This window comes from Misgurnus anguillicaudatus, chromosome 8, assembly GCF_027580225.2.
Source record: "Misgurnus anguillicaudatus chromosome 8, ASM2758022v2, whole genome shotgun sequence".
In the NCBI taxonomy this organism is placed as follows: domain Eukaryota; kingdom Metazoa; phylum Chordata; class Actinopteri; order Cypriniformes; family Cobitidae; genus Misgurnus; species Misgurnus anguillicaudatus.
The window spans coordinates 41,835,238-41,907,326 of NC_073344.2; the positions used below are offsets into that span (position 1 = coordinate 41,835,238).

Sequence of the window (72,089 nt, forward strand, 5' to 3'; positions counted from 1 at the left end):
CTTAACATTGCGCCGAAATTTGAAGGGTCATAGCTCTGCTCGAGGATTTTGCAGATACATGTTGGTTACAAAATTTGAAGAGGGTGTTAGGCTCTTTAAGAACAAACATCACATTGGGGTGTAAGCTGTACCCCTGGGGTGTAAGAGGCACCCAAAATTTCCCATTCAAAGTCAATGGGCGAAAATCCCATAGACTTAACATTGCGAAAAACTTTGATGGGTCATAGGCCTGAGCAAGGATTTCGTAGAAGCATGTGGATCACAACATTTGAAGAGGGTGCTAGACTCTGTCAGGACATACCCCACAATGGGGTGTAAGTTCACCCTAGCAACAATTTTGGGCACCCTAGCAACCTATCCCATAGACTGCCATTATAAAATGTCCAGATGGATATCTTTGCACCACAATGTCATAGAGACATGGGGGTGGGCTCATTTTACTCAGGCATCCAATCAGTCTCTCAGGATCCTTAAAGACTTACTAAGCCACGCCCCTAGCAACCACTTTTGAGCACCCTAGCAACATAAAATTCAAACAGTTATATCTCGGCATCAGAACATCGTAGAGACACAGGGGTTGGACCGTTTTACTTGTGACTAGGCGTGTAACAATTCGGCACATCATTGGCCACTCCCAAGCCACGCCCCTAGCAACCAAATTTGAGCACCCTAGCAACCAAAAAAACAAAGCCTTATATCTCCGCATCAGAACATCGTAGAGACACGGGGGTTGGACCGTTTGACTCGTGACTCGGAGGGTAATCACTAGTGGATGCCGTTTTTTCCCTAGCAACCAAATACAGTACCCTAGCAACAGAGTAAACAAAGCCTTATATCTCCGCATCAGAACATCGTAGAGACATGGGGGTTAGACCGTTTGACTCGTGACTCGGATGGTAATCACTAGTGGATGGCAATTTTTGACCTAGCAACCAAATACAGTACCCTAGCAACAGAGTAAACAAAGCCTTATATCTCCGCATCAGAACATCGTAGAGACACGGGGGTTGGACCATTTTACTCGTGACTCGGCATGTAATCACTAGTTGATGCCAATTTTTTCCCTAGCAACCAAATACAGTACCCTAGCAACAGAGTAAACAAAGCCTTATATCTCTGCATCAGAACATCGTAGAGACAAGGGGGTTGGACCGTTTGACTCGTGACTCGGAGGGTAATCACTAGTGGATGCCATTTTTTTCCCTAGCAACCAAATACAGTACCCTAGCAACAGAGTAAACAAAGCCTTATATCTCCGCATCAGAACATCGTAGAGACACAGGGGTTGGACCGTTTGACTCGTGACTCGGAGAGTAATCACTAGTGGATGCCAATTTTTCCCCTAGCAACCAAATACAGTACCCTAGCAACAGAGTAAACAAAGCCTTATATCTCCGCATCAGAACATTGTACAGACACGGGGGTTGGACCGTTTGACTCGTGACTCGGCGGGTAATCACTAGTTGATGGCAATTTTTTCCCTAGCAACCAAATACAGTACCCTAGCAACCGGATAAACAGCCATATATCTCCGCATCAGAACATCGTAGAGACACGGGAGTTGGAACGTTTCACTTTTGGCTTGGAGTATAATCATATATGGTCCCCAGAATTTTGCCACGGCAAGCACCACTCACATTTTCTTCAGGAAATGTACCTATCTAGTTATTATTAGTGGTGCTTGCATTTATGCAAGGCATCACTATTATTATCTTGCATACTTATTATTATAATTATTATTATATCTTATTCTTATGTCTGCACGTTTTTTCGGCGCGTAACTCGTCCCGCACGGTTTGCCGTAGTCCCATGAAAGCGGGCTCAAATCGACCGGTTTATTGAGGAGAGGTGTGCTATGACTTTTATAAGCGATTGGGTGCAGGATTTCCGAAAGGGGGGCGAAAAACCACCCGAAAAATCCCATTGACTTAACATTGCGCCCAACTTTGACGAGTCATAGCTCCGCTCGAGGATTTTGTAGAAACATGTGGGTTACAACATTTGAAGAGGGTGGTAGGCTCTGTAAGAACATGGATCGCAATGGGGTGTAAGTTGTACCCCTGGGGTGTAAGAGGTGCCCAAAAATGCCCAATGAAAAGTCAATGGGGCAAAATCCCATAGACTTAACATTGCAAAAATTTTGACGGGTCATAGGTCCGAGCGAGGATTTCATAGAAACATCAGGGTTACTAAATTTGAATAGGGTGCTAGACTCTATCTGGACGTCCCCCACAATGGGGTGTAAGGTTACCCTAGCAACAATTTTGGGCACCCTAGCAACCTATACCATAGACTGCCATTAAAAAAATGCTCAGATGGATATCTTTGCACCACAGTGTCATAGAGACATGGGGGTGGGCTCATTTTACTCAGGCATCCAATCAGTATCTTAGGATCCTTAAAGACTTACTAAGCCACGCCCCTAGCAACCACTTTTGAGCACCCTAGCAACATAAAATTCAAACAGTTATATCTCCACATCAGAACATTGTAGAGACACGGGGGTTGGACCGTTTTACTTGTGACTCGGAGTGTAATCACTGCGCACATCAATGGCCACTCCCAAGCCACGCCCCTAGCAACCAAATACAGTACCCTAGCAACAGAGTAAACAAAGCTTTATATCTCCGCATCAGAACATGGTAGATACACAGGGGTTGGACCGTTTGACTCGTGCCTCGGCGGGTAATCACTATGGGATGTCAAATTTTTCCCTAGCAACCAAATACAGTACCCTAGCAACAGAGTAAACAAAGCCTTATATCTCCGCATCAGAACATCGTAGAGACACGGGGGTTGGACTGTTTGACTCTTGACTCTGAGTGTAATCATTATGGGATGCCAATTTTTTCCCTAGCAACCAAATACAGTACCCTAGCAACAGAGTAAACAAAGCCTTATATCTCCGCATCAGAACATCGTAGAGACACGGGGGTTGGACCGTTTGACTCGTGACTCGGAGTGTAATCATTATGGGATGTCAATTTTTTCCCTAGCAACCAAATACAGTACCCTAGCAACAGAGTAAACAAAGCCTTATATCTCCGCATCAGAACATCGTAGAGACACGGGGGTTGGACCGTTTGACTCGTGACTCGGAGTGTAATCATTATGGGATGCCAAATTTTTCCCTAGCAACCAAATACAGTACCCTAGCAACAGAGTAAACAAAGCCTTATATCTCCGCATCAGAACATCGTAGAGACACGGGGGTTGGACCGTTTGACTCGTGACTCTGAGTGTAATCATTATGGGATGCCAATTTTTTCCCTAGCAACCAAATACAGTACCCTAGCAACAGAGTAAACAAAGCCTTATATCTCCGCATCAGAACATCGTAGAGACACGGGGGTTGGACCGTATGACTCGTGACTCAGAGTGTAATCATTATGGGATGCCAAATTTTCCCTAGCAACCAAATACAGTACCCTAGCAACAGAGTAAACAAAGCCTTATATCTCCGCATCAGAACATCGTAGAGACACGGGGGTTGGACCGTATGACTCGTGACTCTGAGTGTAATCATTATGGGATGCCAATTTTTTCCCTAGCAACCAAATACAGTACCCTAGCAACAGAGTAAACAAAGCCTTATATCTGCATCAGAACATCGTAGAGACACGGGGGTTGGACCGTTTGACTCGTGACTCAGAGTGTAATCATTATGGGATGCCACATTTTTCCCTAGCAACCAAATACAGTACCCTAGCAACAGAGTAAACAAAGCCTTATATCTCCACATCAGAACATCGTAGAGACACGGGGGTTGGATCGTTTTACTTTTGGCTTGGAGTATAATCATATATGGTCCCCAGAATTTTGCCACGGCAAGCACCACTCACATTTTCTTCAGGAAATGTACCTATCTAGTTATTATTATTATTCTTATGTCTGCACGTTTTTTCGGCGCGTAACTCGTCCCGCACGGTTTGCCGTAGTCCCATGAAAGAGGGCTCAAATCGACCGGTTTATTGAAGAGATGGTGGCTATGACTTTTATAAGCGGTCGGGTGCAGAATTTCCGAAAGGGGGGCGAAAAACCACCCGAAAAATCCCATTGACTTAACATTGCGCCCAACTTTGACGGGTCATAGCTCCGCTCGAGGATTTTGTAGAAACATGTGGGTTACAACATTTGAAGAGGGTGGTAGGCTCTGTAAGAACATGGATAACAATGGGGTGTAAGTTGTACCCCTGGGGTGTAAGAGGTGCCCAAAAATGCCCAATGAAAAGTCAATGGGGCAAAATCCCATAGACTTACCATTGCAAAAATTTTGACGGGTCATAGGTACGAGTGAGGATTTTGTAGAAACATGTGGGTTACTAAATTTAAAGAGGGTGGTAGGCTATGTAAGAACATACATGACATTGGGGTTTAAGTTGTACCCCTGGGGTGTAAGAGGCACCCGAAAATTCCCATTGAGGAAACATGCCCATATAAGGGAATAAAACAGTTCCAGATGGGATATCTTTGCTTTACAGTGTCGTAGAGATAAGTGGGTGGGCTCATTTCACTCAGGCATCCAATCAGTCTCTCAGGATCCTTACATAGGTATTAAGCCACGCCCCTAGCAACCACTTTTGAGAACCCTAGCAACATAAAATTCAAACAGTTATATCTCGGCATCCGAACATCGTAGAGACACGGGGGTTGGACCATTTGACTCGTGACTTAGAGTGTAATCATTATGGGATGCCAATTTTTTCCCTAGCAACCAAATACAGTACCCTAGCAACAGAGTAAACAAAGCCTTATATCTCCGCATCAGAACATCGTAGAAACACGGGGGTTGGACCGTTTGACTAGTGACTCAGAGTGTAATCATTATGGGATGCCATTTTTTTCCCTAGCAACCAAATACAGTACCCTAGCAACAGAGTAAACAAAGCCTTATATCTCCGCATCAGAACATCGTAGAAACACGGGGGTTGGACCGTTTGACTTGTGACTCGGAGTGTAATCATTATGGGATGCCGATTTTTTCCCTAGCAACCAAATACAGTACCCTAGCAACAGAGTAAACAAAGCCTTATATCTCCGCATCAGAACATCGTAGAGACACGGGGGTTGGACCGTTTGACTCGTGACTCGGAGGTTAATCACTAGTGGATGCCAATTTTTTCCCTAGCAACCAAATACAGTACCCTAGCAACAGAGTAAACAAAGCCTTATATCTCCGCATCAGAACATCGTAGAGACACGGGGGTTGGACCGTTTTACTTGTGATTCGGAGTGTAATCATTATGGGATGCCAATTTTTTCCCTAGCAACCAAATACATTACCCTAGCAACAGAGTAAACAAAGCCTTATATCTCCGCATCAGAACATCGTAGAGACACGGGGGTTGGACCGTTTGACTCGTGACTCGGAGGGTAATCACTAGTGGATGCCAATTTTTTCCCTAGCAACCAAATACAGTACCCTAGCAACAGAGTAAACAAAGCCTTATATCTCCGCATCAGAACATTGTACAGACACGGGGGTTGGACCGTTTGACTCGTGACTCGGAGGGTAATCACTAGTGGATGTCAATTTTTTCCCTAGCAACCAAATACAGTACCCTAGCAACCAGATAAACATAGCCTTATATCTCAGCATCAGAACATCGTAGAGGCACGGGAGTTGGATCGTTTTACTTTTGGCTTGGAGTATAATCATATATGTTACCCAGAAATTTGCCACGGCAAGCACCACTCACATTTTCTTCAGGAAATGTACCTATCTAGTTATTATTATTATTCTTATGTCTGCACGTTTTTTCGGCGCGTAACTCGTCCCGCACGGTTTGCCGTAGTCCCATGAAAGAGGGCTCAAATCGACCGGTTTTTTGAAGAGATGGTGGCTATGACTTTTATAAGCGATCGGGTGCAGGATTTCCGAAAGGGGGGCGAAAAACCACCCGAAAAATCCCATTGACTTAACATTGCGCCCAATTTTGGAGGGTCATAGCTCTGCTCGAGGATTTTGTAGAAACATGTGTGTTACAACATTTGAAGAGTGTGGTAGCCTCTTTAAGAACATACATCACCATGGGGTATACCTTGTACCCCTGGGGTGTAAGAGGCACCCAAAAATGCCCAATGATAAGTCAATGGGCGAAAATCCCATAGACTTAACATTGCGAAAAATTTTGACGGGTCATAGGTCCGAGCAAGGATTTCGTAGAACCATGTGGGTCACAACATTTGAAGAGGGTGCTAGACTCTTTCAGGACGTCCCCCACAATGGGGTGTAAGGTTACCCTAGCAACCATTTTGGGCACCCTAGCAACCTATCCCATAGACTGCCATTATAAAATGCCCAGATGGATATCTTTGCACCACAGTGTCATAGAGACATGGGGGTGGGCTCATTTTACTCAGGCATCCAATCAGTCTCTCAGGATCCTTAAAGACTTACTAAGCCACGCCCCTAGCAACCACTTTTGAGCACCCTAGCAACATAAAATTCAAACAGTTATATCTCGGCATCAGAACATCGTAGAGACACGGGGGTTGGACCGTTTTACTTGTGACTAGGGGTGTAACAATTGGGCACATAATTGGCCACTCCCAAGCCACGCCCCTAGCAACCAAATTTGACCACCCTAGCAACCGAATAAACAAAGCCTTATATCTCCGCATCAGAACATCGTAGAGACACGGGGGTTGGACCGTTTGACTCGTGACTCGGAGGGTAATCAGCAGTGGATGCCAATTTTTTCCCTAGCAACCAAATACAGTACCCTAGCAACAGAGTAAACAAAGCCTTATATCTCCGCATCAGAACATCGTAGAGACATGGGGTTTGGACCGTTTGACTCGTGACTCGGAGGGCAATCACTAGTGGATGCCAATTTTTTCCCTAGCAACCAAATACAGTACCCTAGCAACAGAGTAAACAAAGCCTTATATCTCCGCATCAGAACATCGTAGAGACACGGGGGTTGGACCGTTTGACTCGTGAATCGGAGGGTAATCACTAGTGGATGCCATTTTTCCCCTAGCAACCAAATACAGTACCCTAGCAACAGAGTAAACAAAGCCTTATATCTTTGCATCAGAACATCGTAGAGACACGGGGGTTGGACCGTTTGACTCGTGACTCGGAGGGTAATCACTAGTGGATGCCATTTTTTCCCCTAGCAACCAAATACAGTACCCTAGCAACAGAGTAAACAAAGCCTTATATCTCCGCATCAGAACATCGTAGAGACACGGGGGTTGGACCGTTTGACTTGTGACTTGGAGTGTAATCACCAGTGGATGCCCTTTTTTTCCCCTAGCAACCAAATACAGTACCCTAGCAACAGAGTAAACAAAGCCTTATATCTCCGCATCAGAACATCGTAGAGACACGGGGGTTGGACCGTTTTACTTTTGGCTTGGAGTATAATCATATATGGTCCCCAGAATTTTGCCACGGCAAGCACCACTCACATTTTCTTCAGGAAATGTACCTATCTAGTTATTATTATTTTTCTTCTGAGACTAAATTTCTGCAGCTAACTCGTCCTACAGCTTTCAAGCTACATCCACCAAATTTTCCACAGACATTCTAACTGGTCTGAAGAAGTGTGCTATGACTTTTTGAAGGGATCCGACTTACAGAATTCCTAAAACGGGAAATAAAAATTCCGAAAGTCCCATTGACTTAACATTGGACAAACTTTGACGGGTTCTAGCTGCGAGCGAGAAATTTGTAGAAACTTGTGGGTTACCACATTTGAAGAGGCTGGCAAGCTGTGTAAGAACATACATCACATTGGGGTGTACGTTTCACCCCTGGGGCATAAGAGGCACCCAAAATTCCCCATTGACTTATAACGGGGCAGGAAACATGCCCATATAAGGGAATAAAAACGTTCCAGATGGAATATCTTCGCTTTACAGTGTCATAGAGACTTGGGGGTGGGCTCATTTTACTCGGGCATCCAATCAGTCTCTCAGGATCGTCCCAGAGCTATTAAGCCACGCCCCTAGCAACCATTTTTCGGCACCCTAGCAACATCTCTCATAGACTGCCATTATAAAATGCCCAGATAGATATCTTTGCAGCACAGTGTCACAGAGACATGTGGGTGGGCTCATTTTACTCAGGCATCCAATCAGTCTCTGAGGATTCTTATTGGGGTATTAAGCCACGCCCCTAGCAACCAAACATGAGCACCCTAGCAACATAATAAACAAAGCCTTATATCTCTGGATCTGAACATCATAGAGACTTGGGGCTTGGGTCTTTTGGTCATGTTAGCTTCATGCTAGCCTCATGCTAAGTCATACTAGCTTCATGCTAGTTTCATGCTAGCTTTATGCTAATTTAATAATAAATGCTAACTTCATGCTAATTCATGTTAACATCATGCTAACTTCATGTTAGCGTCATGCTAGCTTCATGCTAATTCGTGTTACCATCATGCTAGCTTCCTGCTAATTCATGTTACCATCATGCTAGCTTCATGCTAATTCGTGTTAACATCACGCTAGCTTCATGCTAATTCGTTTTAGCATCACGCTAGCTTCATGCTAATTCATGTTAGCATCACGCTAGCTTCATGCTACTTCATGTTAGCATCACGCTAGCTTCATGCTAATTCATGTTAGCATCACACTAACTTCATGCTAATTCATGTTAGCATCACGCTAGCTTAATGCTAATTCATGTTAGCATCACGCTTGCTTCATGCTAATTCATGTTAGCATCATGCTAGCTTTATGCTAATTCATGTTAGCATCATGCTAGCTTCATGCTAATTCATGTTAGCATCATGTTAGCTTCATGCTAATTCATGTTAGCTTCATGCTAGTTTCATGTTAGCATCATGCTAGCTTCATGCTAATTCATGTTAGCTTCATGCTAATTCATGTTAGCAACATGTTAGCTTCATGCTAATTCATGTTAGCATCATGCTAGCTTCATGCTAATTCATGTTAGCTTCATGCTAGCTTCAAGCTAATTCATGTTAGCATCATGCTAGCTTCATGCTAATTCATGTTAGCATCATGCTAATTCATGTTAGCATCATGCTAATTCATGTTAACATCATGTTAATTCATGTTAGCATCATGCTAGCTTCATGCTAATTCATGTAAGCTTTATGCTTATTCATGTTAACATCATGCTGGCTTCATGTTAATTCATGTTAACATCATGCTAACTTAGTGCTAAATCATGTTATCATGCTAACTTTTTGTTAAATCATGTTTAAGGAAAGTTAGACTACTAAACTAATTTTGTTTTAAGTTTCTCTTAAACTTTTTTAAACGTTCAGGCCAGGCTTTGTCAAGCCAACATAAAGTTTGTCTTCAAACTTTTCTATCTAGTTATGTTGGCTTGAAAAAGCCAACATACTGTTCTTCATCTTAATCTTATTATGTTGGCTTGACAAAGCCAACATACTGTTCTTCGATCTAAGCTTATTAGTGGTGCTTGCATTTATGCAAGGCATCACTATTACTATTGCTCATACTTATTATTTATTATATCTTTATTTATTATTCTTATATCTGGACACTTTTTCGGCGCGTAACTCGTCCCGCACGGTTTGTCGTAGACCAATGAAACAGGGCTCAGAACGACCGGATTATTGAGGACACGTCTGCTATGACTTTTATAAGCGATCGGGTAAAAGATTTTCGAAAGGGGGGCGAAAAACCACCCGAAAAATCCCATTGACTTAACATTGCGCCCAACTTTGATGGGTCATAGCTCCGCTCAAGGATTTTGTAGAAACGTGTGGGTTACAACATTTGAAGAGGGTGGTAGGCTATGTAAGAACATACATGACATTGGGGTGTAAGCTGTACCCCTGGGGTGTAAGAGGCACCCGAAAATTCCCATTGACTTATAATGGGGCAGGAAACATGCCCATATAAGGGAATAAAACAGTTCCAGATGGGATATCTTTGCTTTACAGTGTCGTAGAGATAAGTGGGTGGGCTCATTTTACTCGGGCATCCAATCAGTCTCTCAGGATCATCCCAGAGCTATTAAGCCACGCCCCTAGCAACCACTTTTGGGCACCCTAGCAACATCTCCCATAGACTGCCATTATAAAATGCCCAGATGGATATCTTTGCGCCACAGTGTCATAGAGCCATGGGGGTGGGCTCATTTTACTCAGGCATCCAATCAGTCTCTCAGGATACTTACATAGGTATTAAGCCACGCCCCTAGCAACCACTTTTGAGCACCCTAGCAACATAAAATTCAAACAGTCATATCTCGGCATCCGAACATCGTAGAGACACGGGGGTTGGACCATTTTACTTGTGACCCGGGGTGTTATCATTATGGGATGCCAATTTTTTCCCTAGCAACCAAATACAGTACCCTAGCAACAGAGTAAACAAAGCCTTATATCTCCGCATCAGAACATCGTAGAGACACAGGGGTTTGACCGTTTGACTCGTGACTCAGAGTGTAATCATTATGGGATGCCAATTTTTTCCCTAGCAACCAAATACAGTACCCTAGCAACAGAGTAAACAAAGCCTTATATCTCCGCATCAGAACATCGTAGCGACACGGGGGTTGGACCGTTTGACTCGTGACTCGGAGGGTAATCACTAGTGGATGCCATTTTTTCCCCTAGCAACCAAATACAGCTCCCTAGCAACAGAGTAAACAAAGCCTTATATCTCCGCATCAGAACATCGTAGAGACACGGGGGTTGGACCGTTTGACTCGTGACTCGGAGTGAAATCATTATGGGATGCCAATTTTTTCCCTAGCAACCAAATACAGTACCCTAGCAACAGAGTAAACAAAGCCTTATATCTCCGCATCAGAACATCGTACAGACACGGGGGTTGGACCGTTTGACTCGTGACTCAGAGTGAAATCATTATGGGATGCCAATTTTTTCCCTAGCAACCAAATACAGTACCCTAGCAACAGAGTAAACAAAGCCTTATATCTCCGCATCAGAACATCGTAGAGACACGGGGGTTGGACCGTTTGACTCGTGACTCAGAATGTAATCACTATGGGATGCCAATTTTTTCCCTAGCAACCAAATACAGTACCCTAGCAACAGAGTACACAAAGCCTTATATCTCAGCATCAGAACATCGTAGAGACACGGGGGTTGGACCGTTTGACTCGTGACTCAGTGTGTAATCACGATGGGATGCCAATTTTTTCCCTAGCAACCAAATACAGTACCCTAGCAACAGAGTAAACAAAGCCTTATATCTCCGCATCAGAACATCGTAGAGACACGGGGGTTGGACCGTTTGACTCGTGACTCGGAGTGAAATCATTATGGGATGCCAATTTTTTCCCTAGCAACCAAATACAGTACCCTAGCAACAGAGTAAACAAAGCCTTATATCTCCGCATCAGAACATCGTACAGACACGGGGGTTGGACCGTTTGACTCGTGACTCGGAGTGAAATCATTATGGGATGCCAATTTTTTCCCTAGCAACCAAATACAGTCCCCTAGCAACAGAGTAAACAACGCCTTATATCTCCGCATCAGAACATCGTAGAGACACGGGGGTTGGACCGTTTGACTCGTGACTCAGAATGTAATCACTATGGGATGCCAATTTTTTCCCTAGCAACCAAATACAGTACCCTAGCAACAGAGTACACAAAGCCTTATATCTCAGCATCAGAACATCGTAGAGACACGGGGGTTGGACCGTTTGACTCGTGACTCAGTGTGTAATCACGATGGGATGCCAATTTTTTCCCTAGCAACCAAATACAGTACCCTAGCAACAGAGTAAACAAAGCCTTATATCTCCGCATCAGAACATCGTAGGCACACAGGGGTTGGACCATTTCACTTGTGACTCTGCATGTAATCATTAGTGGATGGCAATTTTTTCCCTAGCAACCAAATACAGTACCCTAGCAACAGAGTAAACAAAGCCTTATATCTCCGCTTCAGAACATCATAGAGACAAGGGAGTTCGACCGTTTGACTCGTGACTCGGCGGGTAATCACTAGTGGATGCCATTTCCCCCCTAGCAACCAAATAGAGTACCCTAGCAACCGGATAAACAAAGCCTTATATCTCCGCATCAGAACATCGTAGAGACACGGGGGTTGGACCGTTTGACTCGTGACTCGGAGGGTAATCACTAGTGGATGCCAATTTTTTTCCCTAGCAACCAAATACAGTACCCTAGCAACAGAGTAAACAAAGCCTTATATCTCCGCATCAGAACATCGTAGAGACACGGGAGGTGGATCTTTTTACTTTTGGCTTGGAGTATAATCATATATGGTCCCCCGAAATTTGCCACGGCAAGCACCACTTCACATTTTCTTCAGGAAATGTACCTATCTAGTTATTATTATTCTTCTGGTCCACACTTTTTCGAACTGTAACTCCTCCTAGAGCTTTCAAGCTACACCCACAAAACTTTACAAAACTTTTAAGACTGGTACCGTTTTACTTGTGGCTTGAACGTTGATCATTATGGGATGCCAATTTTCTCCCTAGCAACCAAACTTAGTACCCTAGCAACGGAATAAACAAAGCCTTATATCTCTGCTTCAGAACATCATAGAGACACGGGGGTGGGACCGTTTTTCTTGTGGCTTGAAGGGTGATCATTATGGGATACCAATTTTCTCCTTAGCAACCAAACTTAGTACCCTAGCAACGGAATAAACAAAGCCTTATATCTCCGCTTCAGAACATCTTAGAGACACGGGGGTTGGACCGTTTTACTTGTGGCTTGAAGGTTAATCATTATGGGATGCCAATTTTCTCCCTAGCAACCAAACTTAGTACACTAGCAACGGAATAAACAAAGCCTTATATCTCTGCTTCAGAACATCATAGAGACACGAGGGTTGGACCGTTTTACTTGTGGCTTGAAGGGTGATCATTATGGGATGCCAAGTTTTTCCTTAGCAACCAAACTTAGTACCCTAGCAACGGAATAAACAAAGCCTAATATCTCTGCTTTAGAACATCATAGAGACACGGGGTGGGACCGTTTTACTTGTGGCTTGAAGGGTGATCATTATGGGATACCAATTTTCTCCTTAGCAACCAAACTTAGTACCCTAGCAACAGAATAAATGTTAGCTTCATGCTAATCATGTTAGCTTCATGCTAGCTTTGTGCTAATCATGCTAACATCATGCTAATCATGCTAGCATCATGCTAGCTTCATGCTTATCATGCTTACATCATGCTAGCTTCATGCTAATCATGCTAACATCATACTTAAACATACTAACAGCCGGATAGCCTACTAAACTAAACTTCTGTCAAACCGTTTTAAACGTTCCGGCTACACTTTTTCAAGCCAACATAAAGTTTGTCCTCAAACTTTAATATCTAGTTATATTTTATTCTTACATCTGCACGTTTTTTCGGCACCTAACTCGTCCCGCACGGTTTGTCGCAGACCCATGAAAGAGGGCTCAAATCGACCGGCTTATTGAGGAGAGGTGTGCTATGACTTTTATAAGCGATCGGGTGCAGGATTTCCGAAAGGGGGGCGAAAAACCACCCGAAAAATCCCATTGACTTAACATTGCGCCCAACTTTGACGAGTCATAGCTCCGCTCGAGGATTTTGTAGAAACATGTGGGTTACATCATTTGAAGAGGGTGGTAGACTCTGTAAGAACATACATCACATTGGGGTGTAAGTTGTACCCCTGGGGTGTAAGAGGCGCCCAAAAGTGCCCCAATGAAAAGTCAATGGGGGGAAATCCCATAGACTTAACATTGCAAAAACTTTGACGGGTCATAGGTACGAGCGAGGATTTTGTAAAAACATGTGGGTTACATTATTTGAAGAGGGTGGTAGACTCTGTAAGAACATGGATCACAATGGGGTGTAAGTTGAACCCCTGGGGTGTAAGAGGCACCCGAATTTTCCCATTGACTTATAATGGGGCAGGAAACATGCCCATATAAGGGAATAAAAAAGTTCCAGATGGGATATCTTTGCTTTACAATGTCGTAAAGACAAGGGGGTGGGCTCATTTTACTCAGACATCCAATCAGTCTATCAGGATATTCCCAAAGCTTTTAAGCCACGCCCCTAGCAACCACTTTTGAGCACCCTAGCAACATAAAATTCAAACAGTTATATCTCTGCATCAGAACATCATAGAGACACGGGGGTTGGACCGTTTGACTCGTGACTCGGAGTGTAATCATTATGGGATGCCAATTTTTTCCCTAGCAACCAAATACACTACCCTAGCAACAGAGTAAACAAAGCCTTATATCTCCGCACCAGAACATCGTAGAGACATTGGGGTTGGACCGTTTGACTCGTGACTCAGAGTGTTATCATTATGGGATGCCATTTTTTTCCTTAGCAACCAAATACAGTACCCTAGCAACAGAGTAAACAAAGCCTTATATCTCCGCATCAGAACATCGTAGAGACACGGGGGTTGGACCGTTTGACTCGTGACTCGGAGTGTAATCATTATGAGATGCCATTTTTTCCCTAGCAACCAAATACAGTACCCTAGCAACAGAGTAAACAAAGCCTTATATCTCCACATCAGAACATCGTAGAGACACGGGGGTTGGACCGTTTGACTCGTGACTCAGAGTGTAATCATTATGGGATGCCAATTTTTTCCCTAGCAACCAAATACAGTACCCTAGCAACAGAGTAAACAAAGCCTTATATCTCCGCATCAGAACATCGTAGAGACATGGGGGTTGGACCGTTTGACTCGTGACTCGGAGTGTAATCATTATGGAATGCCAATTTTTTCCCTAGCAACCAAATACAGTACCCTAGCAACAGAGTAAACAAAGCCTTATATCTCCGCATCAGAACATCGTAGAGACACGGGGGTTGGACCGTTTGAATCGTGACTCAGAGTGTAATCACTATGGGATGCCAATTTTTTCCCTAGCAACTAAATACAGTACCCTAGCAACAGAGGAAACAAAGCCTTATATCTCCGCATCAGAACATCGTAGAGACACGGGGGTTGGACCGTTTGACTAGTGACTCAGAGTGTAATCATTATGGGATGCCAATTTTTACCCTAGCAACCAAATACAGTACCCTAGCAACAGTGTAAACAAAGCCTTATATCTCCGCATCAGAACATCGTAGAGACACGGGGGTTGGACCGTTTGACTCGTGACTCGGGGTGTAATCATTATGGGATGCCATTTTTTTCCCTAGCAACCAAATACAGTACCCTAGCAACAGAGTAAACAAAGCCTTATATCTCCGCATCAGAACATCGTAGAGACACGGGGGTTGGACCGTTTGACTCGTGACTCGGAGTGTAATCATTATGGGATGCCAATTTTTCCCTAGCAACCAAATACAGTACCCTAGCAACAGTGTAAACAAAGCCTTATATCTCAGCATCAGAACATCGTAGAGACACGGGGGTTGGACCGTTTGACTCGTGACTCAGAGTGTAATCATTATGGGATGCCATTTTTTTTCCCTAGCAACCAAATACAGTACCCTAGCAACAGAGTAAACAAAGCCTTATATCTCCGCATCAGAACATCGTAGAGACATGTGGGTTGGACCGTTTGACTCGTGACTTGGAGTGTAATCATTATGGGATGCCATTTTTTCCCCTAGCAACCAAATACAGTACCCTAGCAACAGAGTAAACAAAGCCTTATATCTCCGCATCAGAACATCGTAGAGACACGGGGGTTGGACTATTTGACTCGTGACTCGGAGTGTAATCATTATGGGATGCCAATTTTTTCCCTAGCAACCAAATACAGTACCCTAGCAACAGAGTAAACAAAGCCTTATATCTCCGCATCAGAACATCGTAGAGACACGGGGGTTGGACCGTTTAACTCCTGACTCGGCATGTAATCACTACTGGATGCCAATTTTTTCCATAGCAACCAACTACAGTACCCTAGCAACAGAGTAAACAAAGCCTTATATCTCCGCATCAGAACATCGTAGAGACACGGGGGTTGGACCATTTTACTTTTGGCTTGGAGTATAATCATATATTGTCCCCAGAATTTTGCCACGGCAAGCACCACTCACATTTTCTTCAGGAAATGTACCTATCTAGTTATTATTATTCTTCTGATCCAAAATTTTCCAATTCTAACTCCTCCTAGAGCTTTAACTCTACATACTCCAAACTCAGGTCAGACCTTCAGTCTGATCTGACTCGAGTTGCTATATCTTTTCTAACTGATGGGACCTTCCGAATTCCTAAACGGGGCACTCAAAGACCCCAAAATTCCCATTGACTTAACATTGAGACAAACTTTGACGGGTCATAGCTGCGAGTGAGAAACTTGTAGAAACTTGTGACTTACCACATCTAAGGAGTCTGACAGGCTGTGTAAGAACATACATCACAATGGGGTGTAAGCTGTACCCCTGGGGTGTAAGGGGCCCCCAAAATCTCCCATTGACTTATAATGGGACAGGAAACATAACCATATAAGGGAATAAAAGCGTCCCAGATGGAATATCTTCACTTTAGAGTGTCGTAGAGACATGGGGGTAGGCTCATTTTACTCAGTCATCCAATCAGTCTCTCAGGGTTGTCCCAGAGCTATTAAGCCACGCCCCTAGCAACAATTTTGGGTACCCTAGCAACATCTCCCATAGACTACCATTATATAAAGCCAAGATGGATATCTTTGCACCAGAGTGTCATAGAGACATGGGAGTGGGCTCATTTTACTCAGGCATCCAATCAGTCTCTTAGGATTCTTATTGAGGTATTAAGCCACACCCCTAGCAACCAAATATGAGCACCCTAGCAACATAATAAACAAAGCCTTATATCTTTGGATCTGAACATCATAGAGACATGGGGGTTGGGTCTTTGGGTCATGTTAGCTTAATGCTAGCTTCATGCTAAGTCATACTTGCTTCATGCTAGTTTCATGCTAGCTTTATGCTAGTTCATGTTAGCAACATGGTAGCTTCATGCTAATTCATGTTAGCTTTATGCTAATTTCATGCTAATTCGTATTAACATCATGCTAGCTTCATGTTAATTCATGTTAGCATCATGCTAGCTTCATGCTAATTCATGTTAGCATCATGCTAGCTTCATGCTAATTCATGTTAACATCATGCTAGCTTCATGCTAATTCATGTTATCATCATGCTAGCTTGATGCTAATTCATGTTAACATCATGCTAGCTTCATGCTAATTCATGTTAGCATCATGCTAGCTTCATGCTAATTCATGTTAACATCATGCTATCTTTATGTTAATTCATGTTAGCATCATGTTAACATCATGCTAGCTTCGTGCTAATTCGTCTTAGCATCATGCTAGCTTCATGCTAATTCGTATTAGCGTTATGCTAGCTTCATGCTAATTCGTATTAGCATCATGGTAGCTTCATGTTAATTCATGTTAGCATCATGCTAGCTTCATGCTAATTCATGTTAGCATCATGTTAACATCATGCTAGCTTCATGCTAATTCATATTAGCACCATGCTAGCTTCATGCTAATTCGTATTAGCGTCATGCTAGCTTCATGCTAATTTGTATTAGCATCATGCTAGCTTCATGCTAATTCATGTTAGCATCATGCTAGCTTCATGCTAATTCATGTAAGCATCATGCTAGCTTCATGCTAATTCATGTTAGCATCATGGTAGCATCATGCTAATTCATGTTAGCCTCATGCTAATTCATGTTAGCATCATGCTAGCTTCATGCTAATTCATGTTAGCATCATGCTAGCTTCATGCTAATTCCTGTTAGCATCATGGGAGCATCATGCTAATTCATGTTAGCCTCATGCTAGTTCTTGTTAGCATCATGCTAGCTTCATGCTAATTCATGTTAGCATCATGTTAACATCATGCTAGCTTCATGCTAATTCGTATTAGCACCATGCTAGCTTCATGTTAATTCGTATTAACATCATGCTAGCTTCATGCTAATTCATGTTAGCATCATGCTAGCTTCATGCTAATTCATGCTAGCTTCATGCTAATTCGTATTAGCGTCATGCTAGCTTCATGCTAATTTGTATTAGCATCATGCTAGCTTCATGCTAATTCATGTTAGCATCATGCTAGCTTCATGCTAATTCATGTTAGCATCATGGTAGCATCATGCTAATTCATGTTAGCATCATGGTAGCATCATGCTAATTCATGTTAGCCTCATGCTAATTCATGTTAGCATCATGTTAGCTTCATGCTAATTCATGTTAGCATCATATTAACATCATGCTAGCTTTATGCTAATTCGTATTAGCACCATGCTAGCTTCATGCTAATTCGTATTAGCGTCATGCTAGCTTCATGCTAATTTGTATTAGCATCATGCTATCTTCATGCTAATTCATGTTAGCATCATGCTAGCTTCATGCTAATTCGTATTAGCACCATGCTAGCTTCATGCTAATTCGTATTAGCGTCATGCTAGCTTCATGCTAATTTGTATTAGCACCATGCTAGCTTCATGCTAATTCGTATTAGCGTCATGCTAGCTTCATACTTATTTGTATTAGCATCATGCTAGCTTCATGCTAATTCGTATTAGCACTATGCTAGCTTCATGCTAATTCGTATTAGCGTCATGCTAGCTTCATGCTAATTTGTATTAGCATCATGCTAGCTTCATGCTAATTCATGTTAGCATCATGCTAGCTTTATGATAATTCATGTTAACATCATGTTAGCTTCATGCTAATTCATGTTAGCTTCATGTTAACATAATGCTAGCTTCATGCTAATCATGTTAGCATCATTCTAACTTCATGTTACATCTTGTTAGCTTCATGTTAAATCATGCTAGCTAAATTGTGCTAGCTTTATGCTAAATCATGCTAGCTTGATGTTAAATTATCATGCTAGCTTCATGCTAACTCATGCTAGCTTATGTTTGCTTCATGCTAAATCATGCTAGCTGTTTTAAACTTTCAGGCCAGGCTTTCTCAAGCCAACTTAAAGTTTGTCTTCAAACTTTTTCTATCTAGTTATTATTATTATTTTTTTCTCCTCTTTCTTTCTACCTCTATTCTAACCATATGAATTTATCTAAATGTATCTATTAATTGGATTACCTACTGTTCAACGTGTATGCATTACTCTAAATATCCCCTCATTCTTTACACACACATATACTTACAACAAATTATGTATGGGCAATGGCTGTATTTATTATTTGTTTGTCTTATTTGTTTTTCTTTTTCCGTTTTGTTCTATTCATTGTTATTTACCACATGTAAATAGAGTCACTTTCTGTGTTTGCACTATATAAATAATAATAAAAAAAAAAAGGAATTCAAGATCTAACCTGAAGTAAGTGTCAGTATTGTCTATTTGAACACTATTAATGTGTTTTTGCCATATGCACTCTTGTGCAAGCGATGACAAAACCTAGTGTAAGTTAAACCATACAAGCACGTTCATCTGCACATTTCCGTATAATTTCCCCACAACTAAACAAACTGAACAGCAAAATGTAAGGACGTCTTGCATTTATACACAAATCCGGACACCTCACCAATGTGTAGAAAATACATTCACATAAAAACGGGATTGTATTTTATTTAAATCCTTTCTATAGAATGAATGAATAAAAATAAAAGAATAAAGTTTGATTTTAAAGAAACATGTATTATATATTATAATAAATGTAGAGTTGATTTGCACAAACAGATCAGTTCCATATGAAATTCTAAAATGATCATTTTTATTAAGCTCCTGTTAATGTTCAGTAATTGCACTTTAATGGCAATGAAAATAACCTATTCATATAAAAACATGATAACAAACAGACACACACGTTCTTTTTTGTTTACTGTTTGCATGTTTAAAGGCAGATGCTGACAAGTTTGTGTTGTGAACATGAAATAAATACAGAGTTAACCGTCAGAAAAACATCTGTGTGTGTGTGTTTGAGATTTTTTCTCAAATGACACGTTATGTGATAATGTACCCATTGCAGGACTGAGATAGGCTGCTTTACTTGTATAAGCAGAACAATGAGACTTTTAAGGAGAGGTTTGTGAAAAACCTCCAAGTAGTCTGAAATTCAGTGCTTTTGCGCTAATTCTCTATCAGATCGGAAGTAACGACTAACTAACTACTTGAGTAGTTTTTTCATCTTATACTTTTTTACTCTTACTCAAGTAAATAATTAGATTGATACTTTTACTTTTACTTGAGTACATTTTTGTATAAGTACTTGTACTTTTACTTGAGTACAGATTTTGGGTACTCTACCCACCTCTGCTGCACTGAATCTTAATCTTTAATTAATCAATATATTTACTACTGATCATGATTACTGGCTTATTTTGATTGATATATTTTCTTTCTGCATTCTTTAGTAATGATAAGTTTTACATATTTTAAAATGACTGAATTTGATTTTACATGTCTTTCTTTTTCTTAATTACAAAAAATGAGATATTAATTGTTTTTGAACATTTTCATTTTTGGGTTCCTTTAGTATGTACAGGGTCCAAGAATCTTTTTTCCTTCTTTTAAGCTAATATACTCACTTAAACAAACAAGAATGGTGCCATTTTGGGAAGGTTTTTGGTTCTTGTTCCCTTAAGGGCGTGAGTGCTGCATCTTAACTGTGTCTGTGTTAGGATCTGCATGGAACTTTTGATCCATGAAAGCTCTTAGCTAGTATAACATCATGTGCGACAATGTTCTGCTGCAGCACTCTCAGTATGTGATGTTTTCTTAAAAGTACCCCCTCATGTTTGATGGACTTGGCAGTCCATGAGGGGGAAATATATAGTAGTTTTTGTTGGGTATATTACTGATCATATGCTGTATTAATATTATATTAGGCCTAAGGCCTGTTGTTTCTACACAAGGCTATAAGACACCCAGTTAAACTTTCGTTTTCTCAGTTAACTTTCGTTTCCTAATTAAAAGAGTCCAGGTGCGATCCTGCGACTATACCCCGATTGTTCTCGCCACGATTATCTTGAGAAGCAAGGTCGACACAACTGATAAACAAGAGTATGTCATTTTAGATTAGAGAATTTGTCCAGCTGTACTTCGCTACATTAACAATAAGGTATCTGTGCAAGCTAGGCCAAGGCCATGAAAACCAATAAGCAGAATATATCATTTTAGATATGAGGCAGGATGCAGCTGCACTTCTGCTGCATCAAACAAATAAAATTAATTGTGGCAGACTGAGACCAATGAGAAGAACATACGTCATCTCAGATAAGAAATGTTTGATCTTACTGTATAAAAATGGAGTCAGATGTTGGGAGGGCAGATGATCTTTGAGCGCCTCTATGAGGGGTATTGATTGTCTCACTTTGTTGGCTCGAGCGAATAAAATAATTCTTGTTTGGCACCTGGAACCTTTGTCTCCTGAGTATTTTTCTTATGAAGATTCAAGCTAAGACTTTTTGCCACAACAGTGTAATGGTGTGACATTTCGTAACTGTCATAGTCCGAAAGAGTTACATCTAAAAGTTAAGTCGAGTCAAATAATTTTAGACCTAAACTTAAACCTTGAAAGTTTTAAAATGCATCCACTAGAATTTATTGCACTTAAATAAATAAATTGACTGACATGCAAGTATGCACTTACATTCAAGTTGAAGGTATTCATATGTATGTCTCTTAAAAATCAAATGGTTTAAGGCAAACCGACTTTGTAAAACATAAAAGATTAAGCGACCATTTCAGTGTATGAATGTTTGATATACAGGGAGTGCAGAATTATTGGGCAGGTTGTATTTTTGTGGATTACTTTTTTTGTTGTACAACTGCAGTGCTCTTGGTCAATTCAAAATGTTAACAAACCCTCAAACCTGAACATTTAAGTAGTAAAAGTAAAATTTTGGCTTTCTTAAGAGAATATTTCTATGTACATCATTATTAGGCAACTATTAGTGTGCAGAATTATTAGGCAACTAAATGAAAAACAAAGATTTTACCATCTCACTTGTTTTTTTTCACCTGTTAAAGTGAGAATAATAAACAAACTCTACATTTACAAAATGTAATAAAAAGATGTATGGGCTCAGTGACCAATGTAGCCGCCCTTCTTTTCGATGACAGTCACGGGCCTTCCATTCACGGATTCGGTCAGTTTCTTGATCTGGTCTGGGCCAACGTTTTGTGCAGACGCAACCACAGCCTCCCAGACACTGTTCAGAGAGGTGTACTGTTTACCTTCACTGTAAATGTCCTGCTTAAGAAGGGATCAAAAGGTCTCAATAGGGTTTAAGTCAGGTGAAGAAGGGGCCATGTCATTAGTTTTTCACCTTTAAGGCCTTTACTGGCCAGCCACTCAGTTGAGTACTTTGATGCATGTGCTGAAGCGTTGTCTTGCATAAAAAAGTATTATTGAAAGATGCAGATTTTTTCCTGTACCACTGCTTAAAGAGCACGCTCCAGAGGGCTGTGTTAAATAGATCGTCCCCTTTACATTATTAAACCCTTTACGATATTTTATTATTTTCAAATGTATGTTCTGTCATAGCAGCGAAAATAATAATTAATATATATATAATAAAAATTAATAATTATTCTTAAGAATCAGAAAACTTTCAGTGGTGAAGAAGTTTATTTTAATCCCAATCTACATGGATATGAATTTACCATTATAATCCAACTATGCAGTATTTGTGTCATGTGTTATGCTGTGTGTGTGTCAGGAGTTTGCCATGGGACTGCTATTGCAACCCAGCTGTGTGTATTCATGTTTCATGTCAAAGGGCACAAAGGGTTTGAGTAAGTAGCCTAGGGTCAAATAGGTCATGGGAAGGAGACACTGGTCTGAGGAATGTCATGTGGTTCTTCATATTACAAATCCTATATTGTTTTAAGCATGGAGGGGGAACCTATATATTTACCAAGCCACGGCTCAGAGAGTCAGACTGGTTTTGGAGGATCCTCCCAGGACTTCACTCTGGTTCTGGGGGGATTCACCAGGGCAGGCTCGGCTTTTTATTTGACCGGAAAATAAAAGTCTATCTCTTGAAATCAAAACCTAAGACTGAAGATTGTTTCATTTGAGGAAAAGGAAAACCACAACAGTGGTTACCACAGCAACGATACGATACGCCACGCGCCAAAACGCACGCTTCTTACCCATAATCACTTTTACCACTCGATCATTCATTTCACCCGCCAACTGACTACAGTAAGTATCTCAAGCCAATTGGTGTTATTTCTTTAGTCGTAACATTATACCGATCTGTAGCGTTCATCCCTGGAGATTAGGTTGAATTTGTTAGTAACGTTATTGCATTATCATTCATTTACACAGCTCAGTTACAGCTGTCCACGGCACAGTCTGATTGTGGCACTGCTAACCACAGCTACCAAAATCAGTTTAAACTCATGTATTTGTCCATGTGTTGTGAAGACAACAATTAACAACGTGCTGTTGCAGTGGTTAAAGTTTTATTCAAAGTGCAAAGTAAATGTACGGGAATAACCGGAATCAGGGATGGACCATAATAAAAAAGTGGACCTGGAGTCTTTCCAGAGGAACAGTGCGACCGTTCATACCTGATATAATCAATGCACAATTAAATAGAGATATACAGTAAATAGAATGTCCTGTAACACTATGGTGCCATACCTTTGTAAGCCTTTTACAAAAAGAATGCCATTTTAGAAGACACTAAAATCATCATGAGATAATTGAGGGTAATTGTTACTTTAGTTATGTGTGACATTGAGAAGAGAGAACAGTGGATATTATGAGAAGCATTTTACGCAACAGGACAGAAGAAGATCCCTGTTTCCATTATTTGTAGGCCTAAATAAAAATAGATTTTTGTATGTACTTGTGTCAATTGAATGTGGTACAAATCTGACATTTGTACAGTAAGGATCGATTTGTATTGTACGTAGTGGTCGCGATTGATTCATATTTAATTAATAATTACAATTACTCTGTCTTAACAATTAAGAAATGCTCATTCACCTCACCACAAAGGCAATTCTAATAATCTTTTGCTTTTTTTCTGTTTTACAGCTTTATTGCAACACTTTGACTTCACCAACACACACACATACACATACACACACACACACATACTGGTTTTTGTTGATTAGGAGGACAATTTTTTCAAACCAGTTTTTTGCAACACTAAACAGTCACCCCTTTCCTCTTGTGCTAGAAAGATGTAATAAATCTCAAAAAATCCTATTTGAGCTATACAACACAAATCTCACTTCAAAATTTGAATAAACCCATCATAACTCAAAATACAAGAACCTGACACCATGCTGTATTAAGAGAACAAACCAAAATACGGTACACAGCTCCGCCCATGACACAAATAGTAATTACCAGGACCAACTTTAATTGTCAGGACCATGACCATACACATACACAAACATGTAAAAGCTGTGTATTAAAGGGTCAAATATGGATAAATGGAACCTTAAACAGACAAACGTGGACTGTGTGATTCAATGCCTTCTCTATTTATTAGAGCAACAGAAATCATACTATGAGTACAATCAGGAGAGAGGAGGTAAACTGGAGTAACAAAACAATAGCGGACAGAGAATGAGTACTAAAGAGGAGCTTAAAGTGATACTCCATCGTCTTGTCATATTACACTGTTATTACCCTAACTAAGAAGAGTTGATACATACCTCTATCATCTTAGTGCATGCACTTAAGCACTGTGGTGCGTGACAACACTTTGGTAGCACTTAGATAGCCCAGTTCATTCAATGGTATCATTCAATGGTATCAAACAGAGATGAAGTTAGAAATGATCAAACATATCAACGTTTTCCCTATTTAAAACAAGTCGTTATACGATCAAGTATGGTGGCACAAAATAAAATGTGGCGCTTTTAAAAGCGGGTTAAAAAGGGTAACTACTGTATAAAGTATGGCGGTTGGCAGACAATTCATCAGATTTTCATATTTTATCCAGGATTCTTCTTTCTTTTCAAAGTCACGCCATGATTTCTTACAAAGTCTCTTATGTTTAGAATAGAGCGACCAGTCAGAGCAGGATAGCACTTGTGGGAGTAGTTCGTCTCTCCTAAAAAATCTGCTCCCCTTCTCCCTCTCATAAAGACATAATAGTTACCCTTTTTAACCCGTTTTTAAATGCGCCAGGGCATACTTGGTTGTATAACTACTCGTTTTAAATAGGGAAAACGTTGATGTGTTTGGTCATTTCTAACTTCATCTCTATTCGATACCATTGAATGAACTGGTAGCACTTAGCTAAGCTCAAAGTGTCGCAGCGCGCCACAGCGCCTAAGTGCACGCACTAAGATGATAGAGGTAAGTATCAACTAACAAAGTTTAATACGACAAAACAATGGAGTATCCCTTTAAACACAGTTATGATGAATATCATGACTCATTTACTGAAAAAGCAGTTGTTGAAAAGAACAACAAAGGAACACAAGAAACATATCTAAACAGGCAGAGTGAAAACTAAACCAAATTAGAACTAAATGGAATGTAGAAACTGGTAGACAATATCAGATTTTCATATTTTAGCCAGGAGTCTTCTTTCTTTTCAAAGTCACGCCACGATTTCTTACAAAGTCTCTTATGTTTAGAATAGAGCGACCAGCCAGAGCAGGATCTTCTGCTTCCTTGCATTGCTGGCATTCAATCATAGTGGCCAGTTTGCCTTTTTTGATGTGTTCACCAAAATGTCTCATGACCGCGGCAACTTCCATGGGAGACCATTGGCGCTTTTTTGCACTTCGAGCACTTTCCAGAGGAACTAGAAAAAAAGACAAAGAAATGAATGAAAACAAACTCTACTTTTAAACTAGATGTTAAAGTTTAAAGACAAACTTGGTTAACTCGAACGTGAATGTTTAAAACTGTTTGACAGAAGTTTGAAAAAAGTTTAGTTAAGTAGTCTACCTGCCTGTTAACGCTTTAGTCTGAAGCTAGCATGATTTAGCATGATGTTAGCATAATGCTTACATGAAGCTGACATGATGTAAAGACCCAACCCCTGTGTCTCTACAATGTTCTGATGCACAGATATAAGGCTTTGTTTATTCCGTTGCTAGGGTACTGTATTTTGTTAGAAGGGAGTACATTTGCATCCACTAGTTATTTTACTCCAAGCAACAAGTAAAACGGTCCAACCACTGTGTCTCTACGCTGCCCCACATTTGGCGCTTGGCGGGTGTTAATTTAGGACCCTGTATGTAATTTTACGTGTATGTAAGAGCAACCGCACAAGCACAAGAGAAATATACAAAGTTATTAATAAGGATTTATCAGCCGCAGTTTAGATTCTGATGTGCGCTTACTGTGTTGTATACGGTAATTTAGTCACGTTGAGTTTAAAGTTTTGTTTCTACTTACTATACGTATTGTCATTTATGTGCATCATCTTTAGCACCCAGAATCTTTTGTGGGTCAAACATATATGTGTTTGGCTGCTATTTTTACACATTAATGTTTTTAAAACATTTCCCCACATGTAATGACGAGGAATGAAGCTGTTCAATCATAGCAGTGGGCGTTTACGTCCAGGTTTTCAGTGCGGCCCGCCCCTTCAAACGAAGCTTTTCTCCAGAGAGCCACTAATCCATGTTACAAAATAGCCTATTACTTATTGCTTTTGATGTTTATGAATGTAAAAACCACGCGAACATCAGTAGACATCAGACAACAGTATAAAACAATAAAATCGACAAATTAACCGCCCCTTTAATCTACTTTCTCTATGCCTATTTTAAACATTCGTCCTATCACTGATAACTAAATGAGACCCATTTTCTAGAATTTTAACATCGATAGTTTCAAAAAATTTTATCTAATTAACTCATTTTATATAATTGGCTAACCGAGTTGTAGGATAACAGTGTCCAGCAGAAAGATGAGAATTGTCACCATATTGCCTTTGGGTGGTGTAAATACTTTCTTTCGAGCATGCTTCAGTTATGCTTTCATGCTTAAAGGGACACTTCATTTGCATTAAGCTTTGTATCATTAGATACCCAGTCATGTTTTTAAATGGTCGTGCATCATTCCCTCAGTTTCCACTGAGACGGGTGAAATACAGATTTCAGTGTTGCACTTCCCTCTTTCAATGATGTAAAAATCATCATTTTGCGTCATTGAAAGAAGCAACTGCTGTATCTTTGTTGAGGGTGAAAGACTACAGACACTCATTCCTCATCATTTCAAGGTCGGGGCTATGAGTGGGACCCACTCACGCTAAAGACCTATGACCTATTACAGATCAGTGGGTGGGACTTACAAAAATATACAAATACAGACGAAAAACGATCAGCCGCCATCTTAATTCTAAGCTAAGCTAAACAGACATTGTGAAGCGAGCCAGACTTCATGTTACAATAATAGCGTAAGGTAATTGATATGATATGGAAGAGGGTCATTTCGCAAACGTGATGCTCTAATCCCCTGTTCATTGCACCTTTATGAGCGACAATACAGCAAAGAGCTCAGGCAGATGGAGGAACGGAAGCCCGAGGAGTAGGCCGGAGCCGTCGGCTGCGTAGAGGAGCCCGGGGAAGACGCGCAAACCCTCGGCCTCTGCTGCGTAGAGAAGCCCGGACTGACTAGAGCTTAAATGGACTAGTAGTGCCTGTTTGGGCGTGTTTATTTCACAGACGTGTTTCGGCTTACGAGTATGTGGAGTATGAGCTTGGACAGACTAGTAGTGCCTGTACTCTCGCTGTGTGCTTTCTGTACAACATTTCTGCATCAGATCAGGATACGGATGTTTATTTGGTGAATGTTTCCGGGCAAGAGAGCTACTTTGCGCATGTTTGCACGTGTTTATTTTAAAGACGTGTTTGGGCTTACGAGCACAAGCTCCAAGAGCTGAGGCAGCGCTTCTGTGGAGATATTGTGCGGTGGACGCGTTTGTGTGGAGGATGCAGGGATAAACGGACGTCTGACTTAAGTGAGTGTTTCCATTTTCTTTGTTATCCTAACATGGCATTTATGTACACAATAGCATATCTGAGCGGTGTTTTATATGTCTATATTGTGAAAGCAATGTTAACACAGATTAAAAACTAAAGTAAACAAGAGACAAAAAAAAATTGTAAAACTAAATAAAAAGGGTATGCATTTTAAATGTTTAAGTACTTGAAAAGACATTTGTACTGCGGATCTGAAACCGCACGTTACTGTTTGAATAAGACTTTGCTACACACCAGACCAGAGTGTTATTGTGTGTAACACAATGTAACATCACGTTTAAAAGTAAGTCATGATTGGTGTCTGTCAGACACAGTGGTGGTGGCTATTTTCTTTGTTTTACTAACGTGGCATTTATGTACACAATAGCATATCTGAGCGCTGTTCCGATTAATGGGAGTGGCTTGCAGGGCTGTGCATTGTGGGTTGTAGTTTTTCATACAAATGTGCTCTAAAGTCACATTCTGTCTTTTCTCCGTCAAATAGGCACAAAATTCTATATTTATGGTACATAAATACGAATACAAATATGACCCACTTCCAATAAAGATTAATGTTAGGGATGTCCCGATCAGGTTTTTTTGCCCTCGAGTCCGAGTCATTTGATTTTGAGTATCTGCCGATACGAGTCCCGATCCGATACTTCTATAATACATAAAAAAAGAATAAATAAGAGCGAAAAAACAGAACCAGGATGTTCCTTATGTCATGCCGCACGCATTGCTGTTTCTGTGTGGAGTCAAAAGAGTCTAAAACTCTGTGCCAGCACATAACTACAGATGTGTTAAATAATAATGAGAATATATATAGTATATGTACAGGGGTTAAATTGGTATTTGTTTTGTGGGGATGCTCTGTTGGGATGGAGGGTTCGAGGGGTAACATGTTTAATCCTGATGAAAGCAAAGCCACTGGTGTGTTTCAATGACATTTTGGACCTCTGATAGGATTTTATAAGTTTCAGTTTTAAAGCTGTGCCACATGTTGACCCAAACTTTAAAACCTGAACTTTAAATTATGCAAATCTATGAGTCTGACACCCTATATGCATTTGTTGCACATGTCATTATGCACAATTGATCAAACTTGGAAGGAAGTTATAAGAATCAACCTCCTTGACTAATTCTAGGCATAAGATAGGCTACCCAAAAAGACTCAATTAACAAGAAAAACAACATACTGATTCAGCAATATATCTTATAAATTAGCCATAGAGATTCCCTAAGCTGGTCAGCAGTTAGTTATAAAATACCTATAGTTAGGTCGTAATTAATCTGTATAATCAAAATACATTATTTTATTAAACTATACAATCAGTTGTATCCAGTTATCTAGTTAACATATTGTAATGAGATGAGTGACATGGCAATACATACTTTAATACTTTGTTTCTAGACTTCTATTAAGTTTTCTCGACGTGGGCACCATTCTTACCTCTCTCTCTATCTCTCATCTCTACAGTATCCTGCGCGAATGCGCGTTCTTGAGGTTCTGAGTGAGACGCGGAGCTGCGTCTGAGCACACAGTGACAAAAACGATCAACGTGTCGTTTACCTGAGCGGTAAAAATCCGGTTTTGTCGTGGGTTCCTTGGACGCACGAGTGTGAAGCCTATGAATGAAAGCACGTCAACAGGCTCGTTCGACTTCATGCGGCGCCGCAACAATCGACAGCCGGGTGACGTCAAACTACCGCGAGAGTGATCCGCGAAATCATACGGAGGGGTTTGCTTTTAAATCGCTCTCGCGGAACTTTGACGTCATCCGGCTGCCGGTTCTTCGGCGCTGCATGAAGTCGAACAAGCCTATTCTCTTCTCATCAGTTCACACGCACCAGCGCAGCGCGTACACTGGCGCGGAGCAGAGCGAGACCTTAATGGATTTTAAACCCTGCATATGTATCCGAGTCCTAATCGGGAGGTAACGTCCGATTCCGATCGAGTCTGAAACCACGTGATCGGGGCCGATTTCCGATCACGTGATCGGATCGGGACATCCCTAATTAATGTTTCTATTGATAAAATGCCCCTTTAAGTAACTTGGTGTTTAGTGACTTGGGTGTATGTGTAGGAGCATTTACCAGATTGTTTATTCGTTTTCTTTTTTCTGCTGGGCTCTTTGTCCTCAATTAGTTTTCTGCTGGGTTCTTTGCCCTTACCATCTGCATTTTCATGTTGTGCTAAAAAAACAAAACAATTGTCACTAGAAGCATTTATTTGTTGTAGGTAAGTTTCTCAAATAATGTGAAGTAGAAGATGCTCCTTAATGTGGTCAATCAACCAATGGACCCTTAAAATCATGAATTTAGTTTTTTAAAAGTGAAATACAGATTTGCAGCCTGGACTTGGTTTGCAGCCTGGTAGTTCACATATGGATGCATGCTATGTCCAGTGGTACTACATCTTATACCAAAAGACATGGAGCTGACAAGACTCCGGTCTTGAGTGGAAATTCAACCAACTCATCCAGTTTCTGGAAAATAAGGTTGAGAGCAGAGAGAGCACTGCAGCTGAGCAAACGAGGTAACTAACAAAGAGACATTCCACCAAATTTCAGGTAAAACTTTACATGAAAGGGTGTGCGCAAAATGGACATGACACCTTCATAATCATGACATGACACATCATGATTATGAAGGAGATTTTATGCATGTTTATGACAGCTGTCATAAACATGCATATGACTGGTAGGCTGAACTGTCTCGTGCAGTGAACTGTCATGCAAAGCCTTGAACGCACTTCTCACACTGTCACTCTGGCAATGTATTCCGAGTTAGTGTCAGAACAAACAACTGAAACTTTTCTCTTAGCCGTAAAGAGATCTGTAGCCAGGCAAGGACTGTGAAATTCAGATAATGCAAAGACATTTAAAAGAACAGACAAAGATCTAAAAGAGCTAAGGAAGTCACACAAAGGTTCAGAGCTTACAGAGTCCTTCACTGACAAGGGGATAATCTGGAAGTTTATCGTTTAAAGAGCTGCTTGGCGGGCCGGCTTCTGGGAGACACTTGTGAGGTCGGTGAAAACATGTTGAAGATGATCCTGGGGAGAAGTTCACTGAACTTCAAGGAGTTGACAATCACGCTTACAGAGTTGGAGGCCATGCTGATGATGTCGGTAGCGATGCATCAGTGCTCCAACCACTCAAACCTTCTCACTTTCAGATGGGGAAAAGACTTGCGTCCTTATTACCAAAGACTTTGCTTCCGCAATCTCATGCCACAAGTGTGAGCAGACAGGACATGAGATGGAGATTTTGCAGAAGCTGTCAACTAGTTTCTGGAACTGCTGACAAAAGGACTATCTGATGGACTTGGAGTCAGCTCACATGCTGAAAGTGGGAGATGCCATCTTAATCAGAGGGCAACACTTCCAGGCAGACTTGGAAGAAGGGCAGGATACCTGAACGGTTTCCTGGTAGAGATGGACTCATATGTTTCTGTACTGTTTGTACATTCACAGTGTGTTAAGGAGACCTGTTGCTGATCCTTTGATGATGCTGATGTACACTTCCCATTCCCATTAAAAGTTTGGGGTCAGTAAGAATTTTTTTTAAAGAAGAAAATAAATGATAGAAATCAATACTTTCATTTATCAAGGATGCATTAAATTGATAATAAGTGGCAGTAAAGACATTTGGAATGTTGAAAAATATTCTGTTTAAAAATAAATGCAGTTCTTTTGAACTTCATATTCATCAAGGAATCATGGAAAAAAATTATCAAATGCTGATAATCATGAATGTTTCTTGAGCATCAAATCATCATATTAGAATGATTTCTGAAGGATCATGCGATACTGAAGACAGGAGTAATGATGCTTAAAATTCAGCTTTGATCACAGGAATACATTACTTTTTAAAATTTCAAAATAAAATAACTGTTTTCAATTGTAATAATATATTTCACAATATTATGGTTTTACTGTATTTTTAATCAAATAAATGCAGCCTTGGTGAGTATAAGAGACTTCTAAAAACATAAAAAAATCTTACCGATCCGAATTGGTGATAAATAGTTGTTCACTGGGGGGGGGGGTATTATCGGCTTAATCGGGCTTAAATATTAATTATTTAATTATAAAAATTTTTTGTGTGCTTTAAAATAAGCTGAAAAGGAAAGTTCAAATATGGTTTAGGTTAAAACATTTACATTATTTACAGTAATTGAGAAATAAACAGTTGAAAGGGTAAGAACATTATTATTTTCTTACAAGTTAATTCATTGTAAATGATATGGTAGGAAGTGCTTTTATTTTGAAGTGGAAGAGCAAGCTGAGACTCCGTAGTTGCTGTCGTGTGCATTGAAAGTGGCAGCCATGCCAGTGTTCATTGTTACACTGCAATGTTTTAATGAGTAAATTTGTTAGATTGAAAAAGTGTCCTGGTCATCATTTAAAGCTTCTACTACTGTACTTTACATCCACATCACTTGAAATTTAGCTCACATGCCTTGCATTTATCCAAATTTTTGCTGTGACAAACTAAATTGAAACAAGTGAAGGAGGACTGAATAAATTGCTTTTAGGTTACGAAATAATGCACAATAAAATAAGATGACATGTTAGTAGACTCAGGATAAGGGCTAACCTTGTGATAATGGCGCAGACATGCCTGGAGGTTTACCGACAGGTTGCCTAGCAATCAGCAGCCCTCCAGAACCTGTAATCAAATGTAATATACTCTATTAAATACATACACACAAATAACAGAAGATGAGTAGAAGTATTAAAAAGAGATAGTTTGGTTAATTTGCAACGTTAAAATTATACAAAGAGAATGTTTACACTCCTGTGTCTCGTTTCTCCCAATAATAATGACAGAAACTTTTAAATCCAAGGGACTGAATTTTACTTGGCGCGTGCAGTCGGTCTGCTTTTGTCCAAACTCATTTACAATGCAGACTAAACCAGGAAACGTTCAAACATTTAATTGACATACTACGCCCTTCACCATCTTTGCATGTGACCTCATATCATCCCAGCTGTAAAATGCAAACCAACTGTGTGTGCAGTCTGATAGTCTGCTATCTGGGACCCAAGTGGATAAGGCCCTTACTGTTACCTTTTGTTAGATCACTTCTACCTCATGTCGGTAGGGGTTACCAACGAATTGGGATCACGCTAGGGAGACCAATTGCCTTTGTGTGAAACTAAAACGTATCAATGAATATTGGTGTGTGGGAGTTGCATTCCATGCCCCGCCTGCCACTGCGAGTATAAAGCGGAAGCGAGCGCACACACATATTGCTTTTTGCTCTGTAGCCGACCGGTTGTGTTGAGTGAATGAGCGTTTGGAATTCTCTTTCTACAAGCTGATCTTCTCAAGTCTCTGTGCCTGTCGCTTCACGCAATCTCATATTTCAAAAGATGGCCCTGCATGCCATGGTTCACCAGGCCATGGCGCTCTGTGACATGCAGGAGAAAGGTGCCGACCCAGGGGTGCTCCAAGTGCTGCGTATGATGACGGACCTTGCCCTCCGGACAACAAAAGTTCTGCATGTTCCCTGGGCAGGGCGATGTTCACTCTTGTCGTCCATGAGCGACATCATTGGCTCACCCTGGCAGATATGAGTGAGTTGGACAAGATTAAGTACAAATCCCGCACGCTAATTTTCATTGGCTCATTTTAGTTTCACTTGAAGGCAATTGGTCTCCCTAGCGTGATCCCAATTCGTTGGTAACTCCTACCAAGGTGACATCTCCGTTCCCTCACTCAAGGAACGAGCTACCATACATAACCAGAGACGTTTTCTTGTATTTCAGACACAAATTAACATCCCCTCGAATTGTGTCTAAAATACAAGAAAACAGTAAATGATTACACAGTTACTGACTTGACAGTGAAATAACAATTGGTTAGGGATAAATCATAGCAAAGAGTTACACTGTTAAGAGTTTAACCATCTGGTGACAATACAAGTGCCTGGAGCTTCAACAGGTTTTGTTGTTCTTTTCATCTCTGTAGAATCTATAATAAAAGTTTAACATTTGTCATGTGATTTTATGAAGCAAATTCAAGAAAATCAAACTGTAATTACCAGTCTGTGGATATGTGAGATTTCCTTCATCGACCTCACTCTCTGCATCGTCCTCACTCTCTGCACTCGATTCAGTCAAGTGTAGGTTATCTAAGAAAATAAATTATATTACCTAGATGAATGATGAGATTCAAGTGCTATAGATTGCCTACATATAATGCGTGTTCCATTTTGATAAAACACATTTCCTACCGTTCTATGTTTTACTTCAACAACATTAAATGGCATTTACCGCATGGGCAGGTATGAGATTCTGGCTGTATGATAACCTTAAGCAAAAATATCAAGGTTTCACAGGGTTGCGGTATTGCCATTGCAACACTAAAATGTGTCATTTTCAAATGTCCGTGTATACAAACAACACCTTTTTAACTGGACACAATACATTTCATTTTTAAGCAACATACAACATGTATGCCAGGTAAAAATAAAGCCTTTAAATTATAATATTCTTTATATTAAATGTAAACATCAAATCAATTATGTTACTTAACAATTTAATGAATTTTGTGTAAAAGCAGCTCATACCTTGGAAACAGAAATCACAGAAAATTTTAGTGGTTTTGAAACCTTGACTGTTTAAAACCTTAGTATAATGTGAAACCGGAAACCGGCCCATGCCTACCTTCAATTTCAATCTCCTCAAGTGTTTTGCCTTGAAGGCTTCTAAGAGTCCCTTTCTCCATGGCAAGCAGTAATTTTGAGATTTTGGCCAGCTGGGTAGTAGCCTCTGGAAGCCGATAATATTCACGATGAACGCGAATGTCATGCCCAAGGAAGTCAGCAACTTGGTCTAACTCGTGATCCTTGAGGTTCAAGATCTGTGACAAAGTTGCGACATGTTTGCGTAATAATGTCGATCTGAGGAGCTCAGGGTTTTCAGCCCCACATTCACTCGCATATAGCCTCAAACAGTCCTGTCCTCTGTAGGGAGTCAGACAGTGAGGTCTGGCAAACAGGAACAGGTTTTCTGCCAGAACACCACAGTCTTTTCTTTTCTCTATTAGGCGTGTTATTGCCTTTACCATGTCTGGTGAAAGTAACACCGCAACTTTCCGGCCTCTTTTACCCCTTAATTCAACGCGACTGAAGTGTTGACAAAGGTGAAGTTCAAATTGTGTCAGTCCAAAAGCGACATCCTTGTGCAGGGCACTTGTGTCTCTCTCCAGGAAGCCATTCAGCGTCATCTTTGAAACTTCTCCCCCTCTTCTCCTGTTAAAAAGTATTACATTTGCCATGGTGGCTTTACAAAGTTCACCATACGATTTTGGTGAACTGTGGTCTTCCAAGTCCTTCAATGCTTGTTCTGTAGTCTTCTCCAGATGTCTATGAAGACGCTGAACATCTTTCGTAAAAGGAAGAGTGGAAGGCTTGTTAAAGTGGCGCTCATTCAGCGTAGTTAAAGCTGTGTGGGAGATGAGTTCAGACCACTTTGTAGCATAAAGGGTTTTGAAACTCTGGGTTGACTTTATTAGGTTACTGTCTTGTGCCATCAGTGCTCTGCAATGTAAAATGTCACTGACTTTCTGCAGTGAGTGGCCCAACTTTAATGCAAGGCTTGGAGTACGGTAGCAGTGCTTTTCGTCATCGTACCCAGACACTTTCTTGACAGCTTTGATCACCACATCAAAATTTGCAGGTCTCACAGCATCTTCAAGGGTATGTATTGAGAATTCCTTGCGAAGCGTAAGCAGAAGTCTTCCACTTTCTCTGAGTGTCTGGCGAATATAGTCATATTTGGTGGGATCCTGTCCATGTTTATTAAAAAATGACTGGGCCAGCTGAAGAATAGAATAGTCACTTCGCACAGTAGCAGTTATCTCATCATCTTTCATGACAGCTAAAATCTTCCAAACACCTGGGGATATCTGCTGAGACAGAGCTGACTCATTCATAGAGGCCAAAGACAAGATCTTTTTTCTTCCAATCTCTGAATTGGCTTCTACTGGTTTTGAAGAACATTTTTTAACATGTCGCCACAGATCTCTTCGTAGATAAAATGCCTGGCAGTACATGCAGTGAATATAGTCTTTTGCATTGTAATTTGTCTTTGCTGTGCGTCTTAGTTTTAGGGATCCAACTCCACTTGCTAAGACCTCAGAGTTATGGATGTAGTTTCCCTTGTTGCGTAGCTTTATAAGCATTTTCTGGCGCTGTTTGGACTTCTTGGGAAGACTTAAAGCTTGAGCAACATCTGCATGAGTTTTCTCATGACGTTTTAGGTGACGTGTAAACTTTGTCTGTTGTTTTCCACAAATGTAGCAGTAAGTTTTATTTTTGAGAGAGGAGGATGTGTTTAAGACCTGTTCAGTCCCAGCATCAGCGCTATCATCAACAATTATGCCTTCAGCATTTCCTACTTTGGCAGTAACTCCTGATCCTTCAAGCTGACTTGATTCTGCAGCTTCAGAAACAGACTCTCTCTCTGCCTCTACAAAAGTTTCTTGGTGGTGTGTCTTTTTTGACGCAGACTTGCTGGTGGATGCCTCAAAATTCTGTAATTCTAAATCTCGACTGTGATCGATGTTTAAAGGCTCTGCTATGCTGTCCCATGAGCTGTTGGAATCAGCTGTGGAATCAGGCACATATTCCTCTTCTGATGATGCAACCTCACTTGAACTTTGTTCTTCACAGACCTGATAATGATTAAAATATACATTTATATTTTGTGTACTTGGAAAGCATTTCACTGAGAATAGTTCTACTAAAACACTTACCACTGGCAGAGGTTCAGTGATGTTTACCTTGTGCTTAACATAACACTTTTTGTGCCAGGACTCGTAGCAAACTAGACAGAGAAAATTAAGAATTAATAAAAGAAGACGGTTCATAATATCATGGTCAGTATTTAAAAAGTGAGTGCAGCTGTAAATGGCTCATCTTGAACATATGGCAGAGTTGCACATGAAGCCGTTTTTTAAAAGTGTTTCTGTGGCATCATGTTCAAAAGATATGGATGGATCTTCATTCCTAAAAAAAAAATTACCTTTACACCTCACCCCTGACCATTTCAGAGGTGAAAAGGGTCCTCCACATGTGACACATTTTTCTAAACTTGACATTTCTTCAGGGACGAGATCATGATCACAGTCCTGTTAACAAAAAAAAAAAAAAAAACAGTGTAATCAAAAGATAAGAATTTGATCCTAACTGACACTTGGGGGTGAAGAATATCAAAACCAATTAATTGTTTGTATTCTGTTCCTCTTTGAAAATAAAATATGATTCTTTTTATTACCCCTGTTATGAATGAAATTGTTGAAATTAACTTCTAAATCTAGATTTTGTTTTACTTTTCAATCTAGATTTTTAACCTCTCTCTCAACATTTTAAGGCTTAACTGAACCTTCTGTACTGCAGGTTTGTCACTGAAAAAAGGGAAATTTTACATGAATTAGAATTAGGAGACTTAGCCGGGGCGTTGTTAGATATAAAGCTTTACTAGGGCACAGGCCCCCCAATTTGTTTCTTCTACACAATGTCCTTTGCTTAACCCACTATTTCTACATGTATTTAAAAATATTCAAGTATCATGTTCATTATACTTAACATGAACATTGTTAACATGTTTGGAGGCATAAATGGCATAAAAGGTTTGGAAATATTGACAGCAGAGAACATATTTTCTTGCACATTTGCATTTTACATTATACAATGATAAGAATGATCAATAACTTTTTTTTACAAGAATATTTTTATAATAGCACTATTTTAAGAAGCCATTCATTTTATGACTGCTATACTTAAATAATCTCAGTCATAGTTACTGCCAACTGTGTCCTACAGCTAGTGAACTAAATATTAAATTCCATATCTTAAAATACAGAATAGTATAACACATACATGTGTTGATTTTTCTCAGCAACAATGCAAATCTATAGACTTGACAGAGGTTTCCTTAAGATTTTTCCTCTACTGTTTAAGACCTGACTGGGTGAGGTTTAAACTACTTTATACTCATCATCTCTCATTTCTGCTTCTCTTTCTCTGCTTTGCACAAAACAATTCTGATATCCATCTTCAGAAGGCAATAGTGATTGAGTCAAAATAAGATTACCATTATTATTTAGAAACGTACTTTAATTTTGTTATGTTTTCATAAGATACCTCAATCGCGTGGCGTCACCTGGACTTTTGTACGCAGCTGAACAGACAGAAGCGCACATCTAGGCATGTTTTTGTGTGTGCACGCGTCCATGCAATTAATATGAAAACAAAATGCTGCCAGACGTTGGACTTAAAAGATGACGGGGCATTATCTATATCAATTTCTGTTTCTATCAAAGTCGTGTTGCTGACCTTCAGTTCAAGCTGCAGGTGATTCAAGCAATGTCTGTGTGACTGCGGTGAAGCACAGGTGACGCTGGCGCAAAGTAGATCACGTGTTGACCGGTCAACGAATAAAATTAAAAGAACGTCATCGTATAAATATCCCCATCATGCACGATGCAACATTGTGGCATTTTTTGTATCGCAAAGTATCGTACTGAGAAGTATCGTTACATCCCTAATAGAAAGCATTGTATAGAACCATGAACCTTTGGTCATACCGATAGGAAAAGATTCTTCACACCACAACTGTGTGGGGCAATTTTTCAGGGGGTCACAATCATCACATTTCAAAAAGAGTGACAAAAAATATTATGATAGATCAAGCAAAAAAATCCATTGGAGAATGGAAAACCTTCAGAAGACTAAACTGGATTTACTCAGTCCTCCTAATGTCTTAACTTGTAAATTTGAGGATTACACAGGACCTGTCTTTCAATACGAATTATCATTCTCACGAGTTCATATGTCTACAGTAAAGTCATTGAAGAACAAAATTACCTCTGGTATGATGACTGCAAAGGAACTACATTTGTCCCCGTCAGCAGCCTGACACGGCATCTCTTCGGAAGTCTATAATGAAGGAACGAACACTTAATGAGAGTTTGTTTGTAATGCACAAAACTAACAGACCTGTTAATGTTAGAACCTTACATGGTGAGGATTACACAGGACCTGTGTGTATAATGAAGGAACGAACACTCAATGAGAGTTTGTTCTAATGCACAAAACTAACAGACCTGTTAATGTTAGAACCTTACATGGTGAGGATTACACAGGACCTGTGTGTATAATGAAGGGACAAACACTCAATGAGAGTTTGTTTGTAATGCACAAAACTAACAGACCTGTTAATGTTAGAACCTTACATGGTGAGGATTACACAGGACCTGTGTGTATAATGAAGGAACGAACACTCAATGAGAGTTTGTTCTAATGCACAAAACTAACAGACCTGTTCATGGATTAAAGTGAAAAAACTTCTTCTGACTGAAATTTTTTTCAGGCCACGTCATATTCCTTGTAAATAGGCGACACCAATAGCATTCTAAGGGGAGATGTTTTTTTGCCATTAATGCCATATTGAAGTCTACTGTGGGATTTATAGGGTTGCCAACTGTCACTATGAAATGCAGCAGCGGTGCGAGTATGTTTTTTTGTGAATAAACAGTGTTAACACATAATTCCAACATAGGATAGCTTTATTAATAGTTTGTTAATTTACAGCTTTACTTTTAACACAGTCCTTTAATTGAACCATTACCTTTAATATCTGTCTAAGACAAAACACTTGTGACTCCTGCACTAACAGTTAAAAACGTTATCCCGTCATGTTAATCTACTTGTGACAAACTAAAAAAATTTATTCTGTAAGATGTAGTTTGCAGGGCATTTCAGATTAAGGTGAAACCGCTAAATAACTCACTATATAAAAATAAATATGAATATCACAACCTTTAATGAATCTTAATTATTTATTAATTGTAAATCTTATTAATTTTGGCATTTACTTATACATTTTTTTTAAATCAAGGTTGGAACTGTTAACATTAGTTTATGCACCATGAACTAACATCAATTACTTTAATGACATAAACATGAATTAATAAATGCTTATATACTCTATATTTTTTATAGTTTGTTCATGTTATATAATGCATTTAATGTGAACAAATACAACTTTTTTAAAAGTGGTACAGAAATGTTTATATCATATTATTCAGTACACATAAACGAATAATCCAGGGTCTGTTCTGCTCACACAACAGCTTACAGTCACAGCTCTAATACAGTATGTATGAATATAAACCCTGAATGAGCAACTCGAATAAAACTCGTGTACAATTCACACAGAACGCCTGTAACCATAGTGACAGTTACATTAAATGACTGTACCCTTTATCAACAAATTATTATTTTACAATAGAGGCAGGGCTGAGGTGCTATTTTCGCAATGTTATGCACTTAAAACAACGCATTGTGCGCAACGTTCGTATATTACACAAGAACAAAATTCAAGCTCACTAAGGATAAACATTCAGTGATGAAATAATGATAATAAACAATAATTTATCTTAGTAAAGGTATAAATTGATTTAGTCAGTGAAAGATTAATTGTTTGATTAACATTAGTGACAGATATAAGCAAAAAAGGTAACTTACCCTTTTTTCTGCTGTTTACTTTCTCCTAAATCTTAAATGGTCGTGTTTGAGGATACTTGCAAAGACTGGATTTTTGACGCATAACCTTGTGTGTATTTAAGGCCAATAAAGCGGCAAAAATACTCACAAGCTCAAAGAGAAGCGAATGCGCGACTTGCTTATTCCCCTCATACAGAAACAGCGCGCACATTTAAGACTGTTGTTATTGTTTCAATTTAAAATCACTTGCTTTTAAATGCGGATACATGTACAAACGTCAAGATTTCCTGACCACGCGCACATGCAACTGCAAGAACTGACAGGTGACATCAAAGTACTGCGAGAGCATTTCGGAAGCAGTCTCGTCTAATGAGTTCTCGGTTCGCTCTCACGGGATTTTGATGTCATCTTTGCGCCACGTGAAGTTTACCCATGAGTTTAACAAACTCGTTGTATCAGCAAGTGGTTAGATCAGCGTAGCAGTAAAAAACGATCACGTACGAGACAAATCAATTACCCCAAAAATACAGGACCCTAGGCTTACTGTGCAAAGACACGTAAATTACCTCCCTGATAGCAATAGGCTCCGGAACGGATCTGCAACGGATCTGCTGTTTGAATTTCTTAGCCCACGAACTGAAAGCTTGTCAATCTTCCTCATTTCGCTAAGCCAAGTTAATCTCCATTGGTCTTATACACCTTTATCGATGTCCAAAACATCGGGTCCTTTCTGCATTACAAGTATGTCCATGCTAGCAGAAATAAAGTGACCTCAGTTTAACGTGAGATACAGCCAGAAAACCCGGAGTGGATCTAGTGTGTAGTGATTAGAACGGTTACAGTGGAGAGAGGAACGTGATTTGGCTCAACTCCAGGCTTTGATCACATTCCACTTAACAAGGTGAATACACGGCGTCTTTATGAAAAGATATTTTAATAATTTTGCCACTGACGGAAATCCGTCGTAGACTCGCTGCAATCGACGGAAATCCGTCGCTACGATGGAGAACTTTAATCCATGCCTGTTAATGTTTGAACCTTACATGGTGAGGATTACACAGGACCTTTGTGTATAATGAAGGAACGAACACTCAATGAGAGTTTGTTTCTAATGCACAAAACTAACAGACCCGTTAGTGTTTGAACCTTACATGGTGAGGATTACACAGGACCTGTGTGTATAATGAAGGAACGAACACTCAATGAGAGTTTGTTCTAATGCACAAAACTAACAGACCTGTTAATGTTAGAACCTTACATGGTTAGGATTACACAGGACCTGTGTCTTTTAATACTACATATGAACTCATGAGAATGATATTATGTCTACAGTAAACTCATTGAAGATCAAAATTACCTCTTGTATTACTGCAAAGGAACTGCATTTGTCCCCGTCAGCAGCCTGACACGGCATCTCTTCGGAAGTCTATAATGAAGGAACGAACACTCAATGAGAGTTTGTTTCTAATGCACAAAACTAACAGACCTGTTAATGTTAGAACCTTACATGGTGAGGATTACACAGGACCTGTGTGTATAATGAAGGGACGAACACTCAATGAGAGTTTGTTTGTAATGCACAAAACTAACAGACCTGTTAATGTTAGAACCTTACATGGTGAGGATTACACAGGACCTGTGTGTATAATGAAGGGACGAACACTCAATGAGAGTTTGTTTGTAATGCACAAAACTAACAGACCTGTTAGTGTTTGAACCTTACATGGTGAGGATTACACAGGACCTGTGTCTTAATACTACATATGAACTCATGAGAATGATATCATGTCTACAGTAAAGTCATTGAAGATCAAAATTACCTCTTGTATTACTGCAAAGGAACTGCATTTGTCCCCGTCAGCAGCCTGACACGGCATCTCTTCGGAAGTCTATAATGAAGGGACGAACACTCAATGAGAGTTTGTTTGTAATGCACAAAACTAACAGACCTGTTAATGTTAGAACCTTACATGGTGAGGATTACACAGGACCTGTGTGTATAATGAAGGGACGAACACTCAATGACAGTTTGTTTGTAATGCACAAAACTAACAGACCTGTTAGTGTTTGAACCTTACATGGTGAGGATTACACAGGACCTGTGTCTTAATACTACATATGAACTCATGAGAATGATATCATGTCTACAGTAAAGTCATTGAAGATCAAAATTACCTCTTGTATTACTGCAAAGGAACTGCATTTGTCCCCGTCAGCAGCCTGACACGGCATCTCTTCGGAAGTCTATAATGAAGGGACGAACACTCAATGAGAGTTTGTTTGTAATGCACAAAACTAACAGACCTGTTAATGTTAGAACCTTACATGGTGAGGATTACACAGGACCTGTGTGTATAATGAAGGGACGAACACTCAATGAGAGTTTGTTTGTAATGCACAAAACTAACAGACCCGTTAGTGTTTGAACCTTACATGGTGAGGATTACACAGGACCTTTGTGTATAATGAAGGGACGAACACTCAATGACAGTTTGTTTGTAATGCACAAAACTAACAGACCTGTTAGTGTTTGAACCTTACATGGTGAGGATTACACAGGACCTGTGTCTTAATACTACATATGAACTCATGAGAATGATATCATGTCTACAGTAAAGTCATTGAAGATCAAAATTACCTCTTGTATTACTGCAAAGGAACTGCATTTGTCCCCGTCAGCAGCCTGACACGGCATCTCTTTGGAAGTCTATAATGAAGGAACGAACACTCAATGAGAGTTTGTTTGTAATGCACAAAACTAACAGACCTGTTAATGTTTGAACCTTACATGGTGAGGATTACACAGGACCTTTGTGTATAATGAAGGAACGAACACTCAATGAGAGTTTGTTTGTAATGCACAAAACTAACAGACCTGTTAATGTTAGAACCTTACATGGTGAGGATTACACAGGACCTGTGTGTATAATGAAGGAACGAACACTCAATGAGAGTTTGTTTCTAATGCACAAAACTAACAGACCTGTTAATGTTTGAACCTTACATGGTGAGGATTACACAGGACCTTTGTGTATAATGAAGGAACGAACACTCAATGAGAGTTTGTTTGTAATGCACAAAACTAACAGACCTGTTAATGTTAGAACCTTACATGGTGAGGATTACACAGGACCTGTGTGTATAATGAAGGGACGAACACTCAATGAGAGTTTGTTTGTAATGCACAAAACTAACAGACCTGTTAATGGTTGAACCTTACATGGTGAGGATTACACAGGACCTGTGTGTATAATGAAGGGACGAACACTCAATGAGAGTTTGTTCTAATGCACAAAACTAACAGACCTGTTAATGTTAGAACCTTACATGGTGAGGATTACACAGGACCTTTGTGTATAATGAAGGGACGAACACTCAATGAGAGTTTGTTTGTAATGCACAAAACTAACAGACCTGTTAATGGTTGAACCTTACATGGTGAGGATTACACAGGACCTGTGTGTATAATGAAGGGACGAACACTCAATGAGAGTTTGTTCTAATGCACAAAACTAACAGACCTGTTAATGTTAGAACCTTACATGGTGAGGATTACACAGGACCTGTGTGTATAATGAAGGGACGAACACTCAATGAGAGTTTGTTCTAATGCACAAAACTAACAGACCTGTTAATGTTAGAACCTTACATGGTTAGGATTACACAGGACCTGTGTCTTAATACTACATATGAACTCATGAGAATGATATTATGTCTACAGTAAAGTCATTGAAGATCAAAATTACCTCTTGTATTACTGCAAAGGAACTGCATTTGTCCCCGTCAGCAGCCTGACACGGCATCTCTTCGGAAGTCTATAATGAAGGGACGAACACTCAATGAGAGTTTGTTTGTAATGCACAAAACTAACAGACCTGTTAATGTTAGAACCTTACATGGTGAGGATTACACAGGACCTGTGTGTATAATGAAGGGACGAACACTCAATGACAGTTTGTTTGTAATGCACAAAACTAACAGACCTGTTAGTGTTTGAACCTTACATGGTGAGGATTACACAGGACCTGTGTCTTAATACTACATATGAACTCATGAGAATGATATCATGTCTACAGTAAAGTCATTGAAGATCAAAATTACCTCTTGTATTACTGCAAAGGAACTGCATTTGTCCCCGTCAGCAGCCTGACACGGCATCTCTTCGGAAGTCTATAATGAAGGGACGAACACTCAATGAGAGTTTGTTTGTAATGCACAAAACTAACAGACCTGTTAATGTTAGAACCTTACATGGTGAGGATTACACAGGACCTGTGTGTATAATGAAGGGACGAACACTCAATGAGAGTTTGTTTGTAATGCACAAAACTAACAGACCCGTTAGTGTTTGAACCTTACATGGTGAGGATTACACAGGACCTTTGTGTATAATGAAGGGACGAACACTCAATGACAGTTTGTTTGTAATGCACAAAACTAACAGACCTGTTAGTGTTTGAACCTTACATGGTGAGGATTACACAGGACCTGTGTCTTAATACTACATATGAACTCATGAGAATGATATCATGTCTACAGTAAAGTCATTGAAGATCAAAATTACCTCTTGTATTACTGCAAAGGAACTGCATTTGTCCCCGTCAGCAGCCTGACACGGCATCTCTTTGGAAGTCTATAATGAAGGAACGAACACTCAATGAGAGTTTGTTTGTAATGCACAAAACTAACAGACCTGTTAATGTTTGAACCTTACATGGTGAGGATTACACAGGACCTTTGTGTATAATGAAGGAACGAACACTCAATGAGAGTTTGTTTGTAATGCACAAAACTAACAGACCTGTTAATGTTTGAACCTTACATGGTGAGGATTACACAGGACCTTTGTGTATAATGAAGGAACGAACACTCAATGAGAGTTTGTTTGTAATGCACAAAACTAACAGACCTGTTAATGTTAGAACCTTACATGGTGAGGATTACACAGGACCTGTGTGTATAATGAAGGGACGAACACTCAATGAGAGTTTGTTTGTAATGCACAAAACTAACAGACCTGTTAATGGTTGAACCTTACATGGTGAGGATTACACAGGACCTGTGTGTATAATGAAGGGACGAACACTCAATGAGAGTTTGTTCTAATGCACAAAACTAACAGACCTGTTAATGTTAGAACCTTACATGGTGAGGATTACACAGGACCTTTGTGTATAATGAAGGGACGAACACTCAATGAGAGTTTGTTTGTAATGCACAAAACTAACAGACCTGTTAATGGTTGAACCTTACATGGTGAGGATTACACAGGACCTGTGTGTATAATGAAGGGACGAACACTCAATGAGAGTTTGTTCTAATGCACAAAACTAACAGACCTGTTAATGTTAGAACCTTACATGGTGAGGATTACACAGGACCTGTGTGTATAATGAAGGGACGAACACTCAATGAGAGTTTATTCTAATGCACAAAACTAACAGACCTGTTAATGTTAGAACCTTACATGGTTAGGATTACACAGGACCTGTGTCTTAATACTACATATGAACTCATGAGAATGATATTATGTCTACAGTAAAGTCATTGAAGATCAAAATTACCTCTTGTATTACTGCAAAGGAACTGCATTTGTCCCCGTCAGCAGCCTGACACGGCATATCTTTGGAAGTCTATAATGAAGGAACGAACACTCAATGAGAGTTTGTTTGTAATGCACAAAACTAACAGACCTGTTAATGTTTGAACCTTACATGGTGAGGATTACACAGGACCTGTGTGTATAATGAAGGGACGAACACTCAATGAGAGTTTATTCTAATGCACAAAACTAACAGACCTGTTAATGTTAGAACCTTACATGGTGAGGATTACACAGGACCTGTGTGTATAATGAAGGGACGAACACTCAATGAGAGTTTATTCTAATGCACAAAACTAACAGACCTGTTAATGTTAGAACCTTACATGGTGAGGATTACACAGGACCTTTGTGTATAATGAAGGGACGAACACTCAATGAGAGTTTGTTTGTAATGCACAAAACTAACAGACCTGTTAATGTTAGAACCTTACATGGTGAGGATTACACAGGACCTGTGTGTATAATGAAGGAACGAACACTCAATGAGAGTTTATTCTAATGCACAAAACTAACAGACCTGTTAATGTTAGAACCTTACATGGTGAGGATTACACAGGACCTTTGTGTATAATGAAGGGACGAACACTCAATGAGAGTTTGTTTGTAATGCACAAAACTAACAGACCTGTTAATGTTAGAACCTTACATGGTGAGGATTACACAGGACCTGTGTGTCTTAATACTACATATGAACTCATGAGAATGATATTATGTCTACAGTAAAGTCATTGAAGATCAAAATTACCTCTTGTATTACTGCAAAGGAACTGCATTTGTCCCCGTCAGCAGCCTGACACGGCATCTCTTCGGAAGTCTATAATGAAGGAACGAACACTCAATGAGAGTTTGTTTGTAATGCACAAAACTAACAGACCTGTTAATGTTTGAACCTTACATGGTGAGGATTACACAGGACCTTTGTGTTTAGACACGTCAAGATATATCTCATATTAGTTTATATTGATAAATAAGGTCAACAGAAATCGGTTTACTTGTCATAATTTCTAACATTTTGAATAGGACTGAACAAGTTGAAATAGTCAAGTCTGATTAAGTCTCATCTTGCAAAATCTTCTCTCTTAAATGAGTCATAAAATGCTATTTTAGTAGAAATTAAAAAGATTCTTTAGGATCTAAATGAAAGGTACTAATTTTACATTGTCAAAAACAGCTCTGTTTTCAGTAGCTGTTTCAGTGCAAACATTCTTTAAAGGTCACGTTCTTTCTGATCCTATTTTTTAAACCCTAGTTAGTGTGTAATGTTGCTATATTAGCATAAATACCTGTACAACAATAAAGCTCATATATTAAGATAAAGAAAACAATATATTTTCTTTAACAGAATTTGCCTTTCAAAGCCTACAGCGAACGGCCGGTTTGGACTACAGTCCTCTAGTTCCTGCTTTAATGACGTCAGTACAACAGTTTTTTGACTAAACTCCTCCCACAGGAATACGTCAGTTGCCAACTAAGCTATTGGCAAGCTAAGCTAAAGGCAAGCTAAGCTGCCATTGAATCACAACACACTAAACAAACTACACAATCAGAGCTCGATATGCATTTCTGAAGGAGGGACTTCATAGAACATGGAAGATATCAAACCCGTTTTTAAGACAGTGAAAACAGCAATATACAGCTAAGCAAATTATGGAAAAAATACAGTGTTTTTTAAGCGTGAAACATGACCACATGCTATATTGCGCACTGTAAAAACAAAGCTTCAAAAACAGAAATAATGGGACCTTTAAATGATAATGAGCTTTGTTGACCCCACCCCCTCTGTTCTGTGGGACGTTTTGACCATGGATATGTATAAAGGCTGGATGTGTTACGGCGGAGTCTCTAACGTCATCGCCGGGTGGCCTTACCTCATAAGTTAGTTCATTGACAGATTGATGTTACAGCTAATAACCATAAAACGTTGTACATTAAAAACATGCTGTAAAGTGTAAACATTAGTCGCATTATCGTGAAGCGTGCAAGCGATTTGGAAAGATTAATATAAAGGTTAATATTATGTTACACACACTTCTTCTGGAGGTGCAGCAGGAACACATCTGCCCAGTTTATCAACAATAGTGGACTATGATTAGCTCGGGCTCGCTCAGATCGGGTCTGTGTTGAAACGCTGCTGTCAATTATCAATCGTGAGAGGGGCATCCAATATAGTGACATCACTAGGTCGAACGGCTCAAATTTGACTGGGAAAAACATATGATACAAATCCATCCAGAGGATTGGTTTTAATCTTATATGATGGTTGTGTACAGGCACTGCCAAAACACATTTCAGTACCATAAGTAAATAGAGTACCATTATATGACCCCTTTAAGCACTCTATATACTGCTATTTCTACTTTAGATAACTTTAAATAACTACCTTGCTTCTCCACGGCCAGTCCGAATCACCATAATCATAAGTGATTTCCTCCCCTGCACCAATATCTTTGAGTGCAAATAAACACAGATGTGGTCTTCCATTCACTCTTATAACTTTCATTTTGGTGTTGGGGTTCACTTCGTCATCATTCACCAGTCTCCCTAGTGATCCATCCTCTTTGGCAGCATCAACACTAAAATATCAAGTATACAATAAAAAATGATACCTTGTACTGTAAGGGAACGGATTGGACATATTGAAATGTTAGCAAGTGGGAAGAATATCCCTCCAACAATTTAAAATATTAATTGAACAATAAAAATGTCAATGAGTACGTTTACATGCACAGCATAAGCAGATAACTATCAAAAATCTGCTTATTACAGAAAACTGTTTTCATGCAAATCAATAAGCCGGCTATGCAGACAACTGTGTTTACATGGGACTTGAAGAATTATCAGTGTTCTCGCAGGCAGTGACGTCATCACCTATAGTACATAATAGTCGTTCAAAAAGTCAACGACATATCTGTCTTAAGCTGTACTGTTATATCTCTTCTCGTGTGTGCAGAACCTTTAAATCTAACATGAGCTTCTATTTTAACAGTTTCTCTGCCAACTGCTTTAGTCAAGCGGAGACTTTTATGCGTTACTTTGCGCTTCCGCGAGTGACTTTTATCTTTCATATGCGGAGACATGCGCACATGGACAAAACCGTGAGAAAGCCGGTTAAGGTGTTTACATACCACGCGAAATCGGCGTAATGAGCCAAAAACTACCTGTGCCGATCGGTTTTTGCTTACGCTGTTTATGGGCTTTCCCTGACTAAAGAAAAATGATTTACGCGTTTACATGACCCCACGTGTTATCAGTTTATTAAGCACAATCGGCGTAAGACTGCATGTAAACGCACTCACTATTTGGCTGGCACTGTTTTTCGTGACTGAAACTACTTCAACTTATTATGAGGTAGCAGAGTTTGCATCTCTGTGTTTAAATACACATTTGAAAAAAAATACACCATAAAACAGTTACATACCATAACTGTTGTCCGTTGAACTGGAAATGAAACATAAAAACTTTAAGTGTGTCAGGGTACATTTTCTCTCTGTTCTGTTGTTCCTTTTTAGTAATGACTTCCCCTCGGTACTCAATGAGAAAATCGCTTTTTTCAAAGGGCCGGCAGCTGAACACACCCCGACCTAAAGACACACATGATAACCAAAGGAGAGTAATAAACTTAAAACAATGCAGAGCTGTCAAATAGTAGCAATTGAAATTATTAACTTTTTTGATCAGTTAATTAATTTAATTAGATTTTTTTGTGGTTATTTAAAAAAAGAGTGGTGGAATGGCTTCTTTACTACCAAATTATTTCTATGGATTAATCCATGAACATTTTCTATTATAATTAAGATAGGGCTAGGCGATAACACAATAACTGTAGTCACTGTATAATATCCTGATAAAACGAAATCAAGATTTTGATACATGCTTGATAATGTTTATGTGTCAAAAGTGGAGTTTAAAAGAGTAGTTCAAAACCATATCACCCAGACCCCTAAATTAAACTATCTAGCTAGATATACATTTAATTATCCTCCCTAAAAAAAATGTATGGTCCAACATAGCTTCTATTTTGAGCAGCTGTTTTGGGATCAATAAGATGACCAATGTTCCTAAATTACATTATTTACACTGGCAACTCACCTTTAAATGAATCAATATATTTAACCTTAAATCCTTCCTTATCTTTACCCAAGGAGCAATAATAACAAGCATCCTGCTTTGCATTTCGCTTCGCTCTCTGTGGCCTTGTTGCTGCCATGTCCTGCAAAGATCGAGATGTTAGTGACTTGAGCAAAACCACATTACTGTATACAATTTGACAGACAGATAAAACATATGTCTACTGGGGAGAGAAAAAAGATAATGAATTTAACAAATTATTTCTATATTTATCTATGTATAATCTATGGTAGTTATTTCGTTAATGACCTAATGTTATTGTACATGCTGTATGAATTAAGTCAACAGTATCACGTCTCTCACTTTCTATGTACAGCAGTCTTACGTTTATGCAGTAACAGAGTAATATAACACGTTACTAACTATATTTTGGTAATATTATTAGTTACTGAGTCTGGTAACGCATTACAATCTGAGCGGCCCCACAGGCGGAGGTTCGAAAAATAACAGAAAGGTGATAAAAACATCATCAAAGTAGTCCATGAGACATCAGTGAGTCAGTTAGAATGTGTTGTTGAAGCATCGAAAATACATTTTGGTCCAAAAATTACGACTTTATTCAGCATTGTCTTCTCTTCCGGATCTGTTGTGAACCGCGTGGACAAGACTAAAGTCACATGACTGCAGTGATGTGGGTGATGTGTTAAAGAAGACTGTAAACGAAGCTCGGGCACACACAAAAAAAACAGCTTGGGTGCATCAGATAACGCAGCTGACATGTTATCTGGTGCGCCCCAGAGAAGACAATGCTGAATAAAGTCATAATTTTGTTATTTTAGGACCAAAATGTATTTTCTGTGCTTTAACACATTCTAACTGACCAACTGATGTCACATGGACTACTTTGATGATGTTTTTATTACCTTCCTAGACATGGACAGTAAACCGTACCATAGATTTTCAATGGAGGGTCAAAAAGCTCTCAAACTAAATCTAAAACCTCTTAAACTGTGTTATGAAGATGAACAGAGATCTTGCGAGTTGAGTCATTAATGATATTGTTTTCATTTTTAGGTGAACTATTCTTTTAAAGGTGCAGTGTGTAAATTTTAGTACATCTAGTGGTAAGGTTGCAAATTTCAACCAACGTTTCAGTCCACCGTTCACCGAAATGCATAGAGAAGCTACGGTAGCCGCCACCGGACAACCATGTCATCGTTAGAGACAACTTAGTAAAAAAAAAAGTTTGTCCGTAAAGGGCTTCTGTAGAAACAAAATGGCGACTTCCATGTAAGGGGACCCTCTGTGTATGTAGATAAAAATGTCTCATTCTAAGGTAATAAAACCATAACAGTTCATTATGAAAGGTCTTTAAACACCACTGATAATATAGTTATGTATTTTATATTGCATTTCTGTCAAGAGATTGTTATAAAAGTTACACACTGCACCTTTAAGTCTTTTTACTTTGTAACCCAGGTGCTAAAAATGAGGCATAAAAAAGAGAGTTTGTGTCATGTCGTATAAGGGTTTTGGTGGTAAATTATTTTATATCAATACATTATTGTAATTCATCGTAACCACTACTTCCAGATGCAATATAGACCTCATCAGACTTCAATGTTGCCCCATCCCCCACAAACAATATACGAGTGAGGGACTACAGTTAATTGAGGCCTATTTGCCATTACAAAATATTGCCTAAATGTTTAAAAAAAGTGGAAGTAACTAAAAAAATCGTATTTCTAAGGATTAGTATCCAGGATAATTGGTGCCAGTGAAAGAATATCACACGCTGATGATTTTTAAGCCGCACAAAAGTTTGGAATATTAAACGTGATGTCATGTGGCTATCGCTCACGTGGGCAGATAGCTAACGTTAACGCATGTACGTCTCGATATTTATGCTAGCACTAAGAACGGCACAAAACAAATAAAACATCTCGTACAAAGAGTACCTTTTATGCTTGATAGAGGGTTGATTTCCCAAAGATTTGATGTCTCAAAGACCCTTGAATGCATGTACAGCGGACTAGCATGGTGGCTTGGTGGCAACACTGACGAACATGCGTGCTAATAACAACGAGCTAAGCTGTCGCAAATTTGATGCTTCAGTGTATTCAAACGTCATCAAGTAACATATACCATTTTGCTAAATTACCTATTACATGACAATATTTATATAAATGCTATGTGTCGAGGGTTTTTATGGGTCTTACCGTATCCTCCACACCGGCAGCAGGATGAAGCGTGTTCAATTAACAGTAGACGAGCTCTCTGTCGCACCTGAATTTACAGGACTGTACCAAGTTGATGGAAGAGGAGGGGGTATGAGAAAATGGTATGAGCGAATTCCTTTTTTAGAAGGGCAGTGTAAGAATTATCAGGACCTTCCGGCAGACAACCAATCAGAGGCTCAGAATAATACACACAGTATTAATATTCATGTGGTCCTGCTATTACTCAACCGGCCATAGGGGGCGCTGTGGTGATACACAGATTATACACAAAATCAGGTTTATGTGAATTAAATGGTCATCTGTTTTTTTTTTTTTTTTTAGGGTTAATGGACCAATAGAAACACTTCTACGCTTTTAGAATTCTTTCAAAATTAGCAGGACACTGCTCCTGTCCTGTTAATACAAAATGTCCTTCTAGTGTGGTGTGTATTCTGACCAATTGTCCTGCTAATACACATATACCAACACACACACACACACACACACACACACACACACACACACACATCAAACAAACGGCACTTTTAAGAGCCACTCTCTCTTTCTCACTCTTTTTCACTTGTCTCTTTCGAACACTCTATTTTTCTTATTGTCTCTCTCTTATAATCACTCTTTTAATCTATCTCTCTCACTCTCAGCTATTTCTGTTCAGTAATTACTAATGGCTGGAGGATCACAAAAAAAGACCTGCCCAAATTGCAGGGAAAAAATATACTGCGGACTTAAAATTTGTTCATTTTGTAAACATCCACAGCCCCAACATGTCAGACTTCAAAAAAAGCTGGAAAAATTTCAAAGTCAGCAGAAGCAGTGGTTGGAATCCATGAAAAAAAATAAAATTAAGTCTCACGTTCTTGATGATGCTGCCCTTCTGGTATGTAGTTTTCCAATCATCTCATTCACCAAAAGCGTTTTATTATTTTGACATACGCAAATAAATTACTTGGTATAATAACTGGTAGAATATATTGCCTCACACATCCACACTATTAATAAGAATATAATTAATGTTTTTTCTAAACTATTATGTCTAGTGCAGGAATGGGCAACTTCGGTCCTGGAGAGCCGGTGTCCTGCAGAGTTTGGCTCCAACCATATTTAAACACACCTGAAGCAGCCAATTAAGATCTTACTATGCATAATAGAAACTTTTAGGCAGGTGTGCTGAGGCAAGTTGGAGCTAAACTTTGCAGGAAACCGGCCCTCCAGGAACGAAGTTGCCCATCCCTGGTCTAGGGGGTTAAAACTTCTCACATTTATCTACCCAAAAATTATGTAAAAAATGATAGTTTGATTGTTTGTAGATGTTTTTTAGCTTTGATGTAACTTCAGATCAAGCTTGAGGACAAATTCAGCTGTAAACTACAGTTTTGTGTATATATCCAATTGATCTCTTTACCTCTCTGTTCCAGCTTGAGAAGTTGTATGCCCTTGACATGAAGCCCCTGCTGCTGATTGCACATCTTCCTAAGATGGTGACAGGAATGAACAACTACAAGACTAAAGTTATGCTGCCAATCCATGCTCAACTTAGTACATCCGCTAAGACATGCCTAGAAAATGTGGATGCCATCTACAAATTGATGGTTGAAGGTGAGATTACATTTATTTAGCCTTATTTATTTAATTAATTCTCTATTAATTGTTGATGTTGTCCTGTACATTTGTAGCCTGGGAAAACCCACACAAACTCCGGCAAATTTAGATTTGCTCTGCAAGTAAGTCTGGCAAAGAGCCCATTCAAGCCCATTTCTTATCCGTCGAAATTGCTGCACCAATCAGAAACGTTGGGGCGGGCTTTACACGATGACGACAGCGGAGCAACGGTTAAGCAGATTTTGTACATTACAAAGATGGATGCTGCCGTGGAACTTCACTCTTTCTGGGAACCATATGCTCAGTTTCTCGTATTTGAGGTGTGGTTTATGAATGCCTAGAACTGTTTATTGGGCGCTACGAATGTCTATCAAATGCGTCTGTACATAGCTCATAGCCAATCGTTTCAATTATACCAGATGACGTATGTAGAGCGATATAAATTAAAACGTAAACTACTTTTATCGGTACATGTGCACACAGCTGAAAGCTATGCAACTAAACCGGTAGCTGTATATTGATATTGAAAAGCCACACAACTTAGTGGCACTGTGACAATCGCAGTACAGGCATAATGACAATATCTGTCACGTACGGTTTAAACACCGGATTGTGGAAAAATAAAGAAGAACCCAATTGCAAAAGGATGTATAAAAATATAACTCTGATTTATTATAAATAAACTGAAACACCCACGAGGGGGTAAAAACGGAAAGGAACAAAACAATGTGATGGAACACAAATGACTGGAACAGATAACGGGAACCATAACACTGGGAATTCACAACAACGCACGCACACCACACAGAGAACACAAGGGCATTAAATAGACAGCACATCAATGGGGAACAGGTGAACATAATTAATCACTTAAGACATGATTACATAAGGGAGTAGGGTAAAAGTGACAAGACACTGGGAACACGTGTTACACATACATGATGTGAAACAACACGTATTCCCACATAAACACAATGCTGCCCTGGTCTTGCCCTCTGGATAATAACCAAGGTCAGGCAAGACCATGACAGCCACACCACACTGGGGAACACGTGTCACATAGACATAATGTGAAACACACGTGTTCCCACAAAACACAATGCTGCCCTGACCTTGCCCTCAGAACATAGACCTGGACCTATACTAAGGTCTGGCAAGATCACGACAGCAACAAGACACCGGTAACATGTGGAAGCCACACACAGAATGTGATCCCACATGTCCCCACACAGAACATGATACTGCCACGGTCCTGTCGGATGCACTCAGACCTACATCTAGCACGGATGTCTGACAGGACCGTGACAATATCATATTAAAGGGGACAGAGAATGAAAAACCATTTTTACCTTGTCTTTGTTGAATAATGGTAGTCTACCCGTATTCACAAACATACAAAAAGTGCTAAACATCTCAGTCTCATAGAAATTCCTCTTTTAGAAATGTCAGCCAGAAAACAGCCCAATCTGAAAAACTGATGCTTATGACATCACAGGCATCTACCTGCCCCTCCACTTTAAAATAATTGGCTACATTTTCTGAGTGGCAGCAAAGTCAGCCAATCAGTAATGAGATTGCAAGTTAAGCCAGTAGGGGGAGCCAAATAGGTGCAAAACCACTTCTTTAAAATCCCCCACCCTAATAGAGCTATCTGAGAGAGGTTTTTAGGAAGCTTCTAAGGCATTACAGACCCAAACAAATTTTTTTGTCTACATGTCGCATCACAGAACAAGGACAAATACTCCATTCAATCATTCTATGTCACCTTTAATAAATAACACTTACCATTTATAAGTTGAATGGACTTCGTCTATGACGATGTCTAGCAGGTTGGTCCTATAAAACTCAGTGGTTATCATGTCTTGCCATACAAACATCCTTCTTGGATATGAAATTGTTTAAAGTCAAAAGTTACTCTTTTATTAAAATAAACCTTGGGTCAAGGGAAGCACAAACACAAGGGACACACGAAAACCAAATTATAAACTCAAAGTAATATTTATTTAAATACAAAGAAATAGGAGAATGAGTAACAAAATGGAAATAATGAAATGCAAATAAAGAAATAAAAAAAACAAACAAACAAAGCAAACAAACAAAAAAGCAAAGGTCTCTCCAATCCAAAATTCAACCCCTCTCTGGTTCAGTGGATGATCTTTTAGGCCTAGTCCACACGGACACGGGTATATTTATAACCAGAGTTTTCCCTAAAAAAAAATCCCGTCCACACATGCTCGGTTTAAATTAAATATCCATCAACACGATAAAGCAAAAGCACGCTATAAAGTGCTGTCAAGAGCATGCCACACCAGCAGGCAGGGATATAACCAAATCGCGTTCCGCAATATAGTGAGATAACTGAGCATCTATCTCTATACATGTTAGAAGCCCTGTTAGCACAGTTATTATTAGCAAGATACGTCCGCCATTGCACAGAATCATCAACAAAGCAGTCAGCGGCGCACAATCTTGACGTCAAACACAGTGGATAACGGCGCACACTCTGCCGATACAGATATTAGGGAGTAAAAAAAGACTGATAACGATATATCGGCCGATATTCTTTATGTGTATATTATAGTTCAGTATATACTACAGTATATTATACTAAAGTACTGTACATAGAATACACTATATACTTTAACATAATATATTATGAATAAATACAATGCAATGCAATGATCACTTACAAATGTGGTGATCACTCACAAATGTGGTGATCCAACACTTATATTGATGTGACAAAGATATGTACTATAGGCAAGAAGTTAACAATAAACTTTATTATCCAAAATTAGTTGGATATCAGTGCACTAAACAGTAAAATTGACTTATTATAAATAACTTTAAAACACAAAGAGAACAAAATACATAAAACTTGCATCATTTGCAGTTTTGACGAGAATAACGTTATAAAGAGAAACTTATGAAGTCATTGATTAATATTAGTTTTACAGTAAGTTGTGTACTTCACAAATTAGTTAGCCACTCACAGTTACGAAGACAATGCTTGACGGAGCACATACTAATGTACGCTATGTTTAATGTTGTGCAAAACGTTTTTATAACACAAACCCAGGGTTCCGTGCAAACTTTAAACTTTTATAAAACTAAAGCGTCTTTAGCAAGGGTGTAGATTTGCGCGAGCTTATTGAATCAATTGCTCTGAAATGAGCATGTTAACTAACAACACAAGCAGCAGTAATCTCATATAGTGTTATATAAGTGCACGGCTGCGCGTAGTTTAAACGTGTCATTTCTCCGTCTCGCGTCATTTCTCCCGCTTGCGTTTTAACTCGCAAGTCTACAAAGATAATTATTAAAAACAAAAAATGTAAGCGTGAATGCGTATCTCTTGTCATTTTATAATCAAATCGACCATAGCGCGTCTTAATAACATGTGTAAAAATGTTGTGAAGAAGACACTGAGTGACTGCTTCCATGCCACCTGAACTGAGAGACTGACTGAAGTGAAGGGGGTGGGGGATTGGCTGGTGTCACTACAGTGAGTGATCTGGGTCGCCATTAGCAACCAGTATCTGGTGGACAAACAAGTACTTACATCTTTCAAATGCATTTAATGTGTTCTGTAACAAACGTTCATATCGGCGCATATCTGCGGCTTATACGCCGATACAGATATATCTGCGACATGCTCATATCGGATGATAAAATCGGCAAAACGATAAATCGGTCGGGCTCTACATAGAATGTCTCTGAACAGGTTCACACACACTTTTGGGGGAAAACAAACTAGACTTTCCATTGACTTCCATACAAAATAGCAGAACAAAGCAACGTTCGTACACAGCCGGCAGGCATAAATAACTTAAGAAATCACTCAGATTAAACATGTCAAGTAATTATCTGTATGAGAAGTCTAGTTTGTTTTCCCCCAAAAAGGGGCGGTGACGAAATTTACAGTCAAGTTCCCGGATGTGCCGGTAGTCCGTATAGCAGACCTATATTAAAAGCTGATGGTGGCTTCTGCTGTATTCACACAAAATCTGCCAATGTGAAATCAGAAGACCTTTTATGTCTCTGATATACTGCTTTGTTCTTGCCAACACCGCTCACTCTCTTCAGTCACTTTGAAGCTCATTCATTCGCTGCTCTCTTTGAATGGGGCCAAATTCGAATCATGTGTTTACAAACAGCAAGAGACAATCCTACTCCTTTTGCCCTTTAAGACTAACTTGTGTTTATGTTAATGTATTTTTTAAAAACTATGGTACCTAGTCAAAGTAAATCTACTACTTGTGCCACTGCAAATAGAGATTGGATGTGCAAAGTACCTAACTGAGACCAAAACCAGTGTTGGGCAAGTTACTGAGGAATTAGAATATTGTTAGAGGTTGTACACCAGGGCTATTCAATTAGTTTGTCGTGGGGGCCAGTTCATAAAAAGTATCTTAAATGAGGGGCCGGAGATATAACAGTGATGATGACTAAATTTTTCTACATTTAAACATATTCATGTTGTATTTTAAAACTGCATAACAACAAAATCAGTGCATTGTAAAATAGGCTTTTTCTACAAACATGTATTTTGAAACATGCATTCAACAACATTAGTGCATTGTTAGATGTCAAAGTAGGCTTTTTCTACATCCAGACATGTTTGTTGTATTTTAAAATTGCATAACAACATAAGTAAGATGCCCAAGTAAGCTTTATTCTACATTTAAATAGGTAAATAAGATCCATATCACACTCATTGAGAATTTAACTCATTTACTCACTTCAGTGCACATAACAAAAAAGTTTATAATATGGAACATAATTGTTTTATGCTGTTTTTGTCAAAAGCTAATTATTACAGTAGCCCTTTTTAAACTACAACAGCCATCTTAATAACTGGCAAACATTAGGCTACCTTCTAATAAACAGAATATGTTTTTAGATTTCGCAAGAGCAGTAAAATCAGGTGTATGTTTGTCAGCATGATACGCATACAGTGGTGCAGGTTTCTGTGCTGTGAGCGATGGGCGACTAACTGTTACTCGTTTTAATTGCATTCTTGTGTGAGAACGATGACTCGCATAATATTTGAGCCTTTGTCTGCTTTGAATTTTGGAGAAACGCCAGGATCTTTTTGTCTAGTTCACAAAATCGTTTCAACGAGTTTCCTTTATCTAACCTTAATGTCATTGTGGATAAGCATAAACATATCAGACAACAATTGTCGGAAAAGGCAGTGTTTTAAGCTGAAAATACAACAAATAAAGTTAAAACAACCATAGAGTCCGGTCTCTTAACTCACCACTGTCTGTCAGCTATCGAGCGGGGGAGGCGATCGCTTTGAACTTGTGGACAAAAGCGCGAATATAATCACGTGACACAGCTGCTCGCACCAGTCACGTGACTCGCGCTCTGCAGCTCATGCTGCATGAAACAGACGCACGCGCATCAACTCTTAACTGTACGGCCCGTTGTCTAACTTACTAAATTTATTTTAGAGATGTCTTTTTTACAGACTACATAAAGGGCCGGATCAAATTACCTTGGGGGCCGGGTTTGGCCCGCGGGCCGCCAATTGAATAGCCCTGTTGTAGACCTTTTGCTGGTCGCGCAAAGTTTACAATGGATGACAATGTTCTTTGCATCTTAGACTGTGACACAATAATGGCAATACTTAACAGCTGTTGAAAGAACACATATTTTCATTTCATTTATTCATTTATAAAGCACTACTAAAACAACAGAGCGTTGACCAAAGTGCTTTACAGTAATCAAATCTAAAAAGTAAACGCATCCAACCCATTCTTCCTTGACTCCTCTGCCCCATGCCTTTAAGAATCATGTAGGTATGATTACATTCACTACATCTATCTTTTTTACCGTCTAGGTTGATTTGGGGTGGCATTTATTTTCTCTTTGGCATCATTTCATATTATATATTATATTTGTGTGTGTTCCATGTCCATTTATAGGTTGGACAAGACTCAACCCAGACCAACTGCCTCAAGAAGACGGGGAGAACATCATCCTAAATTTGGTGCTGTGTGGTTCACCCATCCAAGAACCAGCAAACCAGGCCCCACCCATCCAAGAACCAGCACACCAGGCTCTTTCCAGGCACACACCACCTGTCACGATCGGTTATAACCGGATTGTGGAAAATAAAAGGAGAACCCAAACGCAAGAGATGTATGAAAATATAACTGTATTAGAATCAAACTGAACAAAACAAACCCACGTGGGGGTAAAACAGAACATGAAATAATAACACTGTGGTGGAACACAAAGTAGAACAAGAGAATGACTGGAACATGTAACTGAGTACATCAACACTAAATACAACAACGCACGCACACCACACAGAGAACACAAGGGCATTATATAGACAGCACATCAATGGGGAACAGGTGAACATAATTAATCACTTAAGACACGAGTACATAAGGGAGTAGGGTAAAAGTGACAAGACACTGGGAACACGTGTCACACATACATGATGTGAAACCACACGTGTTCCCACACAAACACAATGCTGCCATAATCTTGCCAACATCCGACCTGGACTATAACCAAAGTCAGGCAAGACCATGACAGCCACAAAACACTGGGAACACGTGTCACACATATATGATGTGAAGCACACGTGTTCCCACGTACACACAATGCTGCCGTGGTCTTGCCCTCTAACATAGACCTGAACCTATACTAAGGTCTGGCAAGATCACGACAGCAACAAGACACCGGGAACATGTGGAAGCCACACACACAATGTGATTCCACATGCCCCCACACAGAACATGATACTGCCACGGTCCTGTCAGATGCACTCAGACGTACATCTAGCACAGATGTCTGACAAGACCGTGACAGTACCCCCCTCTTTAAAGACGGATACAAGACGTCACAAACAAAAACAAACAAAAACATTAAACACGAGGAACGAAAGACTGCACAACAGAAGACAACCACGACAACATAACCACAAACAACAAAGGTAAACAAACATACGTGACAAACGGATTAGGGTGATTCAACAAAAACAATATATGATGAAGGGGTGGTGGGGCAAAAACAGGGGAAACAAAATGTCCATGGGGAACATAAGTCTTAAAATCCCGCGGCTGAAAAGCCGACTGGTGACGTGTCCCCGGCTGCGCCGGCGGGTGACGGGTCCCCGGCTGCGCCGGCGGGTGACGGGTCCCCGGCTGCGCCGGCGGGTGACGGGTCTCCGGCGGGTGACGGGTCTCCGGCTGCATCGGCGGATGACGTGTCTCCGGCTGCATCGGTGGGTGACGTGTCTCTGGGTGTGCTGGCGGGTGACGTGTCTCCGGCTGCGCCGACTGCGAGACTTTCCTTGTCCTCCTCCTCCTTCGTCCAGACACCGGGAACTCTGACGGGTCACTGGTCACTGGGGTAGTCTCTAGCGTCGGGGAGACGGGAGTCGACCTCCCCATCCTGACGGCCCCGGTCAAAACGTTCCTCGTGCTGGATGGAGTCAAGCGGGGACCATCAGACCCGGTTGGTCGCCGCCTGGCATTCACTTCGGGTACCCCGACTCGTATGCGGGACGAGAACCTCTACCCCGTTTCGCCAGGCGGCTACCAGCAAACATCCTCGCTGGGTTCAATATGGTGCGTGCGTTCTGTCACGATCGGTCTAAACCGGATTGTGGAAAAACAAAAGGAGAACCCAAACGCAAGAGATGTAAGAAAATATAACTGTATTAGAATCAAACTGAACAAAACAAACCCACGTGGGGGTAAAACAGAACATGAAATAATAACACTGTGGTGGAACACAAAGTAGAACAAGAGAATGACTGGAACATGTAACTGAGTACATCAACATTAAATACAACAACGCACGCACACCACACAGAGAACACAAGGGCATTAAATAGACAGCACATCAATGGGGAACAGGTGAACATAATTAATCACTTAAGACACGAGTACATAAGGGAGTAGGGTAAAAGTGACAAGACACTGGGAACACGTGTCACACATACATGATGTGAAACCACACGTGTTCCCACACAAACACAATGCTGCCATAATCTTGCCAACATCCGACCTGGACTATAACCAAAGTCAGGCAAGACCATGACAGCCACAAAACACTGGGAACACGTGTCACACATATATGATGTGAAGCACACGTGTTCCCACGTACACACAATGCTGCCGTGATCTTGCCCTTTAACATAGACCTGAACCTATACTAAGGTCTGGCAAGATCACGACAGCAACAAGACACCGGGAACATGTGGAAGCCACACACACAATGTGATTCCACATGCCCCCACACAGAACATGATACTGCCACGGTCCTGTCAGATGCACTCAGACGTACATCTAGCACAGATGTCTGACAAGACCGTGACACCACCACACAAAGCTTCACCCATCCAAGAACCAGCACACCAGGCTGAACTCATCCAGGAACCAGCACACCTGGCTCTTTCTAGCCACACACCACCACACACAGCTCCACCCATCCAAGAACCAGCACACCAGGCTCAACCCATCCAGGAACCAGCACACCTGGCTTTTTCCAGGCACACACCACCACACACAGCTCCACGCATCCAAGAACCAGCACACCAGGCTCAACCCATCCAGGAACCAGCACACCTGGCTCTTTCCAGCCACACACCAACACACAAAGCTTCACCCATCCAAGAACCAGCACATGTTGTGGTTTTCCCTTTCCTCAAATGAAACAATCTTCAGTCTTAGGTTCTGATTTCAAGAGATAGACTTTTATTTTCCGGACAAAATAATAAGCCGAGCCTGCCTGATGAAACCTCCCAGAACCAGTCAGGCCGGCCTGGGAGGAATCTTCAAACCAGTCTCCCTCTGAGCCAGGCTTGGTAAATATATATGGTCTTTGTCCCTCCCCTCCATATGCTTTAACAATATGTTTCTGTTCAGGCTTGTAACTTGAAGAATCACATGACAGTCCCCAGACCCATGACATTCCTCAGACCCGTGGCTACTTCCCATGACCTATTTGACCCTTGGCTATTCCCTTTGTGCCAGACATGAATGCACACATCTTTTCTTAAATCCACACAGATGGCTTTTAAAACTTCTTACACATAAGACACCACATGATGCACCACACAGATGGCTTTTAAACTCCTGATTTACACGCAGCATAACACATGGTAAACAAATTGCATGTGATTATAATGGTAAACTCATATTGATGTAGATTGGGATTAAAATAAACTTCTTCATAATCCCCGCTCTGAGGCTTAATTTAGCCTCACTTTTCTTGTTTATTTTAATCCGGAGTGCAGTTTCATAATTCAGCGTTTCAATTATTAATATCTTGTGGCTAAAGAAAGCCATTATACCTTACCAATTACTAAATTATGCCACTGCACTTCGAACTATGGACAATAAGACAAACATCTTTCCATTCTGATTTTGACTTGAATGTAAAAGTAAAAGAACTTAAGCCCTAAACAGTTTGTGCGCAATTGGTTCTGCGATTACAGTTATCATTTTAGCTATGTAGAGTATATGATAAAACATCGTAAATGTAAAGTCAATGTTAATGAATCTAAGTAAAAAATAATAAAAACAAAAGTAAAGTATGCATAATAAACACAAAAGAAATGTTAAAGATTCAATATTCAAATTCAAAACGAGTAAATATAACTAATTGATACTAAATTGAAGCATAAAAACTCAAAAATTAAGTATAATAAACAAGTATAAATGTAAGTTAATTCAAATAAACAAAGTAAATAAAAATAACCAATAATAAAACTAGGTAAAGATGGCATCAAAAACACAAATAAATGTAGATTAATTCAAATAACATAAGAAAATGTGAGCCACTAATATACTAAGTAAAGATTGCAACACAAATGAAAGTAAAGTATTCCAAATATAACAAGTAAATGTAAATAACCAATAATAAACTAAGTGAAAATTGCATAATACACACATAAATGTAATTAATTCAAATAAAACTAGTAAATGGAAATAACCAATAATACAACTAAGTAAATCATGCATAATAATTCTTGATAACAATTTAAATGAATTTTTCCCATCCTCATCAGAGGTGCTTGAATTCTCGTTTACTAGTTGTAAATTCATTACTGTCTTGTAACGTAAGTCCTGACAATATTCTTGTTAATTTCAAGTAAATTTTCCATTATCCTAATATTTTAACTTCCATTTGGTTCTCTAACCAGACACCTACGCCTCATTTACCCACTAACCTTTAATTAAAATTGATTCAGTATATGTTATCATTAGGGGTGTCACGATTCTCCAAATCCTCGATTCGATTACATTTTCGATTCTAAGGTCACGATTCGATCCGATTCTCGATTTTTACATATTTTTTATATGGCATATAATTTAGACAAAAATGATATGCCATTATTTATTATTATTATTATTATACTTTAACATTAACATGCACATTGCACAACTCGCATGGGGGTTTGTGGGCTTCACTTAACGCGAGAGCTTGTAGAGAGAGGATTCCTTCTTGCACGCACATGGACTATGCGCGGTTGGCAGTTACATGGATCGGGCGGATGACGTGACGAAAAATAATATTTTAATTAAATTCGGGCGGGTGCCGGATCGACTGCTTGTTATTAGCTCTGCCCTTCTAAGCATGCGACATCTCTGTCTTTCATAGTGGCAGCCTCAGAAGTTCAAAAGAGAACTGAAACAAAGAGTAAAGAAGCACTGAAATGAGACGGTCTAGCCTTCTGAGGACCCAAAATTTGCGTCACCTGCTGCACACGCCCCCAGTAGCGCCCACCGCGCCTGTCAGCAGAAACAGCGGAGACATTTTTGACTTATTAAAATAAATATGTAATCAGAAAAATATTAATTTATTTTAGAACATATGACACATTGATGTAGATTAATCTATTCAACAGCATATCAAATAATCAACCTAGAAATATACGCAACATAAACAGAATAATATTAACACAAAACATAACTTATAATACTAAAACAGTGACAAGAAAAAGTTTTCTAATAAATACACAGTTTTATTTAATAAAGCTTTTAATTGTTTGGGATATCCTCGGCTGTTAAGGATCCATTCGTTCTATCATTAACAGCGCAGAGAAATGAGGACGCATTTTGACACAGCTCTTATCAACGCCGGCGAAGGAGGAACGTGGCAAACTCAAAAAATGAGAATTAAATACAAAGGAAATAGAATGTCAGAAAGGGTTGCCTGGAATAAGTTTTACAACGTGGTAAATCAGGATGACACCAGTGCAGGCTATGTAATTCGTGCGTTTAATTTAGGCTATTTATTTATTTATTTTTGTCCCTGTGCGCCGATCGAAGACGGAGTTCACTGCTGATATTCAAGAGCTTTCTAGTCTCGCGGCTGTCATCAGCAGCGCCTTGCATTGCCCAGTCAGTGGATGGCGGGCGGGTGCAGTTTTGAAAACTGGTCAGAAACGTTGGTGCGCATGGATGGTGGACGGATGATGAGTTTTGTTATGCGGTTGCAGATGAAATAATAGTCCATCCGCACATCTCTAACATGGACTTAATGGACATGGACTTAATGCGCGTGTCTTGGACTCATAGCATCTGAAATAAATCCAGCATAATAAGCAGCTGCGCTTCTCTCTGTCTCACGTGCACGTGCTCGCATCTGTCCGAACATAAACTAAAGTAGTATGTATTTGTTCAGTTTTATGCGTTTCATGCAAGCTGAGGCAAACTATCCTTTTGTTTAAAATATAACCCGCTGCATCTTTGCGCCTCCCTCACCATCGCGCACGTGCAGAGAGCTGCACTCTGTCCAAAGTCAGATCACTGGTAATCCTGTTTATGATATGCATTTCAAGGAGTTGTAGCATCCCTCGTCTTTAAAATATGATCGCGTTCCGCTGGACAGATGTTTTTAAAGGCATCTCTGAGAGTTTTTTTTTCTCGCTTGGCAAGCCGACCGGACGTGAAATGGGGGCGTGGCAGCATCGACGATCCCATTTTTTAATTCGAAGTTCGAAGCTGTGACTTAATTTCGATCGATTTCGATTTAAAATCGAAATCGTGACACCCTTAGTTATCATGTATTTTCTAATGGCTGCATCTAGTTGTTATTCTTAAGATAAATTAATGCCTTATTTGTAAACTTAATAATCTACTTTTTGATTGTAGTACTGTACATAATTTATTTGTTCTGTATTTTTATTTTGACAAAACTTTATTAAATTCCTTATTTAGCTTAATCCCATCCCTTTATCTAATATGGTACCCATTTGGTTGATCAACAGAATCTACATATAATTTATGATTAATTGTTGTGTTCATCCTTTTATAAGGATTCTAAATACCCTTCTTTTGTAGTGATTTCTTGTCTCCATCATATTTAAGTACTTTTTCTCTCTCTCCTAATGATGAGGTCAAGCATTTTCTTTTTCTACTAATCCAAAATAATTCTCCAATCGATATTATTTGATCTTCCAATACCTTCATTGTATATGTTGCTCTGACTTGATTATATTATTCTTCTAATAGCATTTCTCTTCTCACTTTTACACCTTAAGTTATACTTTTTGATGTCTTCATAATAGATCTAGAGGTTTCTTAGTTGATTCATTCAAAATTCTTGTTATAAAACATTTCCTATTTAATTTCCTTAAGTCTATAATTCCATAAGGCTTATATTTTCTTGATTGTAATCTTACTGTACCATTCAGAAATTTTACTGTACCATTCTGAAATATCTATCCTTCCTTTTTTATATTTAGTGTTTTGTTATTTACTTCCATTGACACAAATTTCCAAATTGTGGCCTACCAGATGTATTTTTAAACTCAGAATTTCCCAAAAGACCTAAATATTATCCAGATAAATTGACCTTAAACTTTTTCTCGTAATCCATAAGAATTCTTGTTGAATTTATCACCCCAAAGTATGTGGACTTGAAAATGTTATTGCATTATTGAAATCTGGTTTTGCAAATATATTTCCTTAACTGTAAATATTCCCCATTTGTATCATTGTTATCTTTGGGATGTTTCCCATAAAATGTCCACCTTAAGTTCTCTGTTCAATGTCTCTATGTTTTCAGTCTTTCTTTCAGAGTCTGTTCCTTTGAAATTATTGCAGATCTTTCACTGGGCCTTGTTTAAGGCAAAAGTCCATCGCCAGGACGTTAATTGACTTTAGCAATGCAAATCTTCTGTAGTAATCGGTTTCGTTCTTTAATTGACTGTAGCAATGCAAATCTTCTGTAGTTATCGGTTTCGTTCTTTAATTGACTGTAGCAATGCAAATCTTCTGTAGTAATAAGTTTCGTTCTTTTCAATTCAATTTCTTTTGACAATTTCTCTTTTTCACTTTTTCCTCTCGGTGCTCAAAACTTTGCTCTCCATCCGTCGGTATACTTGAATTGCTTTAACTTTGATTTGGTTTTGATGTTTCTTCTTTCATATCATTGGCATTCTTTCTCCTTCTCTCCTTCCTACGAGCTCTGCTACATTGGCTGCTCCTCCCACTTGGACGTTCTGGGGCTGGTCTCATCCTGTCTCCCCCAGTTAGGCCCCCTGTGGCCGTGTTTGGCCTCCTCCGACCTCTCGAACCTCAGATAAGCTAGATCATCTCGCACTCATCAAGTCATGTTGTCTCATGTCCTCCTCAACTCCTTTCAGCTTTTTCTGTACACAAATAACTCAATACATAGACAATTAGTTTGTTCATATAACACTTAATTCCAGATGTTTTTACAATACGCATAGGTCTATCGGCGAATATTTCATGCAGTGTTAAAGGTGTACGGTTGTTAGTTTAGGTAAAACATAAGTTCTGTTATGATTAGTATTTTCACACATTTTGTTAAGTATGGCTTTGATGATTATTCCTTTTCTGAGATAAAAAGGATCTACTATCCTTTGTGATTATAGATGATAGTCAAATTTTTCTTCTCTCTTGCCCGTCACATCCGTTTTTCCCTTTTTATCTCAACTCAAAATCTTTATTCTTCTCATGAATCAAATAATTCATTTTCATTCCACTTATTCGCCCCATGTACATCTATGATAATAATATTTATGACTGAGATTTCTCACTTCTTATACAATCTAAAAAGATCTCCTGACACTCTGAGGCCCTTTTTAGCTTCCACATCTGTTTGCCTATGCTGTCAAAATCACCTGTTCTCCTGTGTGCCTATAACTCAATGACAACCAATCATTTTATCAACTTTTTAACATTAATCAACCAGACAAACCTTTCAAAATGTTGAAATAGTTGTTCATCCATTCTAAACCTGTATAATATTTTCCCTTATAATTAAATACGTAAATGCAATTATCTACTTGTTATGCAAATCATAATTCACAGTAAAAATGTTTATCAAATGGAGAAACACTTGTAAGCAAAGTATGTGGGTTTTTGGATCATCAATCTTTCCTTGTTATTAATTGCTCTTAAATCGTGACTAGATACAATTTAGATTTATTTCCTTAAATCCTAAGTTTGTTACAATAATTAGTTATTTCTTTTTTCTATCCTCACAGCTTTTTCTTGTTTACCTTTTATAGTATCCTATGGTGTTTTTTAATTTATTTCTTTTATCTATTTTATTTTCCTTTCTGCCATAGCTGTTCTATGACATTTATATTTGCTTTTTAGCTTAGTACCATCATTCTAGTTCTAACTTCCTCTGTAGAATACCAAATTCAAACCCCCCCCCCCCAATTTTCATTATGCATTTCTTCCTGTCAGATTAATAGGAGTCTGATTTGATTTCAGAAAAGGTAGTCACACCTAACAACATAAGTTCTTGATCAGCCTTTAAATTTGTCTAGCTGATTTTCACCAAAAGATTGTATGTGTCCCTACAGTTATAAGGTCCCAGCCAAACATTGAACGGCTGTTTACTCTTTCCCCTCTTTCACTCAAAGGCTCGTATGAAAATGAAAAAGTATAGTCCAGTTTTTCTCTTGTCTCCAAGAACAATATAGTCTTTGTGGGTCTCTTTCTGGACTCCACTCAGTCTTTTTGTGCAGTGCCCCCTTCACTGCTTGAGATCAGTTATAGTCCCATTCGTGTAGGATGTGTTCTCAGTCCAGTTTATGAGTTCCTCCTCTCTTTGCAACTCCAACACTTTGATGTCACACATATTTCGCCATTGTCTTTTCATCGCCAGCTTTTATTCACTTTCTTGAATGTCAAAGGATGAGAGCTTTCAGCTTTTCAATGCTTAACTTAACCCATTGCAAAATATTGCCGTTTAATTTAAAATAAAATTTATTTTGTGACCACCTTCAATCATCAGATGAAGACTCCTTTTCATTTTGTAATAATTTATCTTTGTATAATTTATCTGTGTCAATCACCTTTTAATAATTTTTCTGTCCTTTTATTTTTCTCTTTATTTCCACCTTTAATAACTTGGTCTCTTTTTTTTCTAATTTGTTGTTTTTCTTTCAAAGCTTTACTTCTGTCTTCCTGCTAGATTTGGCTTAATCCCACAATTCCCTCGAGCTATGGGAGTTGACCTTCCCCCTCCCTTTCTCTCTCTCTCTCTCTCTCTCTTTCTCCCTTTGAGCATTTCTTTGTCTGTTAATTATCTCCTCTTATCTTTCATTAGTTTATATTTTTATTTAATTGTATTTCTCCTCACACAATGCCACATCAAATGTTTCCTCATTTGAACTCCAATTATTTTATTTTCTTATTCTCCACACAACAATTGTTTAATCCTTATTCTTTCATTAATGTGACTGCCATAATCTTTTCTTTGCAATATAACACACCTTATATTTTATAATTATTTCTCATTTAACCACTTCACAAACTTATTGTTTTTATTTGTCCAATTTATATATTCTCCAAATAGTTACTTAGATTTCCAATGTGTCTTTAAAATAAAATTTCCTTTATAATATTTTATAATGTTTTGTCGAATAGAATCAAATACCATCACCAACATCTGTCCTTTTTTGGACAAGCAATCTTTTCCTATTTAGCACAATATTTTATTTTAATCAATCATTTAAATGAATTATTTAACTTCTAGAAGTAGCGGTATACTTCACTGTAATAACTAATATTTTTGGCTACAATACCTCAGAACCACAATGTCTTCAAATCTAATCTTTAATACCCAGCATTTATAACTGTCTCTTATTCATACTCTTACTCATATTTTCAAACTTTATCTTCTTTTTTATAGTTTTAAACAATCTTCACTCCTGTAACACAACACCTCTCTGTGAGCTCTGCAGAGCCCCAGGAGAAAGATACACCCACTGCTCACTCAGCCCCCACTCTTTCCATCTCATACATTCACACACAGACTCTTTATATCACAGACGCATTACATCCTCACACAAATAAAATAAAACAACTCTATCTAGACAACCTGGCCAAGTTCATCATTCCACTTCACTTCCATCAACGTGGAAAAGATTCACTTACACAATTTACCAATCCGACATGACAAATAAAACAAAAACAATATCTCTTATCAGCCCGGGCGTTTCAAAACAACAAGACAAATAACACATAGACCGTACCTGACCTGCAGGACTTAATAACTCTTCTCTCCGAACCCCAACGTGTCTGCCCCGACACGGTAACACTCAGGTTCGCGAAACTTCTTAGGCATTTTCTCAACTTAACATTAAATCTTTATCCAAGCCACTCAACGACAAAAATAAAACTCATTTACACCATAAACCATCATCTGTCCTAGCACACATTCCTTTTGAAAATATAACCCTTTATTCTTATCATTTAATCTAGTAATCTTTAATTTCCCCTTTTTATTCTTAAATTTGGAAGAGCATTTGATAGTTGACCCCCCCCCGAGCCATCTCAGGTGAACAATACAATCTTTTAACAAGCAAAACTGCTCATCTCTGTAGGTGGCCACCTGATTGCATTGTCCATTGAGAAAGCCAGCTGTGGTCTCTGGTTCTGTGCTCTTTTTGATGTCCCATCTGGTGTCAATTGTTTTTACCAGACCTTAAATTTCAAATGTATGTTTGATAACTTATAAACCAAATTGTTAACCCAACCATTTTTCAGTAATAACCCATTAGCATTTATTTATTTATTTTTTAGGGCTCATTCTTCCACACTCTAACACAGTAGCCATCCCCCATACACTCAAAGGACAGCATTTACACCCCCCGTAACAGCCCACAGAGAGACTGCCTAAGGGAAACTTTCTCCCGGCCTGCCAGATGCACGTTCACATTTCTCTCACTAACAAACAAACTCTGCAGCTGCATACACACTCAAAATTCAAACACATAGAGTACATATATTTTCATACATAAAACCTTGTATGCCACCTCTTGATATCACCTTATATACCCAAATCGAATGACCATTACACCTCCTACAACATGGTCGTTAACTAAAACAATAAAATATACCACTTTTACACGGTATACTGTCAATATCGATAAAACTTCCAACCACACGACATTGACCTCTATACCTCCTCCACTGGTATAGACTTCTGTATCATACACTTCCAATCAACAGATACAGCCAACTCTTACGCGTTCTCTTCACTTAAAATCTGTTTCAATTCACCTTGATCATCAAAGCCAAAGTAATTTAATACAGATTCATGCATGCATGCCTTAATTAGCTTGTACCCTTGAAATCAAAACCCAGTTCACCTATATGGTTCTTAACCCTCTAGGCGCCACGGTCGACTTTTGTCGACAAGATGCGTCACTGAATGTAACTGCCGATTTTGTCAAATAGGGTGTCAAATTTCGTTCATCCCCCCCCTCCACTAGATGGCAGACATGTCCTACTTTATACCCGACTCAGAAAAACATCATGCTTCTATACAAACTCTTAGAGCAAGAGCTCATTGAAGTGCGCAACAGCATAGCTAGTGTGCAAGTGACTCATTTTATCAGAGCGATAACCTCAGCGAGGTTTTTCAATACATGATCATATAATGGCATCAAAAAAGCTTACCTGCAATGAAGTGTTGGGTCTTATATTCGCTGACAATGATTCTGAAGGGGAATATTTGCCTTCAGAAGATGCTGGTGATTCATTTAGTGACTACGATTCAGACGCGCCCCTGCTTTGCAATCGTGCGGCTGCACAAAGTGAAAGTGTAGCTATACACCAAGCACATGATAAATCCTTTGCCCAATGTCAGTGGTGGGAATGTTACACGGGGTCGGAGAATTCATCGGGTTAGCAGGCGTGTTACAGGTGTGGGGAATGAGGCTGGAGGTAATATGCGCGTCCAGTCTTTTTACCGTCCAAGCAATGTAGAGCGAGCTGCGTCTTCCCGAGCGGGCC

General features: G+C 39.4%; 1 protein-coding gene across 4 annotated transcripts; it reads right to left on the reverse strand.

Moving 5' to 3' along the window:
* Positions 1 to 25,268: 25,268 nt before the first annotated feature.
* LOC141365918 (uncharacterized) lies at positions 25,269 to 52,457 on the reverse strand. 4 transcript variants are annotated; one of them, XR_012370877.1, is made up of 15 exons: positions 52,213 to 52,457; positions 50,015 to 50,135; positions 49,344 to 49,506; positions 48,306 to 48,498; positions 46,671 to 46,739; positions 41,678 to 41,746; positions 38,680 to 38,751; positions 36,836 to 36,941; positions 36,567 to 36,637; positions 34,475 to 36,485; positions 33,850 to 33,939; positions 32,400 to 32,471; positions 30,140 to 30,284; positions 29,893 to 29,991; positions 25,610 to 25,625 (listed from the first exon to the last, which is right to left on the reverse strand). XR_012370877.1 is itself a non-coding variant. In XM_073870932.1 (14 exons), the coding sequence occupies exons 2-14, from the start codon at positions 50,130 to 50,132 to the stop codon at positions 25,390 to 25,392; spliced, it is 3,369 nt and encodes a 1,122-aa protein (XP_073727033.1). In that variant the 5' UTR covers positions 50,133 to 50,135; positions 52,213 to 52,455; the 3' UTR covers positions 25,269 to 25,389. The 4 variants fall into 4 exon arrangements, 3 of the variants coding, with proteins under 3 accessions (XP_073727033.1, XP_073727034.1, XP_073727035.1); XM_073870932.1 differs by lacking the exon at positions 30,140 to 30,284 and having other exon boundaries at positions 25,269 to 25,625; positions 52,213 to 52,455; XM_073870933.1 differs by lacking the exons at positions 30,140 to 30,284; positions 38,680 to 38,751 and having other exon boundaries at positions 25,269 to 25,625; positions 52,213 to 52,456.
* Between the last annotated feature and the right edge of the window lie 19,632 nt (positions 52,458 to 72,089).

Excerpts from the sequence above, each read along its gene's own strand:
- LOC141365918 (XM_073870932.1), bottom strand. The coding sequence starts at position 50,132 with ATGGCAGCAACAAGGCCACAGAGAGCGAAGCGAAATGCAAAGCAGGAT. Across the intron at positions 38,752-41,677 it reads CCTTTGCAGTAATACAAGAG|ACTTCCGAAGAGATGCCGTG; the intron begins GTAATTTTGATC and ends CCTTCATTATAG. Across the intron at positions 29,992-32,399 it reads GTCTGCGCCATTATCACAAG|CACAACATGAAAATGCAGAT; the intron begins GTTAGCCCTTAT and ends TTGTTTTTTTAG.